The sequence below is a fragment of the Amphiura filiformis genome, chromosome 4 (genome assembly GCF_039555335.1).
Source record: "Amphiura filiformis chromosome 4, Afil_fr2py, whole genome shotgun sequence".
In the NCBI taxonomy this organism is placed as follows: domain Eukaryota; kingdom Metazoa; phylum Echinodermata; class Ophiuroidea; order Amphilepidida; family Amphiuridae; genus Amphiura; species Amphiura filiformis.
In genome coordinates this window covers 20,824,176-20,881,512 of record NC_092631.1, presented here as the reverse complement: position 1 = coordinate 20,881,512, position 57,337 = coordinate 20,824,176, and the positions used below count along the sequence as shown (strand labels likewise).

General features: G+C 36.8%; 2 protein-coding genes across 2 annotated transcripts; one reads left to right on the top strand and one right to left on the bottom strand.

Moving 5' to 3' along the window:
* Positions 1-2,881: 2,881 nt before the first annotated feature.
* LOC140150673 (ras-related protein Rab-18-like) lies at positions 2,882-24,590 on the bottom strand. The gene is made up of 7 exons (XM_072172747.1): positions 24,410-24,590; positions 17,854-17,909; positions 16,634-16,695; positions 14,307-14,379; positions 11,601-11,719; positions 10,467-10,592; positions 2,882-9,152 (listed from the first exon to the last, which is right to left on the bottom strand). The coding sequence occupies exons 1-7, from the start codon at positions 24,478-24,480 to the stop codon at positions 9,036-9,038; spliced, it is 624 nt and encodes a 207-aa protein (XP_072028848.1). The 5' UTR covers positions 24,481-24,590; the 3' UTR covers positions 2,882-9,035.
* A 201-nt stretch (positions 24,591-24,791) lies between these two features.
* On the top strand, positions 24,792-45,234 carry LOC140150672 (kinetochore protein Spc25-like). Its single transcript, XM_072172746.1, has 7 exons — positions 24,792-24,872; positions 35,574-35,741; positions 36,527-36,592; positions 37,411-37,557; positions 40,421-40,525; positions 42,026-42,121; positions 43,046-45,234. Exons 2-7 carry the CDS (start codon positions 35,579-35,581, stop codon positions 43,162-43,164), a joined length of 696 nt encoding a protein of 231 aa, XP_072028847.1. The 5' UTR covers positions 24,792-24,872; positions 35,574-35,578; the 3' UTR covers positions 43,165-45,234.
* Positions 45,235-57,337: the final 12,103 nt, after the last annotated feature.

Genomic DNA, 57,337 nt, shown 5'->3' with positions numbered 1-57,337 from the left:
TGGACACCTGTCTTTTTCTTTTCTTCTTTAAGGGTGAGCCCCCCCACACACACACACACACCCACCCAATGTTCCTCCCCAAGCCTTGAAATAAGCAGGCACTGGGAGCAAATTTACACTCAGTAAAGCCACCAATTCACATGAACCAGGAGCAATGTTTTGAAATAAATTGCTCTGTGGTTCCAGTTTTGCACTTGATGCAGTAGTGTTGGTAGGCTGTATTTTAGTGCAGAAAAGGATTTACTATTATTTTGAAAATTGCTCCTGTTTCTTCAGAAATTGCTCCTGGTTCTTGTATAATCCCAGTGAACCAGGAGCCATGTTCAAAAACAAATTGCTCCATGCGGGTTCCAGTACACTTATTTCAAGGCTTGATCCTCCCCTGAATGGTGCATCAACATTAAGGAGGAAATGTCGGATTATTTCATAAAACATGAACTCAAACAAATAACAAAATAAATAAAGATGGACACATTCTTCTCTTTTATATCTTGACTTCTTTGTTGGCATGCAAATTAAAAATAACCCCTCAATTAAAAAAAAAGAAGATGAAACTGATATTCACATAATGTACACAAAATAACATCAATTAATAAGTAATAAATAAATCTATAATGATAAACAAAACAAACCAAACAGAGTATAATAATATTAGTATTTTACAAAATACATTCTTTATCATGCCTATATTCTAGCAATCTTTCATTATAAATACAATGGAAATTGCATTTGATTACTCGTTATAACTCCGGATCAAATTAGTAATTAATTCCAACTCCTATTTCCCAAAGTACATACAATTCTGGAGAAGTACTAACATATAGTCCTACTCAAAGGGCCTTTTGAACATGGCAATCCCTAAAGTCCGATGTATACTCCACTTCGCTGAAATTTTACGACTTCTGGGAGCAGGTTTCTTCGCTAAGAGTTGGATTCGGTTCAACTTTAGGGGGTAGGCCAGCGAAGTTTCTATAAGAAAGCACAAGGCAGGTAACAATTCTTCGCGATACCCGGCGATATTTTGACGAAGTATACATGAATGCCTTTGCGCAAAGCTGCAAATTAATTATTTCATCACAGCTTCTCACGAAGTGGAGTATACATCGAACTTTGTGAACCCAGTGACAACTGCTAAACCCAGTGACCATTCGTTTTTTTCTCGGGTGGAGCAGTCACTGGGTTGGGCAGTTCTTGGAGCATTGCATGGTTGAAAAGGCCCTAAGGTGTAGGGCTATTCATACACAACTTTGAAAGATACACATACATAGTATCTATATACTGCTGGTGTTCTTCTTTCCTAATGGGCTGACATTAATCAGGATCAAATTCTTTATGACTGTGGGGGAACAAACCATTTTGGAATGTTTATGTTTTGGAATATTAAAGGAACCATCTGGGATTTACACACCTTTGTGGAAGATTATGGTCATGTCTTACATAAGAGGCAGGTATTTACAATGGAATAGCCCAATATTTTTTCCTGCCTGATCCACCTGATGCATAGACATGTCCACATGATCATTAAAGCTAAATGCTTATTTCAAACCCAGAAAACCATTGTAAGTAACAGTATTGACTGGTCATATTCATTTACAGCCCTGATTTTACCAATTCAACAGCTTCATTTGCATAAAAGTAAAATTACATATAAATACCTTCATTTGGGCTATTCAAGTTGAAATCCATACACTCCCTATGGCAGACATTACCTTGATCTCCCAGAACAGGGGATGTAGATTTCAAATGGCGTCATCTATTCAGGTAACCCCATTTGAAATTGACATTCCCTGTGTGTAAATTATGTCTTCCATAGGGGGTGTATGGTGTTACTATCAGGTAAAATTAGACATTGAGATCAGGCCCGTGCACGCAGGATTTCATTGGGGGGTGCTGATTTTGAAAAAGTGGACCTTTTTTCCATGTCAAGGGGGGCAATTTTGTGAAAAGTGGACTTTCTTTCCAAAATTTGAAACTTTTTTGTCCAAAAAAGCATAAAAATCTGATTTTGAGATTTTGGGACTTTTGTATACTTTTCCAAATTTGGGGGGGTGCATCGATTGAGATACTCAGGGAAGAATTCAGTTCTCTTTTTTCAAATTTAAGTATACCCCATACTTTTAGTTTACCTTTGGCTCAAGTTACACTGCTAGCTATAAAATGTTTTTTTCTGGGAATGAAATAATGTGTCTTGATTTGAGTATGTACATTATACATCCTGAAAGTAAATGAAAAGTTTCAGTTCTGTGAACTAAAACAAAACAGGCAACCCCTCACCCCAACAACAATGGGAACTTTTGATTGACAATTACCTATCATTTCCATGATAACATTTTTACACTTTGCTCACCTTGACAAGTGCAAGCTGGGATTAAATGACGGAAGTGGGTGGAGCTAGCACAAGACACCAGTTTGTGTACACTTATAACCATGACAACATCTTGTAATACTACCTGCCAATCATCATGACTAACATAACCTGACATTTTAAAAACAGGAACATGCAGGATTGTAAGGCGACTCATTTTTGTGGGAATTTAAATTTGTGCCAAATATGCTAACAGGTGTTCTTTTATTGGCAAAACAATTAAACTTTTTTTCCTCTTCAGTTTTACAGAGGGTGACATATTCTTACAAGATGAGCCAAACATTTGGCAATTCCATTTAAAATCCACATTCCCCCTGCGGAAGATTTTACACATATTCATAGATATTTAACATTTGAACTAGGCCAATGTTAATACATTAAATTCATGTTTATAATATTATCCACATATTATTTTCCCTCTGCTACAAAATTTGCTACAGAAAAAAATAAATTTGCGAAAAATATATAAAAAGCTTACAGAAAATGATGAAACCTTTGAGTCAACTAAATCATTGATTAAATTAAACTTAACTTATAAATTTTATAGAAACCATGAGAGACTTTGCTAACATCTCTACACAAACTATATAAAATCAAAATAGCATACTTCAATATTTAAAGTAATTACATTTGAATATTTTATGTATAAACAAAATAAACACACTTGTCTCTAAACAACCAATCACACAATACTCTCATGAAGTCCTATATCGAATTTTAAGAAAGTGCAAAGAAAGTCTAGAAATGTTTCCTAAAAGTTTCAATTTTGTATGCATTTTCAGCTTATCCCTTAATTTGCTTGCTTTTTTTAGTTCTGAAAGTGCATATTGGACCTCAGGAATAAATTCTTGGAGACCACACTATATTGCCCTTGGAATCCAATCATTAAGACCTCCATTTTCCCCAAATTAGTTCTTCAAGACATCCATTTCGCTCTCAATCACTTCCTTAAACCCTACTTTTGCAAATGGTGCTGCACACCCCACAAGTGCTTTGATACTTATGTACATATATCAACTAAAAAATGGGGATTTCAGGAAGCATCTTCGTGTGATATTTTGGCATTTGAAATAATTTGGTTCCTATAAGCTGTCATTAAAAATAAGAGATGCATAGGAAATTGATGGAAATTAAGTTTAAATTGTAAGGCACACAATACGTCTAAATGACATGCAGTAACTAGCAACATAGAAAAACAGAAATATAATATTCATGCACTTTAATATAACACCATCCTTCAGAATTCTTTAACCAGCATTTGGAATTACAATTTTCCAAATATCACCAAAAGATGGTTCCTTCAGGATAAGGCTACTGACATTCGATCTTGAGTTGCCCGTCCCATAATTTCTGAAAACAAATTTGTGACTTCCGTTATAATGACCAAATGTGAGAGTAAAACGTGTTATTTACCGCTCACTCACTCAAAGACGTTTAGCCCAAGTGAGATTTAAAAGTATACTATAAAGAGGCTGCAAGATCAGTAGCAAAATGGATGTTTTGATTTGAATTTTCCACTAAAAATGCACTGATATTTATTGTTTTTTTGCAAATCTAACCAGTTTTTGTTATTTTTTGAAAACCACAATAATGAATTCAAGTGAGGGTCAGAAAATGAAGTGAGGGCGGGTGATGGGAAACTCAAATCGACTTTCATCAGCCTAATAATAATTCCAGAACATAGTTTGCCAACAACTACGCCAAGTGCACAGCATCGAGAATTGACACTTGGCCCGATATGAAAAATATTATTCATATCCAGTAACTGGTTATGTAATCAACTGACAATAGTTTCCTGTACATGTGTTACCTTGGGGCAGATCTGAACAACAATATTAGACATGTTCACATTTTGAGTTACACCAGGCGTAAACTGACGCTAACATTGATAAAAATTCCACAAATATTTTCCCTACTCCTACCGCATGTCCACACCTAGCCTACTCCTAGCACTACGCCGACCAGTTCCACCAAGCATTCACTTCTGCTGGTCCGTGTGAACATCTGCTACCACTTCTGGTGTTTCTGTGACCCTTTTCAACCACGCAATATGTAATTTCTTAGCTCTGACCGACAAAAGTTCAAACTTGCACCTGGTGCCAGGAGTAGCAGCGTTCACATTGCAACTTACGCCTGACGAGGTTACACCCAGCTCGCTACTCCTGACTTTGTCAGGAGTAAATCGTTGGATGTACGCCTGGCGGAACTTACGCTGACCATCATTCACACTGCTACTACTCCTGGCAGCGCCTACCGCTACTCCTAGCAACTTGCGCCAACCAAGTTCCGTCTGGTGTACGCCCGACAATGTGAACACAGCTATAATTGTATTAACTTGTTAGTAATGTTTCAGCACTAATCAGGTTTAATTAATACCTCACATAATATACAGTGTACAGAAGGCAGGACTAATTATCAAATTTACTGTCTATATTAAAGCCTACTTGACTAATTGAATCAACTAATTTATTTCAGTTTATGTTAATTATTTATAAATGTACAATGTACAAATCTAGTGACCCTAGTTAAAGCCCAGTGCATTTGGGGTTTACTCATAAAAATGCTTTTTGAAAGTAATATAGGGGGCACACGAAGAACCAACATTCATTACTGTATTATATTGTTATAATTTGGCAATCACCAAGCCATTAAATAAGCAGACTGGAACCAGGAGCAATATGTTTCTGAACATTGCTCCTGGTTCACTGGGATTTTACAAGAACCAGGAGCAATTTTTGAACAAACAAGAGCAATTTTCAAATAGTAAACCCTATTGTGCATATACAATACAGCATACCATTACCAGTACTACTGCATAAAGTGCAAAACTGGAACCAAGAGCAATTTGTTTTAGAAAATTGCTCCTGGTCCATGTGAATTTTACAAGAACCAGGAGCAATTGGTGGCTTTACGAGACCAAATTTGCTCCCAGTGCCCGCTTATTTCATGGCTTGGCAATCACCACTACCATTACTTTGGTTTTATGATATGTTACATGAAATTTATTTATTTAATTTATTTGAAAGTAAAACTCTTTATAAATATAACATAGTAATGTCTGGCTGGCTGTACATAGTTTCTATCAGCAGGGTAAAAGATTCCACCTGCAATGTTGAAATACTCTTATAGCTTTGCTACTAAAAGAGGTCTGGAGTTATGCACTACAACTACTTTTTCTGCATATTTTTATAAGTCCCTCGGATTTCTAGTTAATAATAGAGTTTCAGTCCTAATTTTTCTAATTGTCAAGGTGACTATATGTTGATATGGTTTCCCCATCCCCATAATAGACTAGCACAACATTTTGGCATTTCTCAATTTCTGTGCAAAATATACAAATTTAGAAATGGCAAAAAATATCATTCTCAACAAGAGCTATTCTCAACAGAGAATAGCTAATGTTTCTTAGTCAGCTGTAGAGGGCAGTATTTCTTCTTTACTGATGGTGTTGGGGAAAGTTGTTTTCCATAAACATGTACCTACATAATATGGTATATTGGAAAACTGTGTGGGGAACTTGGGTCTACATTGAATAGAACTTTCTGTGAAATCAGCATCTTTTATCCCAGAATCTGATACTAAATCTAGAAAACGGAAACAAATGCGGACAGCCACCCAGCAAACAAACAAAAATGTTTTACAGAAAACATTTAAATATCTAAATAACATTCAAAAAATATTTTTTGGAACCATGATGTAAAGCATCATGTTATTGAAGTGCTGACAAAATATTTTGCAAAAATGATTGCCCAAAAATATTTTACTATATAATGCTTTTTCGTAATAAAACATTTTTTTAAAAACGTTTTCATTACCTTTTTATTTATAACTTAATATTTAAATGTTATTTACACAGGGATGAAAACAATCACTGACATACATGTAATTTCCTGAAACTAACATTTCCTGAAAATGTGTATTTCTATACTTTGTACAGGGAAGATCTAAGCAAAATTTCATGAAGATTTACATCCCTGTTCAAACATTTTGAATACAACTAAAACAGGTTTATAATATTTTGAGAACGTTTTTGTGTTTGCTGAGTAAGCAAGCGAGAGCTGTGAACAACAACAAAAAAAAATACAAAAATTGTACTTCTGTACTTCACTTTTGTTCACATCTTTCACTTTAAACTGCCATTGTTCATCTTAGTATCTATAACAATGGTGTCAATTTCACAATGGGCTGTTCAAGTTGAAATCCCTACACCCCTGTGGAAGACATGATCTTAATTTCAGACACAGGGGGTGTAGATTGCAAATGGCATCACCCATTCAGGTAACCCCGTTTGAAATTCGCACTCCCGGTGTGGGAGATTAAGGTCATATCTTTCATAGAGGGTGGATGGATTTCAACTGGAATAGCCCAATTTCATTAACTGGCTTGTGATGGGTTATGTGCTTTGCCGTTGGGCAGGAAACCTTAGATGTGTCATTAGCCCCTGAACATGTTTAAAGCAAAACCTCATATGTAACCTATTGGCAGTTTTGTTTTAAACATGTTCAAGGGCCACAAGTACAAAGGAGGTTTTTCCTGCCCAACGACGTAATGCTGAGTAGTATGAGTACCAGTCTTTGTGAAATCAAACCACAGTGTTCTATTTATATATATATATATTACATATCTTATGTCAAATATTTGAAATTCCTTCCACATGTAGTGATCATGGAGCTTGTTTGCTACCCTCTACAAGTGGTGTATGCATTGCATTTATTCGGTAAAGTCTGAAGGAATCTCAATATTCCATCTGATGTCAATCAAATCTATTAACTGTAAAAACACAGTTTTATGATGATTTATAGCCTGGCTACAAAAATCTGAAAACCATTCTTCCGCCATGCAGTTCACGTGCAACCAATGTCATCTTCTACAGTACATGTTACATGTAAGCTTCTAATTCCAGATGTCCTTATAATGTACATATCCTTCTTAAAAGTGTGCAAAAAAGAATGCACACAAACCTCTATGTACAATTCTGGAATTTAAATTACTCCGCACCTGGTCCAACTTCAATGTGCATCACAGATAAGAATCTCGTCCCTCCTAATCCAACTACTTAAGGGGGTACTGCACCCCTGTGGTAAATTTGTGACTATTTTTGCATTTTTCTCAAAAACTAATACTACACTGGTAGCAAAAGTTATGTATATTATTGGGGCAAGGAATCCAATTACTACACTGAAATTTCAGTGAATCAAGACAAGCGGTTTAGTAAATATGATAGGAAATGAGGTACATCCTAGCGGTACCTCATTTTCTATCACAAGTGTCGAACCGCTTGTCTTGGGTCACTGAAATTCCAGTGTAGTAATCGGATTCCTTGCCCCTATAATATACATAACCTTTGTTACCAGGGTGTTATTAGTTTTTGAGAAAAATGCAAAAATAGTCACAAATTGAGGGGTGTAGTACCCCCTTAAAGAATAAGCATGACATACCAGTGCATGTTGTCTTCCATAGGGTAGCTGCAAATGTTCCCCTTTTTGCAAGTGTCATGTCATCTAAAGTGCTATGAACCCTCCTCTTACTTGGGCAACTTCAAAGTACAACAAGGTCTATTATAATTAACTAGTGGATTCTGTGCTTACACTCTCCGCCCATTCCAGCTTGTTTGAAGTAGACCATCAGTTTTTACTGTAAATTTTTAATACTTTTTTTAAACAAAAAATATAGTCTGCATTAAGAACAGAATGACATTGTTGATTTTTCAATAATGCTGCCGAGAAGTTTTATACAGTATCAAAAGAATTAGCACCCGTCTTTTGTTTTCATTCATACATAGATAATTAAAATCGGCCACATATGCACATATGCAATGATAGCTACATTTTAAATTACCAGAAATGAAAACTATTTACATCTTCAAACTTCTAAAAGCGATGGGTACCACTTATTTGGATACAGCTTGTATTGTACTTTATTTATGAAGCCTACCGTATAGGTGGTGCAAGCTTGCGAACTACTAGTTTTTCTATACTATTCTTAAAAGCTGGTGGTCTGATTGTAGCACATGGTGTTTTCTATCTTGTTCTCATTCAGACCTATCTCCCAAACATTGTTTTAATTAAATTGCTCCAGTGGTATGGATTCAAGAAGCTTAAATTGACTGCTCATTGCCAGAAGTGGGTAAGTGCAATAGCTGCCCTGTGAACATTTCGCAATTTACACGCAGTATATTGTACTCATACACATTGCAGCTATTGCACTTGCCCAATTCTGTCACTGAGCAGTCAAAATGTGTATCACAGTGGCTCATAGCACAGTACTTGTACATCAATTCCAGGTTTTAGCCACCAAACAACCCTTGTTTTTGTTCATACTGCCTATAAACAAAACATCTTTCAGGATCAAACTTTCACTGGAGTTTTGAGAAAAATACCACACTTTAATGTGGTAAAGTGGGTAGATGAGGTTGGCAATTGAGCCAAACACCTTTAGAGGATTGTTTTAACCATTCCAATTACGATTGACAACAGTATCAATTCAAATGCATGATAAACCATCATGACACATGATTTATGTAGAATTTTTTAAATTTTTTAACAGAAACCAAAGTAGAGTGCGCAAACATTGAGTGTGCACTATGTCGCACTTTGAAGCAACCCCAAGCAAGATGAGCATAGCAATATAAAATAAGAGTTTCCTACTATAAAGTCAATTGGTTCCGAGTTCATATTAGACTGCAGTATCCGCCACAGCCTCCGATGGCTGCTCCGGCTTGGTCTGATAGCGTAACACCACCCCTTTGTTGTGAGTCACTCTCCCATAGACCTGGGGTTTGGATTATCTGAAAAGACAAAGAGAAGATAAGTCAATGTCTACTTTTATGTTTAAAAAAACTAAAATACACATCTAGAAAGTATTGTCACACTTAACCATGTGTGGGACCAGGGGGTGGTTGTGGGGAGCTCAAGGCTCAATCGCCACCCTGAGTTTATTCCAAAAGCACCAAATATGAAAAAGTAAACCATGGAATGGATTCAGTTGTACAAATAGCATGAATCGATCCCTCCCTCAATCATGTCTCCAGGTTGATATATTCAACTGATATATTTTTGGTTTTGCCGTTTCCTGAAGATAGCCCACACTTTTGGGAGGTACATACCGAATTTTGTCAAATAGTCGCCCCCAATAAAAGCCCCCACCACTTTTTTCAACCAAGATGTTTCAAAAATGCTGATATTTCCATGCTATCTTGTGTAGTAAGCTTTCCAAGTTGCCTACATGGTCGATAATAGCGTCAATAATTGGCGAAAATCTGGATTGGAAACCCGGAAGTGAACCAGAAGTCAGTGTTTCTAGTTCATAGTTCGTCATTTTAGCTTGAGTTTTAAGTTTACCTAATGATTTTAACGGAATTATCGTTCTAAAATTGACCTTGAATAAACGCCCCCCCCCTTGGGAAAATGTAACCGGGGGCATTTATTTGACGCAATGCGGTACATAGGTAGCTCAATTTTTCCTAAATACCCTTAAGCACCTGAATCCACCTTCAACCCCCCGAGTAGACAATTTTGCAAAAATTGATCAAAATGTCCTAAAATATGTTCAAGGCTCCCAGGCACCACCCCTGACAGTGATGTGATTAGTCTGTTCTTTTACACGGTAGCGCAGCAAGTGTACCTACAAACAGCTGTTGTTTACATCTGTATAAACTCTACAAGCAATGTCTTAGCTAGGATTTGACAAGTGCCTATCATTTTCACTATAAACTGCCTGTCCAAAATTTGATCCAAAACACAAACCCGACCCGTACACCTTTTTTTGCAGTTCAGTTCAAATAGCTATTGCTATAGCCTTGATTTACTAGTATTAGTCTTGTTTTGCGTTCACAAAACTTTAGCATACATGTCACAGAAATTAAGCTTGCCTGTCCCAGGGGCAAACTGCCTGTCCAAAATGACAGGTGAATGGGTGGCAAGCTAACACCCTGTCTACAAGATTAGGTTAGCCCGGGGTGATCTGATACTGCAACAAGTGAATTATTATTCACCTACTGCACTACCAAACTCGATACAAAAGAAATATAGTCGGTCGCATATTCCCACCAAAACTAAATCCAGACCCCCTACACAAAAATATAACATTTTCTTGCACCTACCTTTTCAACTAATTCTTCAAATGCACATTGTACGCCATCTTTTGTTTTTGCACTACATTCAATAAATAACATGGAGTGTTTCCTAGCAAAGCGAAGACCTTGTTCTCTTGTCACTTCTCTTTTATCCTGCAATGATGAGAAAGATGAAATTCAATAAGGTATAAAGGTGGTTGTATTTGATTTTAATTTGATCAGGTTTGACAACCCTATAGATATATCGTCGGGTGTATTACATAGTGACGGATCTGCACTTTACGGTAAAATCCATAGTGATGGATGTTGAGCTCTCAAAATAATTGCGTAAGACATAGTGACGGATAATTTTGGCAATCTGTTAAATATGTGAGATGTACGATATTACTACATTTTAACGTTTTGAAATTATCTTTCAAGGGTCTACTTTTAATAGACACATGAATTGCTTAACATTAATGGCAAGTTTATAATCTAAGCCCAATATAATTTACCTAGACTCAACGTTTTCCTGATGCCCATTTTTTGATCAATTTGCGATCAACATCCGTCACTATGTAATATACCCTGGGTTTGACATCCGTCACTATGTAATGCTACCGACGATATGGATAAACCCAACAAACCCTCTTGTGAAGCTTAATTTGTTGGGGTTCATTAGAACACCCTACACAGACTGAGAGTGTGTAACACACTAAAGCAGACACACTTCACTATAGGGGTGTGCGTGTGTGTTTGCCGGCAAACGAGGACACACACAAGATTTTTCACTCTAAACTGCGGACTTACTTCCAGCCGAGGACAGTTCGCAATCTCAAACTGCTGCAAAAGACCTCAAATGCATGCTAAATGCATTATAGCGTTATTTGCCTTAAACCGAGGACCACACATGTAAAAACTACAGTCAGCACTCAGCAGTTGATGGATAAAATTCTGTTTCGTATTATACACACAAAAAATCCGCCATTTTAGTCCACGGTTAGGCGATGAAAACATCATACACACGTCCTCGGTTAGATAGCAAAACACAATGTCCACGTTTGGAAGCAAACACAGACAGGGGGTGTGTGTGTGTGTCTGGTGGCATTGCCTGTACATGTATATTACGTGTTGCCATGTTTAAATGCATTAGATGTAGAGAATATTACAGAGTTGGCCTACCTTGTCTATTTTATTTGCTACCAGCATCTTTACAACTTCACTTTTAGTTGAATATGTATCTAGTTCATTTAGCCATTGGTCTAATTTTTGGAAGGTTGATTGGTTGCTAACATCATAAACTGTAAGACAATCAAACAAAATAACGACAATAAGTTCATCATCCAAGGTGCGGAAACTCTCAAAATCCTGTATGGTGTACAAAATGTGAAACAAAGCAAATTTAATGCCTGTGCATTATCAGCTGTTTTGAGGGTATTGTGAACAAGCAAACCAGAATTTTAGAATGTTCACAATAACCTGAACTGATGCAATACATTCATAACACTATTAACAGATATTTTTCAATTAGTCTATTATACAATTTAGGCCTACATCTAATATGTGGGGGAAATCTTTTAGATTGGGTTTTCCTTGTAAATATATTGAATTGGTGTAAGGCAGTGGCATACCAACCAGTGGGGGAGAGGGAGGGGGGAGGGAGGTAAAAATTGCCCCCTCTAGCTCAAAATAGGACAAAAGTGGCCAAAATGGGCAATTTGCATCTTCCTTTGAAAATATTGGATCCAAAACATAATAATGATAAAATTGGATGCTTCACGCCCAATATTTATTGGTCTCCCTATGAGTTTTAAACATTGGACTCGACTACGTCTCATCCAATATTTCAAAAATATTTCATAGCTCGACCAAAAAACATGGGCTCAATCGATCCAATTTTATATCAGAATAGGTCGCAAATTATTGACCAGCGCACTTTAACATGGGATGTTCTACACCTCCGATTTTCTATGGCTCACTAAGCATACACATGCTTATTACCATGTACACTTTGCAAAGGTCTCCTGACGTTGTTAGAAAAGCTTGCACGCCAAAAAAATGAAAAAGCACTTTTTGCGTATATGCATGTGTAGGAGAACCTTGGTTTTGGTAGCAACTTAGCAAGATGGCGGATCTGTGCAGATGGTCAATTGGTCATTTCATTAAGGGGGCACTACACCCCTGGCAAATTTTGTGCCTATTTTTGCATTTTCCTAAAAAATTATAACACATTAGTGACAAGTTAGATATGTGTATTATAGGGGCAAGGACTACAACTACTGTACTGAAAATTCAGCAACCAACTCAAAGCAAGTAGTTATTGATTTATTGATCAAATATTGGGTTTCCCTCATTTTTGACTGTAACTTCACAACTGTTGTCTGTGCTGAAACAAAATATCCAGTGCAATAGTTGTAGTCCTTGCCCCTATAATATACATATCTTACTTGTCCCCATTGCGCTATAATTTTGGAAAAATAGGCTCAAAATTGGATAGGGGTGTAGTACCCCCTTAAGAGCTCTTGATTTTCTATGTTTACCTGCAGTGTTCAATATTTACTTTGAAATATTTAGGTGATGTTCTTATACATGTTCACATTGCTATACAGGCTGAAATTTGTGTAGCAGGTTGTCTGGACTTGTCCAAAAATGGGAAGCATTTTGCTCTGTTACACAGGTTAAATCGACAGGGGTAGAAATAAGGGACCATTTCCTGATAGCCATCTGGGCTATCTAGCCATTTTTTCTGATAGCCCTGAAGGAAATTCAATAGCCCTGAAAAAAGACATTGTTTTCGCACAATTCAAACCAATCGTTTGTTCAAATATTCAGTTATTTTGAGTAACCCTTACCCCCATGCATAATAAGTGGTAGCACTAGGTTTTAAAACCAGGGGTTCTCAGAACCCCTGAATCCCATGAAAGTGTTAAAATATGCGCTCAAATCCTAAAATGAGGGGTTCTCTAATCTGTCAAGTATTGAATGTACCATTTTAATTAATATATTAGTATCAGATTTTGTGATTTTGGTTACAATGATGTGTTACCGGTATCATTGTATAAATAGTTAAAGCCCGGCAAAAAAAGTGATCTCGCTTTTCACGCCACGATTCTCGCCTGTAACCAACTATCTCGCTTTTTAAGAAAGTTCCCAAGCAGTTTACTAACTATAAAAGTGTTGCTTTATGCCATAAAAGTTCACCGAATTCCACAAAATGCAGCAACTTCGGCAAAGTGCAGAATTCAACACCATTGGCACCACGATGGAACCCATGCTTTACTCAATAAAAAATGACATTTCATTGCAAATGAGTTCAAGTTTAGGCCAAATATTATGATATTTATTGAATTACTGGAGTATGATGACTATAAAACATAATTCAAGGGCAACTTTATGTCATTTTTTTCTTCTACGGCCGATCATTGTGTCGTATTTCACCGATGGCATATCTCTACACACCACCCACAAAGCATTTCTTTCCGATCCTTAGAATTAGAAATTACCAACTCATGTACGTGTCACCATTCAGTACGGCAATTAACTTATCAGCAGTGGTTCTAGACAATATCGCAATCTGTGTAATTATGCCAGCGGTGTGTATTTTATTTCTATTTTTAAATTATGTTACAATGCTACTGTGACTTCACTTCAACATTTATGTTACATTGCATTTTATGTTACATAATTTCTGAACAGGCCGTAAATATTGGAGATCGAAGCTTTTATTTTTCTTTCACATGTTTTCATTTTTCTGCGCGCATACGACAGCGAGTGTCAATAGCCCGACGGGCTACGATGGAGATAAAACCCAATAGCCCGACAGAAAACCTAATAGCCATGGTTATCGGGCTATCGCTTATTTCGACCCCTGAATCGAATGTTGCTTACCTAATATAACCCCTTGTGCTCCTCTGTAATAACTAGGTGTGAGTGTCCTGAATCTCTCCTGTCCTGCTGTGTCCTGTAATTTAACAAATAAAACAAACCAAATATAATTACAACAAAAGAGCTACTGTAAAGGGCATTTTTTGGTCTCTGGGAATTTCAAGCTGGATCACTTCTACTGTCCTACATATGAATTGTATGGTGCACCGAAATCTCCCAACAGACTTGCTTCATGCTGTTACACTGGCCTAATCAAGCTATAAGAGTGCCCAATCTCTGATGATGATTTAATTAAATCTATCTCTGAGGGAAGCGCGACGGTTGGGGCCCCCTAAAACCGGTTTAACCCACCAGAGTCTGGTCCTAAGTCCAGAGACCTCAGAGAATTGATTGATGCCTACCCAAGACAAGGAGATATGCAGTTCAAGACATACTTCCCAAGACACCTTCAAAGAGGCATTATAATGGAGTGCTCATCTGTATAAGGGTGAAATAAGGCTCCGAAGGTGACTGCGCTGGTGCTCTACCAATGAATTACTTCTCCAGAGAAGATCCATATCTTTTCTGATATGACACATTGGTCCTTTGCTCGGGCTACTGAGAGGACATTATAATTCAACAAATGATCCTCATCAACTTTCTAATGACACATAGTCCTCTTGCTCTATGAAAAAGGAATGTTTATCCAGAACCAATTACTAGTAATTACCCCCTTCCAGTTGGAGGGCCATTCAACTTTGACGCGCTATTATTAAACTGTACGCTATGAATGCGCACACAACGAAAATTCAAATTTGCTTGGTTTGGGTTGCAGTTTTAAAAGCTTCCAAAATTCTCTCTACAACTCCTAATAGCTATATATTTTATAAATAACTATAAGAAAGGCTTTCAACATTCCATATATGTTCACAAAAAAAAAATAGCTTTGCAAGGAATATGATATGGGCACATAAATACAAATTTTTGTCATGAATTGAGATAAAAGAGTAACAAAAACTACTATATTTTAAAACTGGTGTGAGTTCATAAATCAGGAATTTGCATATGATTAGAAACATGGCTTATTATCCTCATATTAAAAAATCAAGATTTTGGGTTGGTTAAGACAAAAACCTGCCGGGATGAAAAGGGTATTTTACAAGACGGAAAAATACCAGTATTCAGTAGGCCATGCGACAACAACATTGAGAAAGTTCATGCGAGCAGTGTTAAACTGCGCGCGCGTATTTCACTGAACGCAGATGAATCGCGCGATTGGGCGCAACAAAGTCGCTAGCGTGTACTCGTTCATGGTGTCAAGTCACGCGGTATTGTTATGAAGTTGTTTACTTAATTTTCCTGCATGGGCGAATCTGGGTAACCAATTTAAACCATTATAACAACTTAAATTTTTAAGTTCAATATTTGGGACAAAGACTAATCGATAGATAAAGGTTGAAATTACTTGTATGGCTAAAAATTAGAATGATTAAAGCGTTAAGACAGAAAATATCCGGGTTAGAAGTCCTTAGCAACGAAAATAAATTTGAAGGTAAAGCATACGTAAAAATCATGAATTTTAACTACAAGAGTAGACAAAATGGGAATCAAGCAGAGAATTGTAAAGATATTTTCAATCCAATAATATTTGTAAATTGCCCAAGATGATTGGATACACATAATACGATACATTTCAAATCGAAGTTTTCAGCGGGAAAGGTAAAAAGCATACCCAAGAGTGCGACGGTCATTTTTGCAAAGGTCGCGTACGTTAATAATTTGACCTTTAACGGATAACGCGCATGATGGCCCTCCGACTGCTTTAGCCAAATTCACTCCCAGCTGGATAAGCCCATCCCAATGATAAACCACAGTAGACAAGCCAAAAGATTGAAAATTGTTATGTAATGTATTATGGAATCTGTTGGCACACTTTTCACACCATGTTGGATAAGCCCATCCCAATGATAAACCACTGTAGCCAAAAGATAGAAAATTGTTATGCAATGTATTATGGAATCTGTTGGCACACTTTTCACACCATGTTGATAGCTACATAGTATAAATGGGGATAAATGGATAGATTAGTGGTTTTGATAGTACTGGTAATTCTGTTTTCGTAAAGCAACCAGTTGATACTTCCAGGTATCTTTGAAAAATGTTATGTTGCTATAAAACAAGACACTGTACATGTACACTTAATCCTGCACAGCATTGTTGGAAGCAATTAAGTATTTAATTCTGTGGTTTTTAAAGCAGAGCATGGCTCTCATGAAATTTGAATGTTCTACATAATACTAAATACCCAAATGCTCAAGAAACAAGGGGTTGAACACAAAACCAAGTCTTACCCAGATTGCCAATTTGGCTGTATTTCCATCTACTGATAAAGTTTTCACTTTGAAATCCACACCTGTATTAAAGATATAAAAACATATAAGTTTAAGATGATGAAAAAAAACCCATGGCAGTCCTACCAGGCCTCGAAATTCAAATTATAAGGCCAGTGAGCAAAGGCATGAAGACCACTATGTACTGAAGAATGCTTTGACTATCAAGGCCAAGTCTAAGGGCACAGGAGGCCATGGCCTTTGTGAATTTTGAAGCCTGAATTTACAGCTACACATTACTCTAGAAAAGTGAGTTTCAAAACCAAAAACTAAAAGTTAAAATTTTCGTAATTTTGAGTTGGGGGAACTGGGGACAAGAATTACGACTGGGTCAGGGGAGTTATTTAGAGGTTAATAACTGCGCATCGGTTATTTGGAGGGCATTGTGAAAAATCTAAACATTTTGCCTTTGGAACCGAGGAATATAGAACACACTAGGCACGTATCTTCACAGAAGGCTTGGCCCACTTTTTCCTTTTAGCAACACAGTTCTCAACTAAAAACATGGACATATCCCGGGATATATCAACCATGTGAACTGGACATTTTGAAAATTCTGACCCCAAAGTTTGTCCCCAAATAGATCACAAAGAAATTTAGGGAATTTTGCAATTCCTCAAGTGCTGCTCGTGTTTGAACTAGCCATCTTGCGCTCTTCAGTGCTGAGCTCCACCTTCAACCTTGGTTTAATTATATTTCATAAAATATTGTTTAATTCGCCATGCCACTATAGCCAAAATAACAAATTCTCGATCATGAGAGGATGTACCATCTGCGTCAGCGTATTTTTCATAGAATAACACGATCGCACAACCTGCATGACCGAACCTTGACCTTGCCTAGCAACGACCGTGTGATTGGTCAATTCTCAAAAGTTGTGTTTGCGCCGTAAGCGCCGGTCTTTGTGTAGTACGCTCGACGCAAATAACTGTGCGTACCAAAGTTGGCTTTCATGATCGAGAATTAAATATTTTGGCAATAGATGCCGCACCATATGTAGATAGGTCACAGTATGAGTATTTAAAGCCAACTTTGTAATTTCAAAGCTGACATGATCAGTAAGACATCACACAACTCCAGGAATCCAGTCTCTAATGGAGTTGTGTGGACACACAGTCAGAGATAGGCTTAAGAATCACAATCCTCAAGAATTCTACACAACACGCCTTGCAAAGACTCACCTATTGTTGCAGCCTGATCAGGGTCAAAGGTGTCATCAGTAAATCGTAGTAGCAAACTGCAAAAGAAAAAAATCACACATCAATTGGATTTACATGAACAGATAAAAATCCCTTTCCTAATGCACTTATTTAGGACATGAGACCAGTCAGACCACTATAACACTTTTAAGTTCAAAACATGACCTACACACAAAGTAGGGTAAATTGAGTTACCTCCGGTAGTCTCGTTTTGAATTATTAGCAAATTTCAGAATTTCTTTTCAAATTTGTAGATATCACATTCACATAGTACAGTAACTAATATTTGTACTGGTACCTTATTTACCGAAAGGATAGCTTCACATTCGAGGCTAGAGCCCATTGCTATCGAAATCTAGTAGAAATCTATAAAGCATAATACCGTGTAAAGAAATGGAAGTTCGGAAGTACATTGTAAACATGGCTGATAACAACGGGCGATTGCATCAAAAATGTTTAAGATAGCACTTCAACTTAATTTTAGAATGTTTAAATAGGCAGCCTTTGCTCTAATAAAATGGTAAAAAATGGTGACCTATTTTCCTTTAGACACGTCCCTCGCTATATCTAGGGACTAAATTATTACTTTTGCATATCAAGGTTCAACATGGCTAAAGCCTAAGTTGCCAAACACTTTGAACATCAAGGTTAAAACAACTTTTCGAAAACCTTGATGCAAAAGTTTAATTTGATAAATTCATAATTTTAACCTTTAATAGCTCGGGTGGTCTAAAAGAAAATATCGCCAAAAACAATCAACGCAGCGAGCAGCCATAATCAGTGTTCGATTTACCTGGATTACCATAGCAAAATGCTACTCACAATTTTGGAATTGCTACTCAAATCTGAAAATGAGTAACATTTTTGCTACACAAAAAATATACAAAAATCGATCACTGGCCACTGACCTGAACTGAAAATGGAACATTCAGGCCAAGTGTTTTTTAAATAGTTGGTATGGTTACAGTGTTTGATTTACCTGGATTAGCATTGCAAAATGCTACTCACAATTTCGGAATTGCTACTCAAATCTGAAAGTGAGTAGCATTTTTTGCTACACAAAAAAATATACTAAAATCGATCACTGGAAATAATCTTGGTCAAAAATCCAGTTACTCCCACACGCCACGGAATAAAAAAGCAATATTGCTGTCGGGATAACTGGATAGCTGTCCAAGATTCTTTCTGCACAATCAATATGCATTAACAAAATTAATTGTAAAAAATATGACAACGCTGACCCACAGCAGAAAAAGAATAGCTTTGGAAGTTCTCAACCTTGAATGTGTAAATTCAAAGCTTTACCTTCAGTTCAGACATGAGCTCATCCTATCTTAGTGCTTATTTCTAAAGATTAGTTGCTCATTCATGAGATGCTATTGCTAATTTCTATTTTGTTCATTTCTGTTGTGACGAACACGCATCTAGTCAATTCTCTCCCCTTTTAATGGACATTGGCAGGGCCGTTGGCGTTCCGACCATTAGGCCAGGTAAGGCAGTCACCTAGGGCAGCAAACGCAGAGGGGCTCAAAAAAGGGGGGGGGGGTGAAAAAAAGAAAAAACAGGAATGGAGAAAGAAAAGGGAAGAAAAAATGAGGGGGGAGAAAAGAAAAAAATGGGAGGAAATAAAAAAAGGGGGCAAAAAGAGAAACAGAAAACAGGGCGGAAAAGGAAAACCTGAGAAAAAGAAAAGAAATGGGGTATTTTTCTGACCCTTCCCGTATCTGTTGCCAGTGGTGAACTTGCTCGAGATGTCTAGCCAAGAATTTGCTCACCGATAGCTTCACATTCTAGGCTAGAGACCGTAGCATTCAAAATGTAGTCTGATTCGCTGAAGCATGACACCGTGTAAAACAATGAAAAAAACAGCATCAAAAATGTTGCTAAAATTGCACTTTCCCAGCAAAATTTTAGACTGCCCAAAATAGGCAAATCTTGCTCAAAAGATACAGTTGACTCAACTAAAAATTTTTATCAAAATTTCAACATTAATACTAAGAGAATAAACCTCAGGTGCAAAAATTTGCACCGACCAAAAAACCATAGCAAAGCACTCTAGCTTCGAATGCGTAACTATCGTGTGCAAATTCGAAGCTAGAGTTCTCGAGCAATGGTGAACATAGCTTTTCCAAGCTAAAGCTGCAAGACTTATTTGCGTTCAACGATGACCTAAGAAAGATTTTAAACCAATAATTCATACATTACCAGTTTAAAAAAAGTTGCTTCAATTGGCCTGTCAATTGGCACAACTTTATGTTTACATGTAAAGCAATGCCGGACACAATAAAGGTCAAAATTTGTCTATGAATGGCTTCATTTGGGCTGTCATTTCACAAATTTTCCTTTTTTTTTCAAACTAAAATTTGACACAATAATAGTGCAAAAATAATCCACCAAATAGCTTCAAAAATAGGTCTTCATTTTGCAAAAGTTTCTCACTTCTGAGGGCACATACAAAACTGCTCCATTGACACTGTACATAATTTCGATCGGCAGTCTGGGCATGCGCAGATAAATTTACATAGCTAATGAGCTTCGCCCACATGCACAATGGCGCACACCATACGTTTTACCATTAAATTATCGTCCACAACAACCATTTGATCCATGCATATCGATCGTGCTTAATCACTTCCTGGTAGTGCTTGTTGCTGAATTCGGCACCAAAAGTAAAATATGACTCTCAACTTTACGCTAAAAACATACCCGATTGCTGAAAAAACCTCCTTATGATTGGAAGCAATCAAATTTCGACAGTTTAATTTACTTAGATTTTGCAATCCCGAGTTCCGAGCTGCAAAACTGACTTGAAACAGCGATGAAAAAATTGCTGTAACTTGCAATGGGAAGTCAATGTTTGCCAATCAGGATATCGATTGATTCGCCCAGCGCTCAGATTTTCCCAATGACGCATGACGTCATAATGAGCGGCGCTGTTTATTACGACTTGCCTTATTTGGATAACGAGCTACCGTATTTGGATACGATAGATAATTTATGTCCGTTGAAATTCCCTCCACAGTTTTGTATGTGGAGGGGGGAACATCCCCCCGACGTCACGAAAGCGCGACGTGAAGGCCGCTTCGCAGCCATTTCTTACATTTGATTTTTTGGGGTATGTTTTGGTGGGGCGGCAGGGAGAGGCTTTGCCTAGGGCGGCAAAATCCCTAGGAACGGCCTTGGACATTGATGAATAGAAATAATGGCCATCGAGCATGTGAGGCGCGTCATATGTCACTGCATGACTGAAGTCATGAAAAGATTAGGTACAACCTACCGGTATTTTGTATTGTTCAACAGAAAAGCTGTGTTTTCTACCTATGGCGCTCTAGCTGAAATACAGCAAGCAAGATAAAGATAGTAAAATTGTACTTTAGCTAGAGTATCTTGAGCTATTTCAGTTTGACAGATTGAGATTCTTTCATCAAAAAAATCGGTGATCGATCGATTCATTATTTATGGTTGCGCTCCGGTTGAAAATGAAAGAAAATTTCATGTCAGTTTCTACCCTTTATTTTCAGGCTATTTATGACTGTGAATTTAGAACTTAAAGGGGCATTTTGTGATCCACAGCCTCATCCCCCACTTTTTTCAAAAAAGTTGAGATTTTTATACCACTGGAAACCTCTGGCTACATAATGTTTATGTACCAAAAATTTCTTGCAGATTATTTTGTTTAGCAAAAATATCGTCAAATTTGAATTTCGTTCTGGTGCACCAGAACGAAATTACACACAGTGGCCTATGGAGCAGTGTAATACACATAAGGCCCTTCGCACTTGATTATTAGTTTCCTGTTTACCGCCCGCGTCCAAAATTGAAAATCTCAAAATAATTAATTATTTTATATTTGGTCATGTGTCATATGGTGGGACCCCAAAATAGTGGGAGGCGTTACATTTTTCTCTCCTCTTTCAGATTTAACTTGTTGGTACAGAGCTATTCTTTGTCCAATTGCATATAGTTTGGGCTCATTATACAGCTTGATTATTCTACTTTTCAAATATGTTTCACAATTTGAAATTATCATTTGTTTAATTAGTGAAAAATATTAAAATGTTAACGAGGATAAACCTGGAGGATAAGCGGTGGAGGATAAGCGGTGGAGGAGTATGTGCAATCTCTATGAGAAATGTTGTGGAAACATGATATCTTTTTGAATTTTAAATTTTATCATTGCCAAATTCTGTGCTATACATGCAAATCGTATCTCAAATCAAAGCTTGTTTATTCATTATTCATATTCAACTATTAGTATACAAATATTGACTGCTATGAGGGCATGGTTAAATTATAGGCCCAAGGTGATCTCAAAACCATGACTATGCCCGAGGCGTAGCCGAGGGCATAGTCATGGTTTTGAGATCACCGCTGGGCCTATAATTTTAACCATGCCCCAATAAAAAGCAGTCAATATTTGTTTTATATCCAAATCTTAAGATTATTGTCATCTGTTTGGTTAAAAGCATCGATTTTGGGAAGAAAAATTAATAGTTTCAATGCGAATGGCACACAGATTACAATCTGCGCTTTCTGCGTAATTATAGCGCGTGAAAACATTAACGCGTGCGTAATATCATTTACGCGCAGTTTGATCGTGACGCACGTGACCGGTCCATAGTTCATTTCCATGGACCGGTCCATAGTTCATTTTGCGGGCATAGTTAATTCAATGACTGCACTTTCAACCAATCAGATGACAGGAATCTTTATATGAGGTATATAATTTGATCTATTTCATGTTTACAAGTATTCACTGAGAACCGCAAGTCACAATACCCACAATTTTTCCCTATTCACTACACACAAATGCCAAGATTTTCAGTCACAACATGCATTTTGGCTTTAAATTGTTGTATTTTGAGAATTATACACCCTAAGATAGGACAAGTATACATTTTTGGAAAGCATTTTACCTCAGGAATCCAAATATGCAGTTAAAATAAATGTAGGATACACTCTAAAGAAAATATTTTCAAAATGTAATCAACATTTGGTGCGTAAAAGTTACGTACATTTTTACACCCTGTATCACCACTTTGGTCAATCATAACATAGCAAAAGTATACATTTTATTAAAGCTCATAGTGTTGCCTGCCACAAAATTAGATTACATTAGAGATATTCCATATCAGTAGCAAATGCAATAAATTATCAATTTTCTAGTAAAATTAATTTTTTCATGATATCACCCTATATATTTTCTTACACACCCTGTATACCAACATCAATTTTGCATTGTTGGATTCCTTGGAACATAAGCTTTCCAAAAATGTATAGTTTTGTTGGTGTGAGATGTATAGTTTTAGACATGTATCAATTTAAGTGAAAATGAGGACAAATGATCAAAATCAGTGCTTGTAACGCAAATGTGCCCCACCATATGACACATGACCATTTATTTCTAATTTTCTCCTTTAAAATAACTTTCAACAACTTCTACTTGCCATTTTCTGACTTAACTAATATCAACAATAAGGCTAATGGAACTCGATTGTTAGTTTCCGATTGACCGCCCGCATCACCTTTTCAATTTGACCAAAACTTTCATTATTTTTTATAAAAAGTCAATTATCTGAAAATTTAAATGGAAATAACCAAAATTGAAACTCTCAAAATGTCTGACAACCCCTGCTGATCATAATCAGCAGTTTTTCTTAGTTGTAGGGGTAGAGGATGTGGTAAATAATGGAAATTTACGGATTACCTCATCATGTTTCTAGTGATTACAAAACTTGCACATTTCTTTTCATTTAAATAAAAACAAATTCAAATCTTTTCTCAATCTGTTGCAAAATGTCTGTAATGATGATCTAAGCATTAATACCTGTTTTGAAATGGTCTTACATCAACAATATATACATTGGTACTGGTGGGGTACCTACATTTGGTGAAAGCTGTTCGTAAAATCATTGATTTTGTTGACATAATGGATAATGAAAAGAGACCGAATAATGAATAATGAAATAGCGACCTCGTCCTTTTTTTCAAACATCCAATAGGAAACTAATAATCGAGTTCCATTGGCCTAATGATGAATGAACAAAGAGTACAACTCCACCTTCATTTATTTATAAAATCAAATATTGTTGTGAAATAATTAAATGCTCGCCCTAGTCAAAACGAGTCAATAGTTGCTTGTAACACTAATAGTTCAAACTAAATAAAGAAAATAAAAGATAATTAATAATTAATAATTAAAAGTCACCTCATCCCTTTTTCAAAATCTTTAACAGGAAACTAATAATTAAGTGCGAAGGGCCTAATCATGCATAACTCGCAAACGCAAAACCGGAATCAACTGAAATTTTGGGAATAAGGTTTTTCGTGAATATCTACTGAAAAATGTCATAAAAAGAGGATGCTAGGATCACGAAATCCTCCTTTGAGCTTTCAATTTTACTTTTCTTGTGACTAATTCATGAATTTATTTTAGTAAGCTTATCGTCAAACAAACGTAAACAAGCGCAAGCAAAATTATATCTGGCACGAAAATCGTCATCGTCATCCAGAATTTCACACAATCCTGTGAATTTACCTGGACTTTCCCACTCCACTTTCTCCAATTATTAGAATCTTTAGAGTAGTAAGAACATCGTCGTCGTCCATATTTGCAAGAAAATACGATAACAGAGACGAAAAATAACTATTTCACACACAATACGTGTCCGTTACAGCAATTTTTCTGAGATGAATTTCCCAACTTTGATATGACGTCATCACAAAAACATGACCTGACCCCATGGCTCAGTCACTAAAACTATTTAATTTGAAATTTATTGTATCAAAAATAATATGTGTACATCATAATTAGATACAAAAAAAAAATTGTGAGTAATTTATTTTTTATTGCTAAATATATTTCAATTTGAGCCTTTATATTTCTAATAATAATCTGATAACCTTTAAACTTGTTGAAGGTTGAAGTTGAACTTTGACATTATTTATAAATCGGCGGTGCTTCAAAACATTGGTGTTTGTGATTTAGGTAGCTGAAAAAGGTGCGTTTTCTGTGACTTTTAAAGGGAATTTTTTGATCATATTTGAATCGAAGACAGTTAAGAAATGTTTAAGTTATCCCGTAAGATTTACAATGTATTAAAATTAGAAATATGTAAGATACAGCTTGTCGAAAGTCCTGGACTGGATCGAGACATGACACTCATTCATCATTGACAGTCAGTGCCAGGCATGCAGCTCATGCATTGCATGCAGGTAGCTCGTACGTTCACGTAGCGTTTTCGTTGTCCCACTGGCCTACTACAACGTAGATTGCCTGGCGATCGGAGTGTTATCGTCAGAGCACCTCGGACTAGCATGCAGGCAGTGCATGACATGCGTTTTGAGTTGGGCCGGTAATGCGTTACATGTTTTCGCGAGATGAAAATTGCATGTCATGCATGTTTTTCGTTTAGATATGAATATCTTCATGATCTTTTAGTTTATACCCAACATATATAAAAGTATACATTTTCTGGCTGCAAATGAACCAAGGAATCCAAAAATGCACTTTAAAATGACATAGGGTGTAACACTAGTCTAAGCCTTAAGGAGTTATGAAACTGAAAATACCAAATATTTTAGGGAAAAAATGTAAATTTGACAAATTAAAAAAAAAAAGTTAGCTTCACCTAGACTCGCTGAGGCTCATGGACGCCGTTCCTATGTCCATCAACCTCGTATTTCCCATTTTGTGTGTAAATTTGATTTACACGCTATCCCTATGGAGATTTACGCTTTAGATTTTGCGCCGCTATTCCATTTTAACAAATTTCTTTGAAATTTGGAATATGCATATAAAACTGTACTCATAATGGGATCAACCCCAATTCGAGGATTCTTACCAACTTCTTAAAAGCATAATATCATTTCAATTTCGGCAAATAAAGATGATTTCTGACGCCGTCTCTCTCACCATGCCCCACAAAAATGATCACGAACTGAAATCAGTGAAATGTAGCTCGAGATACTCTAGCTAAAATACAGGTTTACATTTACTATCTTACATTATCTTGCTGTATTTCAGCTAGAGCTCCAAACGACAAGCTCCGGGTTTTTTTGGAGAACAATACTGGTACGTAAGATGAAGAAGAAACGCACCTCGGAGCCCGCCCTACTCATTATTTCATTGTACTTATTGCAATTTGCCTCTACACATTACGTAATCAACACAAAGCTTGTGTGAGGATTAGTGAGTGGATAAGAAATTGACAGTGGAGGATACGAAGGACACGCCGATTGTTAGTTGTCAATCATGAATTGCCACAACGTATTAATATTTTACTGCATGGCATTCCGCAAACACCAAGACAAATTATGCCGTATTTTTCCAAAGATCATCTCATATGAAAGCTTATGAAGTAAGCTGAATGCGATCTGTACTTTTGTAACATTCGGGGATGATTCCGATCGCTTTTGATCACCTATTATCGGCGAATTTGCTTGAAAACACGTGAGTTCATGTTGTGTAAACATAATTAGCATAGACACAAATGAAATTACGATGCAATACAATGCAATTTGAATGCGCAACAGATCTATAGAAATAACTTTGCCCGGTTTTATGCAGAATTAGACCCTGTCTGGTGAAATGTAATTTATGCTATTGCGCATGCGCAGCGCATGCGCAAACATAAAATTTAGGCTCATTTACCAGTCGCACTAATTGCTAAGCATTGAGGTCAGCGCCCAAAATGGTGAGATAAGGCCCCGAACAATCGATTTTGAGTTTCCCGTCACATAATTTTTGAAAACAAGTGAGGTAACTTTTTCATTATTCATTATTCATTATTTTCGTGACTTTCATTATATGACAAAATGCGAGTGTAAAACATTTTGTTAGCTGTTGTTATTTACCGCTCACTCACTCAAAGGATGTTTAACCAAAGATATAAACTTGCAAAGAGGCTCAATTAATTGCTCTCCTGGAATTGTTCAGGAGCGCAACTTTGAGCACTTAAAATTACACTCCGTGTAGAACCGAGGAGCTCAATTTGTGCTCCCAGTTGAACATGAAGGCAGATCGATCTGCGTCCATATCCCATGCATTTGTTGTATGTGGACGCAGACAAAACTTCGAAATTTAATCATTAGTTGAAGATGAAAATTAGAAATTTCCATTCTTAATTCTTATCAATATTTTTTTAATAATAAAAGCCCCAAAATTTTGACCAACCTGCTAAGAATTGAAGTAAATTCTGCAATATTTGTAAATACAACGTCAGGAAATCTTGCACTTTGTGTATGCTTTCCGTAACGATGGTTTGATGGGAAATCCCAGCCAGTCCCAGCCGGCGACCGGTTGATGAAATCACACTTTGTTTTGTGTATTACAGGCGTGGGCGTGGCGGCCTGACAACATGAGGTTAATGTTTATTTACTTATTTATCACAACCTGAAAATATCCAGTTTTTAATGTTTTAACTTTATTTCATCATAAATAATCCACATTTCCTTTATTAATATTATTATTACGTTGTGTAAAAGTAATTTTAAAGGCAGAATCGAAATGATAATTTTTTTTTGTATTATTGTGGCACCACGTGTTTTAGCGCGGACCCGGAAGTACAAAAATTTGCTAGAAATTGGCGAGTTTGCGCATGTTTTTGCACCTGTTTCTGACCATGTTTTGGACCAAAACTGACACAGAAATGAAACCATATATATCGTAGCGACTGGAGATGGAATATTAGGTCGAAAATGTACTTAATTTAATTGAACAATTGGCATTTGATGTGTTCGGTTCGCCAGAGCCGAGCAGCCATTCTTGAAAAAAATATTTTTGTTCGACCGCATATTTAGTGCAACAGTGTCACAATAGAGCAGAGTTGAAATATATAAATTTTGCCATTTTTGTACAATCAAATTAATGTAAAACGATACCAAGTACTATTTTAAAATATATGATTGATATTTATGAAAAGAAATCCAAAAATAACAGAATCAATATATTTTTTTTTAATTCGCACAAACATCACTATTCATTGTGCGATTTCGCGAACAGCACTGTAGAATCATTGATCTGCATGACAGCATTAAGGGGCGCAACACTAAATAAGCGTCCCATAGGATAACGTGTGATTTTGGCCTACTTCGAGCGCCATTCCTGGCGTCCCTGCAATACTTGGAAAAATAAATTTGGTATCAAATTAAAGCTCTGTTTCTGTAGATTCCAAAACATTTGTCGGCATATATCGATGACCGTTGACTTTTTTCGCTATTTAGCGGTGCAAAAAATATGGCCTAAAAATATACTAAATTCACCACTCACATTTCAAAATCGGAAGTTGTCTTCATCCGCCACAGAAAATCGCTTTTGAGATAAAATGTCCGGTTTTTTCTGCATGTTATCATTGAAGACACTTGTCGATTTCATATGAGCTGATATTGAGTGATTTAAAGTGAACATGTCGGTAGATATGGTCGCTACAATCTCATACTCACTATGGACTATATTAGCAATTTCGTTCTTACATAAAATGCGTAGTGATTTAGTGTTGCGCCCCTTATAAGGATTTAAAAGTTTTCAAAATCCACATTTGTCACTTATTAATTAAATTAGAGAAAAGTTGTAGCTCAACACCGAAAATTTCATGTCTCTGCGACATTTCGTTCAAGAGAAATGTTGTTTTAAAGATCAGTGCCGAAACGCGGAAAATCGCATATTTCGACTTTTCCTTCAATATGCGAGAGTTGCACAAAACTCACTAAACTAGTGACAGACACCAATTTAAGCACGTCTTTGAACCAAGTTTAATTTCTTTTATAGATTATCTGTCTTGCCAATTTGTTTTGGAAAGCACTTGTTAATGAGTGTGAAGTATAAACACCCCCCGTTTCGGCAGTAACAATTATGGTCTTTTTGCATAGGCCTACTGAATATGCAGCAAAACGGCTTCATGCAGATTAACAATGCCTATTAACTTTAAAACCCATTTTTGAGCCTTTTTTTTTTTTTTTGGATACAATTTCTAGACTTTGCAGGCGCCTGCTCGGCCAATAAAGCATTTTTTCCCAATAATAATTCATCAGGGTGACTTTTCGTAATCCTTGTTTATCATCATGATTGAAATAGAACACATTTCATGACGCGCATTTCTTATTTCTACGAAGAATGTAAAAGAACGCAGCGTTCATAAGCGACGGCCGTTACAAGGGGCGCAACACTAAATAAGCGTCCCATAGGATAACGTGTGATTTTGGCCTACTTGAGCGCCATTCCTGGCGTCCCTGCAATACTTGGAAAAATAAATTTGGTATCAAATTAAAGCTCTGTTTCTGTAGATTCCAAAACATTTGTCGGCATATATCGATGACCGTTGACTTTTTTCGCTATTTCATGGTGCAAAAATATGGCCTAAAAATATACTAAATTCACCACTCACATTTCAAAATCGGAAGTTGTCTTCATCCGCCACAGAGAATTGCTTTTGAGATAAAATGTCCGGTTTTTTATGCATGTTATCATTGAAGACACTTGTCGATTTCATATGAGCTGATATTGAGTGATTTAAAGTGAACATGTCGGTAGATATGGTCGCTACAATCTCATACTCACTATGGACTATATTAGCAATTTCGTTCTTACATAAAATGCGTAGTGATTTAGTGTTGCGCCCCTTATAAGGATTTAAAAGTTTTCAAAATCCACATTTGTCACTTATTAATTAAATTAGAGAAAAGTTGTAGCTCAACACGAAAATTTCATGTCTCTGCGACATTTCGTTCAAGAGAAATGTTGTTTTAAAGATCAGTGCCGAAACGCGGAAAATCGCATATTTCGACTTTTCCTTCAATATGCGAGAGTTTGCACAAAACTCACTAAACTAGTGACAGACACCAATTTAAGCACGTCTTTGAACCAAGTTTAATTTCTTTTATAGATTATCTGTCTTGCCATTTTGTTTTGGAAAGCACTTGTTAATGAGTGTGAAGTACAAACACCCCCCCCCCGTTTCGGCAGTAACAATTATGGTCTTTTTGCATAGGCCTACTGAATATGCAGCAAAACGGCTTCATGCAGATTAACAATGCCTATTAACTTTAAAACCCATTTTTGAGCCTTTTTGAAGATTTTTGGATACAATTTCTAGACTTTGCAGGCGCCTGCTCGGCCAATAAAGCATTTTTCCCAATAATAATTCATCAGGGTGACTTTTCGTAATCCTTGTTTATCATCATGATTGAAATAGAACACATTTCATGACGCGCATTTCTTATTTTACGCGAAGAATGTAAAAAGAACGCGTCCATAGCGACGGCCGTTACAAGGGGCCGACACTAAATAAGCGTCCCATTTTGGCCTACTTCGAGCGCCATTCCTGGCGTCCCTGCAATACTTGGAAAAATAAATTTGGTATCAAATTAAAGCTCTGTTTCTGTAGATTCCAAAACATTTGTCGGCATATATCGATGACCGTTGACTTTTTTCGCTATTTCGAGGTGCAAAAAATATGGCCTAAAATATACTAAATTCACCACTCACATTTCAAAATCGGAAGTTGTCTTCATCCGCCACAGAAAATCGCTTTTGAGATAAAATGTCCGGTTTTTTCTGCATGTTATCATTGAAGACACTTGTCGAATTCATATGAGCTGATATTGAGTGATTTAAAGTGAACATGTCGGTAGATATGGTGGCTACAATCTCATACTCACTATGGACTATATTAGCCGAATTTCGTTCTTACATAAAATGCGTAGTGATTTAGTGTTGCGCCCCTTATAAGGATTTAAAAGTTTTCAAAATCCACATTTGTCACTTATTAATTAAATTAGAGAAAAGTTGTAGCTCAACACGAAAATTTCATGTCTCTGCGACATTTCGTTCAAGAGAAATGTTGTTTTAAATATCAGTGCGAAACACGGAAAATCGCATATTTCGACTTTTCCTTCAATAAGCGAGAGTTTGCACAAAACTCACTAAACTAGTGACAGACACCAATTTAAGCACGTCTTTGAACCAAGTTTAATTTCTTTTATAGATTATCTGTCTTGCCATTTTGTTTTGGAAAGCACTTGTTAATGAGTGTGAAGTATAAGCGCCCCCCCCCCCCTTGTTTCAGCAGTAACAATTATGGTCTTTTTGCATAGGCCTACTGAATATGCAGCACAAAGGCTTCATGCAGATTAACAATGCCTATTAACTTTAAAACCCAATTTTGAGCCTTTTTGAAGATTTTTGGATACAATTTCTAGACTTTGCAGGCGCCTGCTCGCGCAATAAAGCATTTTTCCCAATAATAATTCATCAGGGTGACTTTTCGTAATCCTTGTTTATCATCATGATTGAAATAGAACACATTTCATGACGCGCATTTCTTATTTTACGCGAAGAATGTAAAAAGAACGCTGCGTTCATAAGCGACGGCCGTTACATAAGGGGCGCAACACTAAATAAGCGTCCCATAGGATAACGTGTGATTTTGGCCTACTTGAGCGCCATTCCTGGGCGTCCCTGCAATACTTGGAAAAATAAATTTGGTATCAAATTAAAGCTCTGTTTCTGTAGATTCCAAAACATTTGTCGGCATATATCGATGACCGTTGACTTTTTTTCGCTATTTATGCGGTGCAAAAATATGGCCTAAAAATATACTAAATTCACCACTCACATTTCAAAATCGGAAGTTGTCTTCATCCATACAGAAAATCGCTTTTGAGATAAAATGTCCGGTTTTTTCTGCATTTTATCATTGAAGACACTTGTCGATTTCATATGAGCTGATATTGAGTGATTTAAAGTGAACATGTCGGTAGATATGGTTCGTACAATCTCATACTCACTATGGACTATATTAGCGAATTTCGTTCTTACATAAAATGCGTAGTGATTTAGTGTTGCGCCCCTTAATCTGTCAGTCCAGTATATGATACATGCGTGGAAAAGGACAGCGGCGTCAACATATTTACAAAGCGTTGCGAACCGGGCCTACAGGATCTAGGCTATCACTATCAGATGGCAATCAACGGCCGCAATGAGTTTACTGCCGTAGCGAAATCGATGTTTTGAATTTGATTTTCCACTAAAATGCACGGATTTCATCGGTTTTTTGCAAAAATGATAAGATTTTATTTTTATTTTTGAAAATCGCAATAATGAATTCAAGTGCGGGCCCAAAAATGAAGTGCGGGCGGGCGACGGGAAACTCAAAATCGACTTTGCCAGGCCTAAACTAGGAACACTTCATAATTCAGTGGGTGACATACGTGATGCGGGAAGATCACACGTACAGTGCGTTAACGGCATAGGGAGTGAGACGACAACAAGGAATATCCAGGGTTGCCAATGCAACAATAAATAAGCCCAAAATGCCAGCAATAAATGAAGAGCTGAGTTGCAAAAGGGCTTACATCCACTTTTTGACATTTTGAGAAAAACAGCTTTTTTTAATTGTGCAATTATTACTTGTTCGATTTGGTTCATTTTGGTTTTTGGATAAAGTGTTGATGGATAGAAACTAAAAGAATAGGTTTGGTACAATTTTCAAGCCTTTCTATTTATTTTATTATTTCTTTTATATTTCGACTTTTGTGGATGTAAGCCCTTTTGCAGCACAATTAATTTAGCTGTTTTCTAGAAACCACCTTTGTAATCACATTTGAGCCCATTTTGTTGCACTATGTTATGTAACTTGACTAATGCTTTCAAAATCAAAAAGAAAAATTGAAATACCTCATTTACTTTTTTTTTTTTTTTTTTTGAAGTATTTGTTCTATATTTCCTTTTTTTTCTTTTTTTTGAGTATTTCGAAGAAACACATTTTGTTAATTAAAATTAATTTTTCAAACATAGTGACCCGAAAACAGTTCATTTTGGTTTTTGAAGTTAAATAACATTCAAGGCTACTATAAAACATCAAAAAATTAAAATTAAACTATTTTCCTCAAATGTTATATTCATTTTAAGTTCATATTTCGGAAATTCGAAGATTTCCCGAAGGAAAATATACCATATCTCCGGAAGGGACGATGGTACGAAGGTCAAACAACCACCAAAATGTGTATTTTTATCCACACTATTACGTTATACCAATAACTCAATTTCGGCCAGGGGTGGACGTAAGCCCTTTTGCATCTGAGCTCTTCAAATACGGATTTGAACGACTGGTAATTAGATTAACAACAAGGTCACGCGTGAAAATATAAAGGCTAAAATTGATGGCCACCTAATTTTCACATATCGAAAACACACCAATATCATTATTAATCAGTGTACCACCCAAAATATCAATAATATTATTATAATTAAATAAAATCTTTTATCATTGCTATTTCTATATCTACTAAATTGCAAGTCACTTGGCTAATTCATGTAATTGTAACGTGTGATTTTGGCCTACTTCGAGCGCCATTCCTGGCGTCCCTGCAATACTTGGAAAAATAAATTTGGTATCAAATTAAAGCTCTGTTTCTGTAGATTCCAAAACATTTGTCGGCATATATCGATGACCGTTGACTTTTTCGCTATTTCAGCGGTGCAAAAAATATGGCCTAAAAATATACTAAATTCACCACTCACATTTCAAAATCGGAAGTTGTCTTCATCATACAGAAAATCGCTTTTGAGATAAAATGTCCGGTTTTTCTGCATGTTATCATTGAAGACACTTGTCGATTTCATATGAGCTGATATTGAGTGATTTAAAGTGAACATGTCGGTAGATATGGTTCGTACAATCTCATACTCACTATGGACTATATTAGCCGAATTTCGTTCTTACATAAAATGCGTAGTGATTTAGTGTTGCGCCCCCTTAATCTGTCAGTCCAGTATATGATACTTGCGTGGAAAAGGACAGCGGACGTCAACATATTTACAAAGCGTTGCGAACCGGGCCTACAGGATCTAGGCTATCACTATCAGATGCCAATCAACCGGCCGCAATGAGTTTACTGCCGGTAGCGAAATTGATGTTTTGAATTTGATTTTTCCACTAAAAATGCACGGATTTCATCGGTTTTTTTTGCAAAAATGATAAGATTTTATTTTTATTTTTCGAAAATCGCAATAATGAATTCAAGTGCGGGCCCAAAAATGAAGTGCGGGCGGGCGACGGGAAACTCAAAATCGACTTTGCCAGGCCTAAACTAGGAACACTTCATAATTCAGTGGGTGACATACGTGATGCGGGAAGATCACACGTACAGTGCGTTAACGGCATAGGGGTGAGGCGACAACAAGGAATATCCAGGGTTGCCAATGCAACAATAAATAAGCCCAAAATGCCAGCAATAAATACGGATTTGAGCGACTGGTAATTAGATTAACAACAAGGTCCGCAGCGTGAAAATATAAAGGCTAAAATTGATGGCCACCTAATTTTCACATATCGAAAACACACCAATATCATTATTAATCAGTGTACCACCCAAAATATCAATAATATTATTATAATTAAATAAAATCTTTTATCATTGCTATTTCTATATCTACTAAATTGCAAGTCACTTGGCTAATTCATGTAATTGTTGACATACTTTAGTTGTGTCACGAAAATAGCATATGCCAGCATCAACGATATCGTAACCATAGGGAAAAAATACAAAACAGATTTACACATTTCAGAGATATAAAGTGTTGTCAGCTTCCTTCAGGAATAATTTATACAGTTCTGTATTTCTTTATATATACATATGCACATAGCACATTAAAAAATAAGCCATCTTTGCGAAACACAACAATATAAATCTGTCTCCCCTACGCATAATAGAACATTCCCATAAATTAAGTACACCGTAAGCTCCTCCCATCTTACCGACGACTAAACAAATGCGACCGAGAACGGCACGAGGGATTTTGTCCTGAAAATTGTTTCATCGTGACGATCAGAAGCGCCAAAAATTGATTTTTTACTACGCTGCATATTCTACTGGAATCAAAGTACATGTAGGGATCACATTTGAAGGTAAATAGGCCAAATATTGCAAGAAAAGCTACTCACTAGGACTTTAGGGAGTCCGCTCGGAGTACACGGCTATAGGGAAAACCAATAACAGTGACTAGCTTCACCCTACATATTTAAAAGTTCCATATTTGAATTCCTCTCAGTTCAGAGCTTTAAATTCATATATAACATCATAGGGTTCAATAAAATTAAAATGATTTTGCGCCAGCCTCTTTCAAGGCATATTTTTCCATTGACTTCAATGTGTAACCCGAACGGAAAATAAAATATGCAAAATTGCTTCTCAAAGCAAATTAATTTACCTGGAATATGATTGTATGGTGTTATAGTATGCAGTTTAAAGTGAATTGTAAAAATGTGAAAAAAGAAATGGACCTCTTGCATCATATGACCCCTGGGGGTCACTTTTATTAAATTTGCTCCTCCTGATCCTCCTCCACCCCGAACATTATGCTAATGCAAATTATTCAACTGTTAATAACTTCTTACAACTTTTTTAAGGTTTACTGTATTGGTCACTGAAATTCCCGTGTAGTAATTGGATTCCTTGCCCCTATAATATACATAACTTTTGTTACCAGTGTGTTATTAGTTTTTGAGAAAAATGCAAAAATAATCACAAATTTATTGATGGGTGTAGTACCCCCTTAATTTTATAACCCTTGTTAGCCTGATCGATGAAAGCACTCTGAATTTAATCAGCCACTTGAAACCGCTAATACTGTATAAATCTTAATCTCCTGACAAGCTTTATTATATTTCAACATAAATTTGATGTTGCTTCATTGTTTACAGCAATCATGCCTGGTCTAACAGCAGAAGCTGAAGCAGAGTTAGCTCAACTTTCCCAGAATCTACATCAAGTACAAGATAAATTCCTTCAACAGTGGACTGGGGAATCACTACAGAGGTTCCTGAAAGACAACCAGCATAGACAAGTGGTGGAAATCAAGAAGACAAAAGGTATAACAATGTATATATCCTCTCCCCTCTTTTGTACCTATTTTGACATTTTCCTAATAAATCAGATATTCCTGATATTGTGGTATAAGGTTATTCTGTTTGGAATCCATACACCCTCTATGGAAGACATGACCTTAATCTCCCACTCGGGGAGTGTGAATTTCAAATGGAGTCACCCATTCGGGCAAACCTATTTGAAATTCATATTCCCTGTGCAGGTGATCATGTCTTCTATAGGGGTGTATAGATTGAAATGGAAGAGCCCACATAAGCTGAATAAGCCCGTTCGCAATTCCAGATCATGGTGGATTATGGGTAATATTTGCCGAATAAATTGAAGAAAACACGATGAGGTGAAAGACATTTTCAATGAGGTGTACTTTGATGTTTGCATAAAAACGTTTTGCACTGCCGTTGCGCTGACAGTTTGGTCTTCATTCCTTCACAATTGTATTTCACAGGAAATATTAACATATGAATAAAAAATGTTTTACAAAAATGTGTTTTTGAAGGAAGTGCAAAGTTCGCCGCCATTGCAAACGCACTGCAGCCTCCTCGTGTTTATCTCCAACAAAAAAAAATCGGCAAATAATACCCATAATGCACCATGATTCTGGAATTGCGAAAGGGCTTACATTGTATTGTTGTTTTTCCACACAGTAACAAATTTGAAAGAACAAAGAATTTTGTAAGATACATATGCTCACAATAAAATTTTGCCGCATGCACATGTACACTTTTTGTAATGTATAATTTCTCAACATTGAAATCTTTCTATACTACAGATGGAATAGAAGAAATCAAACAAGAAATTGAAAGTCTGAAGCGAAAAGCAGAAAATGATGAGTTGGGTAAGAATTGCATTTTGTAAATAAAAACAACAAATATGTATGTCATTATTTCTGGAAGTTTGCAAAGAAAAAATGGTGTTTTATGTTGAAACAAGTTCAGAATGTAGGAAGAAAATTAGGCATGGGAATGTTAAGCGAATGTACCGTTAAGCGCATGCATGATCCGTTAAGCGTTTAGCAATTGCAGTAAGCGTGTAACACGCAAGTCATTTTCAACCTTCAATTTTCCATTTTTCAATGCTAATCAACAGTTGAAAGTAACAAAATCTGAAGACAACCTTTAATAATAATTTACATGAAACTTGCTCAAAACATTCATTATTTGACACTAATACGTCGAAATATTGCATAGTTTCTGACATGTTTGGGCTGTTGACTTCGCGAATTTTACCTTATGTACGGCGCCATTGGTACTAGCATATTCTGTTAGAAATTCTGGTTTTGTGAGGTGCACTGCACCTATCGTATATTCATGAAATCTTGCCGCCAGACGGGGCTGGATCAATGCGTGTTAATACGTTAAACGCACGCATCACTGATGCGTTAAATGTGTAGGAAAATAAACGGAATAACTCATCCCTAAAAAAAATGAAATGTGTTTTGATTGACTTGCATCCATTTTCAAATCTTTCAGGGAATTGAGCTATTACAAATGGGAGTTACCTGAATGTGTGGCTCCATTTGAAATCTATGTGTACACTCTGTATGGAAGATTTAGATGATGTACATCTCTCAAAATAGAGTATGGATTTCAACTGGAATCCCATTGCATGGATACCCATGTCAAGCTTGTTGTATGTATTTTTTTCTCCCCTCAGCTGTTGGTGAACAAAGGCAGAAATTCCAGAGATTAAAGCAGACCATCGAAAATACAGACAAAGAGGTGGAACAGTTACTCTTCCAGAAAGAAGAACAGGTCAAGACTCTGGAAAAAGGAGCCACAGATTTACAAGAACAGAAAGAATGTAAGTGGCAACATGGGGTTGCAGTAAGCATCCGTTTAATACACGAATGGCCACTCCACAGCCTTCCTTGCCCATCAATTACGACCACTTTTTATGTAGGTGCCCTCAGTTTAAGGCTTATTGATTTTACGCAAACATGAGCTACCAGCAGGGTCTTAGCTAGCCACCGTCTGGCCGTCATTTTAGACGGGGAGTTTGCTCCTGGGACGGGGGAAAATTAATGCCTTTGACAGATGTTATATTATAAATTTTATGTTTTGAGAAGCTAATTGACCTTTTTAGTAGACCCAATTTGTAGATAAGCACATTATTTGAACTCTAACCTCCAATGGGCTATATACGTCTGGTAAATGTTTTAAAGGTCAAATTAGGACAGGCAATTTTATTCAAATGATGGGCAACCCTCAATTTCTAGCTAAGACCCTGGCTACCAGTGTGTATTTTGTGGCTTACTCACTGGCAGCAATTGATCAACAGAAGAGAGTTTCTGCTTACTATGTTCACTACTTAACTTTGTAATACATGTACCTTAGCTTACATAAAATCAACATTGCTGTGAATTGAGAGTGCCCTAGATAAAAGTGATCGTCACACATGGGCGGTAAACAGCCATGCTTCCAATGCTCTGGCAAAACCCGAAATCCTTCCTAGAGGTTATCTGTGTTCTATAAGCTGCATATCCTATCAGCGACTGCTATACCTTGTTTAGGATTTTCAAAAGAAGTACCTGCATGTGCAACTATGACTGTTTCAAAATAGCCCGCCAAAGTCATGCAAGTAACTCCTAGGTCATGCATTGAATTCGTTTAAATGAGGAATACTATGGGAACCAGCGCCTTTTGTTAGAAGTCATACATGAGTAACGTGGATAACGTCTATGAAATTCTAAATGAGCACTATATATAGGGATAACCATCAAAATTTCATGTTGACCCTATTGCTACAAAAGATTGTTTTCTGAGTAGAACTAATCAACAGAAGTATTTTGGTGGTTAAATGGTCAAAATCGGTCAAAAACTTTTGAATTATGAATTATCAAAGTTTCCCATTCTGACCGGTCATTGGAGCGAAATAAAATGACAAGGTCCAAAAATAGCAGTTGGGAGCAAAATTGGCATAAGCATATATTTACCTTTATATATTTCTTTATTTTAACATATTTGCAAACATGAAACAAGCATATTGTGAAAGTATCAAAGGGTTTCTTATGAAATGGCACTTAACTAGTCACTGGCATAACTTATTTTTTCAAACCAAGGCATTGAAATCATGCATTTAGAGGACATTTGCCAAAAATCATCCAAGATAGCCGATATGGCACAAAATCAAAATTGCACTAAGTAGGTGAACTTTTTTTCACAACCAAGAATTTCAATGTTATTGGGTTTAATATGACCAATTAGTAGGTGTATGTAAACAAAATCTTAAGTTTTGAAGGTCATTGACTCATTCACAACAATAGAGATTATCCTCATCATGCTCATGTGTATTCCTGTAGTATTCCTCATTCAAACCAAAGTAGCACTCAATACATTATGAGTATACATCTTTGTTCAAACCAATTCAATGCTTGACCTCGGAGTTACCTGCATGACTATCGCGGGCTATTTTGAAACAGTTATGGTTGCACATTCAGGTACTTCTTTTGAAAGTCCTAAACAAGGTATAGCCAGCAGCATGTTGTAGATATTATAGGCCTAAATATAAGAAAACGTTTAGGGTTAAGATCAGGTGAACAATACATCGAATGAGCACGAAACTTCACATTTATGTTCAGAAAGGTGTCTTCTTAACATGATTTGAAAGGAATATAAAAATTCCAAAGGGAAGCTGGTGATTTAATTTGTAACTCGAGATCTACTTGTTCAATTTTTTAACCTTTTTACAGAGGGTATGATAGAGGTATTACTGGCAACTCTGCCAAATTACAGCTCAGTAGGCCACGTTTTTCACCTGATCTTACTGATTTGAATATTTTGTGCCATTCTTGAGCAGTGCTAAACTCAGCCACTGGCAATTAAGCGCACTGTGGCGATGGACCAATTTTGACTCGCACTTATAGAAAAACAAAATAAGTTATGTTGCTGTAATTTGCAAGATAGTTACAAAATATAATTGGCAGTAACTTCCCCAAATTTTACAGAAAAATATTGAAAAATAAAAGAATGAGATCAATTTAGAAATGTATGTGCAAGCAGTGCACAGTTGAGCTCCCTGCATGTCTATGGGAGTGTTCTAATCAAGTTGATGGTTCATTGGTCATCCCTACTATATATTTATTGTTAAATAGAACCAATATATGTAAATCCCAAATGGCCAGTAGACCTACAGAAATTGCTTTAAAAATAATTATGTGCTTTTTTACTCTTTCTCAAATGGTACTAGAAGCCTTGTTGGTGTGTTTAATACTTGGGCTGGCTTTTATGCATTTTCAATATTTTTCAAAATTTTTTTTCCATTGTAATGGCGAACAAAAGATCGGCTCGCAACCGATGGCTGTTTTTGCTTTAAAATGCCCTCTCAAATCAGTATTATTGTACAAATTATTAATGATTCAAGTAAATTATACCATAATTCGCCATTTTGGGGGTTCAGTTACTTAAAAAATGAAGTATAAATAATCAAACCGGGAGTCAAACTTGGTACATATTTTTGTCGTCTGTAAACTGCCAATGCACTACGCGAATCCATATGGATTCGCCCGGTTGATGTTTTACAAGAATCTTTGCGCGAATCGACTCACAGATTCGCATCGGATTTCTGAGCCCGATAAGAAAGTCTTCATTTTCTGTCATTCATGAGGCACTTGACCATCAAAGTTAACAATTTACTTAAGTGCTATTTTTGCTTGTTTTGCAATCAGTACTTGAAGCCCAAGACAGAGCTACAAAACGAATATTACAAGAATTAAACAAGGCAGAAGGACTCTACAAAGACTGGCTGGGCCTGAAATTCAAGAACATAGGCGGTAAGTTTGGGCTAAACCAGTTATAGAAGGGAAGCCTTATTGAAAGAGAAACTATTTCAAGTGTTCCATGCAACATTTTTGGACAAAGCTTCTAATAAAGCCAAGGCTTGCCGAGGGCATGATGATGGTTTTTTTTGGGGGTACACCTTTTTGCAATGTAAAATTGGCATTGCTTGATTGCAGTTGTATGATGTTTATCAGTTTGATGCATTCTTGGACAAAAATGAGGTACATGTACTTCTTATCTGTTTATCTGAAGGTTCTTAGGGGTAAAATACATAGCTATACATTATGCTAAAATGATTAGTATTGTTAAAAACTTTTTATCATCATACGGAATTGCTGGAGCTTTAAAATCAAATAGTTGTAAATTAAAGAATTAAAATCATATGGACCAACTCCAGAAACTATGCGAGTTGGGATGAGAACCCAAACAAAATTGTGTACGGCCTCAAGTTAATCTACGCACTCTTTTCATTTCACCTGGCTGTCAATTCTAAAAAGTTAAGATATTTGGTTGTTTTTTTATGATTAATTTTTCACAAATTTTAAATCAAAAATGAGCTATTCTAGTTGAAATCCATATAATACACCCTATAGAAGTCATGACCTTAATCTTCCACACAGGAAGTGTGAATTTTGAATGGGTTGCCTAAATGGCTGACTCCATTTAAAAGATGAAGATAATGTCTTCCATAAGGCCAAAAAAAAAGTTGTTTGTTTGTCCTCCACCGCCCGCTCCGACCGCCTGACCAATATTTTTTTTTTTATTATAAAAATAAGTAAAATTCAATTTTTTTTTTTTTCAGATTTGGAGTATCTCTGGACCTAGCTAGAGCTAAATACTAAGATCTTTCATGGTTGAAAATAAAAAAAGCCCCCCAAAAACATTTGGTGTCTTCAATATGCAAAGTTATAACTTGTGTTCATGTCATAGTCTATTATTTTTAGTGACTTCAAAATACATTGGATTTGAAATCATTAAAAGACTAGGACATGAATACAAATTATAACTTTAACTGCATATTAAGAAACAAAATGTTGTTTTCTTTAAGTCACCATGAATGATTGTAGCATTCAGCTCTAGCTAGGTCCAGGAATACGCCAAATCCGAAAGAAAATTTTTTTTTTTTTAAAACAAACAAAATCCGCCCGCCCGCATGTCCTCTTTTAAAGCTAGGGAGGACAAACAAACAATTTTTTTTGGCCTAAGGGATGTATGGATTTCAACTGGAATAGTCCAAAGTGAGTACTAAAGTTGATTAACTTGAGTTCATATATCGTATTTGCAATGGAGAATAATATTCAATGTCTGTGAACAAAAATAATTTATCGTGATGACATATTTTTATAGATTCAATTATTCTTTTGATAATTTTGTCCAATTTTGGGAAACTGTTATTTTTATGAGTCAATCATGACAACTTTCAGATACCAATGATTTCGAACTTTATTTCATATTATTATATCTTCTATTTTCTTGATGCTGTTTCCATGTAGGTGGTAGATTACAGTTTGCATTCAGCCGTATTGATCCAAATGACCACGATAGAGTGTTTTTCTTCACCCTGAAAATAGATGACAACAAATACCAAGGTATGTAGTCTGGCTGGGCTATATAATAGCTAAACAAACATCAAGTTTTGCCTTATTATCAGAGGTGAGGATCATATATTGCCCAACTTCAAATCCCCATGCCAAGAAGCACCTAGGAGGCACCATCGTCATCCTAAACGCTTTTTGTAATTTGACACAACGCTATCAACAATATTTCTTTATGCTTCAAAATGAACCTTACCCCCCCCACCCCACCCCCTTTTACATGCAGGGGCAGTCCCAGGAATTTTTTGGACAAGGTAACACACAGACAGGGGCTTTTACATAATGGGTTTCAAAATCAACAACTTTTGGTCAAAATTGCTGCAAAAAGTGGACATTTTTGTAATTTAGGGTTTTTACTGGGGGAAACAGGGGGAGGGGATGGGCAAGAATTCTGACTGAGAGGAAATTCCCAACATGGTGCTGCCACTGTTTGCATGCAAAACAATTATATAAAGAAAATATTGCTTGCTTCAAAATGTCTTAAGGTGAGGTGGATTGCAGGAACCATATTTTTCCAGTTATAGCCATTCAACTAAAATTTCAGTAATATTAATACCTAGATCTTATTGGAAATGAGTCGAGGAAACTAATAATCACATTTTTATTTCCATCAGTCATGTGGATCTTGAGTTCAGGCTAATAATATAACAGAAGAAAAGTTGGGGGCATTTTCCAAGAAAAATCATGCACATGGGGCAGAAAATGACACCCTTATATCAAGTCTCCATTATAGAACCCATATACTGACAGTTCCTCTTGTGTGTCAGCTTTATCTGTCTCAATATTTGAGTGCAAACACTGCTACATCATGCTCCCCACCCCATCCACCTTAACCACTACAATTTGATAAAGCCTAATATTATTGATGTATCCAGTCTTATGTTAACGAATTATGCTTTTTGTCTGTTCTGTTTTCAGTGACAGAGCATCATCCAACAATAGAAGGGCTGGAAGAGATGGCTGAGAAGTTGAATGCTAGCAATAACCTCATGGAGTTTGTTGTAGGAATTAGGAGAAAGTTTAAACAACTTGTTTAAAAGAGTTATATAGGGTGTATAAAAAGCTATGTTTTTAATGTCTGGCACGAACATGTAAGATATTTTTACTTTATATTGACTGCTCAGTGCCATGAGTCGCTAAGTGCAATAGCTGCCATGTGTAGATGGGTACAATGCACTGTGTGTAAATTGCCAAATGTTCACAGGGCAGCTATTGCACTTACCACTTCTGACACTGAGCAGTCGATATTTTAGTTTTTTTAACTTCTCCACTAGGATCATATTTTGAATTCCTTTCAATAGTTTGACTTAGTCAACAATTGGGCTGTTGCAGTTGAAATCCACGCACCCTGTATGGAAGACATGACCTTAATCTCCCACACAGGGAGTGTGAATTAAATGGGATTACCTGAATCGTTACCTCCATTTGAAATCTACACCCTCTGTGTGGGACATTAAGGTCATGTCTTCCATAGGGGGTGTATGGATATCAAATGTAATAGACCATTGCAATCACATCTTGTTTCCAAAGGGTTTAATGGGCTATTCCATTTGAAATCTACACATATATAACCTATGGAAGACATGGCCTTATCACACAGGGAGTTTGAATTCCAAATGAGGGTACCTGAATGGGTGACTCCCACAGACGAGAGAGAAACAGACCGCGTGCAATCAGTCAAAGTCTCAGCATCACCCGATAATGAGGGTCGATTGTTCCATGAAATGCGACAAGCGAGACTGCTACGCAATTACCGCATATTTTCATGTTTTCGCATAATCGCGAAAGCATGCAACGCTCTATCGCGTATACGCGAAAGCATGCAGCGCTTGCATGATTGTTAGACACAGCACGATCAAACAATCGGCCCTCATGAATATGCGAGAACTCACATCATACATTACACTGGGACTTTGACTGGTTGTACGCGGTCTATTTCTCTCTTATCTGTGGTGACTCCATTTGAAGTCTACACCCTCTGTGTGGGATATTAAGGTCATGTCTTCCAATGGGGGTGTATGAATTTCAAATAGAATGGCCCATAGGCCAATATGTTGTGAAAGCTAAACCATGTGACTGAGAATTATGTAATATTAATGCAATTGCCTTTCCATTCTGTGCTGACTAATGATTAGTATATATGGTAACCATATCTTCCTCCTAACTGTTGCCACTGCCAGAAGCTGCTGCTAGAAAGTACCAAAACGATCCTTAGGGTCTTGGTAAGAGTTGGCCTACATCTTTTTACCAGGTATAATGACCCAGGCCAAAAATGCAGGGCTTCAAGCAGCCATATATTTCCTATATCTCTTAACTCTTCCTATATATTTTCCTATTGACGAATCCAATTTCACACATTCCTACACCTCAATGGCAGCCATAGCTGGGTCCCCCTTAGGTCTTTTCCACCTAAAATGTGAAATGATATGGCCTTGGCGTGGATATTAAACTGCATTCCATCATCCGTGTTACACGTAGACAAAATAATAATGGAAGTTTACAACACAATACAATTCAGCGTCGATATTTAAGCGGATTTAATCCACCCAATTGGGCAGTAACAACACCTGTTTTGTGCAGACGGGACACAGTAATGGCCTACTGAATTCTGACCATCACTTGGCTCGTTGGATTCGTCTATATTGTTACAAGATGTCCTATAATTCCTTCCAAATTTGGGGTACAACCATGTTTTTTCCACTTGCGCTAGTGAATTTTATGTAAAGTTGAAGATTTCCATCTGCTTCTTGCACAGTTGTCCCAACTTTTTATATTGGTCAGTGGGTAGATTATATCTGGCATCTGATTTTTTGCCCAGCATATTATTTATAGACACGGGAGTCCAAAAAGAGTGCACACATCATGCAAAAAGTATCTTGTGGGCTTTGCTCCTTAACAATAGTTACTGGTTTACTGGTGCGGTGATGGTAATTGTTACAATTGACCTTTTTGGTAAATCCGATCATTCCATGCATAACTTAGACCCCAGATGTCGTCGTTTGACTTGCAATGTGCAGGAGCGATGTTCGCTAAATATGTGCGCATCTGTGTGACGTCAAAAGATGACATCTTGGGTCTAACCGCAAGGAATTATGGGATTTACCGAATAGGTCAATTGTTAAAAAAATTTTCTTTTGGCCTGGTTGGATCAGATTGTCACAATGGGATATTCCAGTTGAAGTCCATACACCCTTTATGGAAGACCTTGACCTTGACCTTCCACACAGGGAGTGTGTATTTCATATGGGGTACCTGAATTTGCTGTTGAGGTGACGTAATAATCGGATTAACTAGCATAGCAATAGGTTAAAACAATTTTTTAATATATCACGTTGCACAAGTACATTCACACGGTACCTCTGCATTGAACCATAGATGTCAAAGAGCGGGGATAAAGACCTGGATTGTAATTCTATAGAATATTCAGATCATGCTGATCACTTGCACCTGTAGTATTAGTATCTTTAAAAAGAGTGGTATTGTATTCAATCTATGATTTCGGACATACACAGGTGATGAGAGCAACCTGCTTGTAGTGCAACGTGATATATTCAAAAATTGAACCAATTGCTATGGTAGTTAATCCGATTATTACATCACTTCGACAGCAAATGGGTGACTCCATTTGAAATCTACAGTGTAGATCTAGGGGGTGTGTAGATTTCAACTGGAAAATCATTATGTACTTGAATGTCTTAGGGTAACAACTTGGAGCAACTTTATAAATATTTTTAGAATATTGTATAATATTAAAATTGTAAATTAGCAGTCGCTACGCCCAACCCTAAAGCATAGGCTCCAAAACTAGGTTTAGTGAGGGCTCAGCCACCCCCAATAACATGTGTGCAGGGCTCAAATACCCTTCTGTCATCCCCAATAATTCCTGGTGAAGTAAAAAAAAACTGATCGGGTACCAAAAAAGTTGCCTTTTTTACTTATTTTTGCTGAATTTTCTGACTCAGCTGCAGGGAGGAACCATCTGGGCTTCCCCAGAACAGTTCATCAATTTGGTTTTGTCAGTCCCTATATTGAAAACCTTTCGGAGCCACTGTAAAATTTTGTATAAATTGTAAATATATTTTTTAATATACAACTTGTATTATTAAGATTATTAGTAATAAATCATTGAAATATAATGGAAAACAGGACACATGTCTCATTCATTTCAATGCTATTCCTTTAGGCTGCGATCACATAGAAGTATACAGTTTTCGCTATTCGCTATATAAAATATGCTCATTCGATCAGGCTGAGTTCACATAGGAGTATACTATGTGAACTCAGCCTGATCGAATGAGCGTATTTCGTATAGCAAATACCGTATACTTTTTATGTGATCGCAGCCTTAGTCCAATTATACCAATTCAATTGCTGGAGGCCCGTGTCATGTCAGTAAGGAAAAATATTTTTTATCTTTTTTACAAATTTGACTTTTTTTTTAAATATATTTATTTTTGATCACTAGTATTGTGATTTGTAATTTTTTTGGCGAAGTTTAAGGGCTTGTATAGCAACGTTTTATGTATTTTTTTGTGGGATATTTTAAGAGCACATCGAAACACCAAAATGGCATTTTGAATACAAGGAATGTCCTGATAATAATATATTAATTTTTTGAAATTTGCCATTTTATACAAATTTTATGGCAAAGTATTAAAAAGTTTATATTTTTTGACATTTAATCTTATGGTATGTATATGTAGCTGGGAAAAAAAGCCGTCCATCATTTGAAAACTTTGACCTTTCGTACCTCGTATTGAAGATACAATTTTTTTCCCAAAACCACTTAAAAATTTTAAGTCTTTGGGAAAAAAAATTTAGAATCTTCAATACCAAATGTCAAAAATTTAATTTTTGCTGTAGTTTTGTGGCAATTTTTGACACTACCAATACACAAATCTACAGTAGATTTACGCATTACACTACTTCAATATACAAATCGATGTAAACAATGCACTACTTCATCAATACACAGATCAACAGTAGATGTAAGCAATGCACTACTTCATCAATACACAAATCTCCCGGGACAAATCTACAGTAGATAAGCAATGCACTACTTCATCAATACACAGATCTACAGTAGATGTAAGCAGTGCACTACTTCATCAATACACATATCTACAGTAGATGTAAGCAGTGCACTACTTCATCAATACACATATCTACAGTAGATGTAAGCAATGCACTACTTCATCAATACACAGATCTACAGTAGATGTAAGCAATGAACTACTTCATCAATACACAAATCTACAGTAGATGTAAGCAATGCACTACTTCATCAATACACAGATCTACAGTAGATGTAAGCAATGCACTACTTCATCAATACACAAATCTACAGTAGATGTAAGCAATGCACTACTTCATCAATACACAGATCTACAGTAGATGTAAGCAATGCACTACTTCATCAATACACAGATCTACAGTAGATGTAAGCAATGCACTACTTCATCAATACACATATCTACAGTAGATGCACTACTTCATCAATACACAAATCTACAGTAGATGTAAGCAATGCACTACTTCATCAATACACAAATCTACAGTAGATGTAAGCAATGCACTACTTCATCAATACACAGATCTACAGTTGATGTAAGCAATACACTACTTCATCAATACACAGATCTACAGTAGATGTAAGCAATGCACTACTTCATCAATACACAGATCTACAGTAGATGTAAGCAATGCACTACTTCATCAATACACAGATCTACAGTAGATGTAAGCAGTGCACTACTTCATCAATACACAGATCTACAATAGATGTAAGCAATACACTACTTCATCAATACACAGATCTACAATAGATGTAAGCAATGCACTACTTCATCAATACACAGATCTACAATAGATGTAAGCAATGCACTACTTCATCAATACACAGATCTACAATAGATGTAAGCAATGCACTACTTCATCAATACACAGATCTACAGTAGATGTAAGCAATGCACTACTTCATCAATACACAGATCTACAGTAGATGTAAGCAATGCACTACTTCATCAATACACAGATCTACAGTAGATGTAAGCAGTGTACTACTTCATCAATACACAAATCTACAGTAGATGTAAGCAATGCACTACTTCATCAATACACAAATCTACAGATGTAAGCAATGCACTACTTCATCAATACACAAATCTACAGTAGAAGGAAGCAATGCACTTTATCAATACACAAGTCTACAGTAGATGTAAGCAATGCGCTTCATCAGTACACAGATCTACAGTAGATGTAAGCAATAAACTACGTCAATAAACAGATCTACAGTAGATGTAAGCAACACAGATCTACAGTAGATGTACGCAATACACTTCATCAATACACAAATCTACAGTAGATGTAAGCAATGCATTACTTCATCAATACACAGATCTACAGTAGATGTAAGCAATGCACTTCTTCATCAATACACAGATCTACAGTAGATGTAAGCAATGCACTATGTCAATACACAAATCTACAGTAGATAAAAGCAGTACACTACATCAATATACAAATCTACAGTAGGTTTTAAAAATATTTTGGCAAAACTGAACGGAAATATAGACCTAATATTATTTTAGAATGTTTAATGCAGCAACTTTTTAAAAAATGGCGACTACTCTGAGACGACGCGACACTATTATGCAGTTCTGACATTTTAAATCTTGCTCATCTTGACATGAATACAGCAAACACAAATAGTTTTGGTTCTTTAACTCTGTCGGGTTATATAAAGGTCAGGAAAAAGTTTGATACGAAAAACAAAATTTTCAAACTGTTTTGCAAATGTTTTATATAAACGTTTAAAAAATAGTTTGTTAACACTTAATAACAACTTCCTGGAAGTTTTTAAAACATTCTTTAAAACCTTTTGTACCATTTTAATATAACCCGACATTTAACATGTTAACATTTTCTGGCAAAATTGTTTTGGTTTTCCAAGGCGCAGGAACCAGCGTAATTCGCGCAAAATAATGGTAGCGCGCAAATAAGCTCAAATAATGGTAGTGCGCAAATAACGGTAGAGAGCAAATAATGGTTAAATTACATGTATTTGGTAAAGTAGACTTTTATATGATGTAACATTTTTATATTGATGCTGCATTTGTGATTTTTCTTGTGTGATTTTTATTGATTCTTGTGATTTTGAAAATATATAATGAAAATAAAAGCACAGGGCACTTTGTGTCTTGTGGGAAAGATAAAAAAATAAAATAAAAAATATAAAAAAATAATGGTAGTGCGCAAATAACGGTAGCCCGCAAATAATGGTAGCGCGCAGCGCTTGTGACCAGAGCAACGATATAGATACGCGCGAATTGTCAAGTCAACAAATTTGACAAAAAACATCATTTGCTGAGAGAGAGCAGAGACACGAAAATATTTTCGTCTCAGGCTGAGCGAGAGTGTGTGAAAATTGTGTAGTAAAAATCTAAAATTATGGCAAAGCGTCGAGTTTTGGGCAAAATCGTTCTTCCGTTCACTGTAAGTATAAAAATACTAGATTTCGCGGTTCTCGGGTCGGGCGGTTCTCGTGATAGGCCTATTTCTAATTACCCAACACCCGTTACCCATATACCTGCCTTGACCTTTTAAACTACTATGAAATGCGTCTCTCAATGATCAAGACCTAACTTGACACAACTTAATCAACTCTGTTTGTTTTGTAGCTGTGATGCTTAATACTTCGGTACTTCGGTAGGCCTACCCATAATCTGAAACCCATCATTGCCTCTTCCAAGCCCTGTCCTGCTACCACATTAAATTAAGATAGGGCCTAAACCCTCTGGTGGATCATCTGGTTCGTGAAAAAATGGTGGTGAATGAGTTCTCAGAACAAGGTCACGGAGGGTCGGGGCGATCCCGTGGTCACGAGGTCACGGGGGTTCGGGACAATCCCGTGACTGTAGACCACCCGAGATAAAATAATAGGCCTATAAAGACTAAATTGCTAATTTATCAAATTATACTTTTGAAACAAGGACAATAAAACATGTTTTCAGCTGTAGAAATTGATACCTCTTATTCCGGTGAATAAGCTTTACTTTGTTGATTCATTTTTCGAGAAAAAAACTCAATTGAAAAGTAGCCGACTTTTCAAAAAGTTGCTGTGACCTTGTTTTTTTACCCCGAGTTTCCTCATTTATCGAAACCCTGTCCTCTTTCCAATACCTTGAGTCTAAAGTGTTTCGCACTAAAGAACCTCATGACCCTGATGCAAAACTGATGCAAAGGTCCTATTTTAACAGCGAGGGTGCACTTTAGATCTGGAGTCAAAGTTAATTGGAAGAACGGCAGGGCTCGAATATAATGGGATAAGAAAGGGTTAACACAAGTTTTTGGTAAAGAGTATAAAAGGCGCTGGCTACTTCTTCAGCCAAAGAGTTATAACAGACTGGAATAGACTACCCAATTATACAGTGTTAGCTCCAACCATCAACAACTTCAAAACCAAACTCCAAACCTGTTTGGGTCACTAAGGGCGAAAAGTCCACTCATCCAAGCCACATTATGACTCTCTCCTCCTCCTCTAAAAAGGATATTGCAACCAAGTGAGAAGAGGGAGGAATGGCGTGGCACTTCATATAAGTCCATGTATATTTATTCATTTTTCATTTCATTTCATTTCATTCGGCTCCGAAGCAGGCGACTACACATTTTCTCCATGTACTACGATCTGAAGCCAAAGTGGCAATGGCATCTGGCAGTAGAAAGTTGTCGAAATCCCCCAGCAGTTTTTGCACATAAGACAAGTAGGATGTTCTTTGCCTCGGTCTTCTTTTACCATGTGATGGGGTGTAGAGAGCATTACTTCTGCATGGTTCATCTTCCTGCACTATGTCCCAGGAATCGTAATTGTCGTGATCTGACAGAGTTGATAAGATAGAGGCACAGTGTTGGTGATGATATCTAGACCCTTTCATTACTAACATGGTCGGTGCGCTTGATGTTCAGCATTATCCTGTAACATGATGTACCAAAAGCGCAGTAGATATCACCCAGGACTCACAGCCATAGAACATTATACTGTAACACAAGTGGTGTTAAACAGCTTGACTTTTGTTGCAACAGTGATTGTTGGACTTCTCCACAGATGCTCCAGTTTCCAAAATGCATACCAAGCAAGCGCCTTCCGTCGGGAGAGGTCACTGGTGCTAGAGCCCATCATGGAACCAAGATATTTAAAATCAGTGACATACTTGATGGGTTCTCCGTATACTTGGAGTGGTGGCTGAGGATTGCAGTTGATGGTCATGTACTCAGTTTTGGGAACACTGATGATGAGACCCAGGCTTTCTGCTACAGCCGCTGTTCTGGTCAGCTGTGCCTGTGCCCGCGGGATGGAAGATTCAAGCAAGGCAATATCATCAGCGAAATCCAAGTCGTTCAAAACCTTGGCAGGATAACGCCTGGAGCGATGCGGGTGTGTTTCAACACCGCTGTTATTCCCCTCGGTAGCCATCGTCATCAAATAGTCAATGAGAACAATGAATAGGAATGGGGCTAGAACATCCCCCTGCAATACTCCAGTAGTCACTAGGAAGGGATCCGAGATGTTGCCATCTACCAATACGGCACTTTGCGAATTAGTATACAGTACACGTATTGCCTTTACGATGCTCTCAGGGATACCATAGTGCCGCAAAACAGAAAACATCATCAAGTTCCTGTTGATTGAATCAAAGGCTTTCTTGAAGTCAATGAATGTTATAGTTAGTGGAAGTTGGTAACTATGGAAAGCCTCCATGATTCTACGGAGGATATGCGTTTGCTGTGCACAGCTTCTGCCTGGTCTAAATCCGGCCTGGTTACTTCTTATTACAGGATCAACATGGTCCCTAATTCTATTCAGTAGGATCCTATTGTACACCTTAGCTGCAACTGACATCAGTGTGATTCCTCTATAGTTGTTCATGAGGCTGAGGTCTCCTTTCGTGGGAAGGGGAACAATAACATTGGTAATCCACTGTTCTGGTGGCGTAAGCTTTGTAAAAACTTCTACACAGAATTTATGGATGATGTCTACCATAGCTTCACCACCACCCTGGAGTGCCTCAGTGGTAATCGCACAGTCCAGTCCAGCAGCTTTGTTTGTTTTCATTGCTTGAATGGCGTTTCTTGTCTCTTCCAGGGTAGGGGGATCAGCACAAATAGGCAAGTCCTGGTCGGCGGGTGGTGGGAGATCAGATGTTGGTCGTCCATTGTCATTGTTCAGCAAGGCACAGAAGTAGTCCTTCCACTCAGCAAGTAGTTCTTTGTCGCTTGAGGGGATTGTCCCATCTCTCTTCTTCACTTTGGGATTTGATCCCTTCTTCTTCCCCGAGATATCATGGATTATTTTCCATGTGGTGTTGTAATTGCCATTTTCATTTGCTACTTGCAGGTCTTCCATCTGCCTGTGTATAGAGGCAAGTTCATCAGCCCTATATGACTCGTTGAGCTGGGTGTTGAGCTTTCTCCACACTTCTCTGGCATGGTGAGTTCTAACAAGTAGATATGTCTTCTTGGCTGCATCTCTTTCTGATCTTAACTTGAGGGTCTTGTCTGTCACCCAGCTTGGCATTCCACAAGGGCTACATTTTCCAACAACCTCTTCCGCGACTTCTTCGACTACTTTCTCGAACATTTCATACCTCTCAGAAATTGGTGACTGGTCGTTGTCGTCACACTGGAGGACCTGGAATCTGTTTGAAAGTTCAATCTGGAAACGGTTCTTAGTAGGAACATGAAGCAGCTTCTTCCAGTTGTACTTATAGGCATCTTACAAGGTTTACCTTTGGTGGTTCGGAGGCTGGTGTGCAGTCGTATGCTGAGTATTCGATGGTCTGAATCCAGCTCTACAAGCTCTGCAATTGCGCAGGGAATTAACCCACTTGCTGTTGACAAGGATGTGGTCCAGTTGGTGATGTATAAGACACTATCATCTCAGACATCTGTAGTGTAGATATCACTAAGATTCATTTCTATCTTCTGTATCGTGAGATAGCACTAAAAGACCGATATCTATCTTCTGTAGATACCCAGCAAACACAAAACGTTTTCGACATCATTCGCAAAAGGTTATCAGAAAACGTTTAAATGTCGGGTTATATAAAGGGTATATTAAGAGTATAAAACGTTTTCATAACCTTAAAAAACATTTTTTGATAATCTACTGCTCAGCAAACAAAAATGTTTTACAGAAAATGTTTAAATGTCGGGGTATATAAAGGGTATAAAAACGTTTTAATAACATTCCAAAAACATTCTTGAACACTTGATACAAAACATTCTAAACAGAATGTTATTTTGGGGTTGAAAAAATATTTTGCGAACAATGTTTGCCCAAAATATTTGCAATAACGTTTTAAAAACGTTTTCATGACCTTTATATAACCCGACATTTAAATGTTATAAAAGGTTTTGAAAAAAACATTTTAAGAACATTTCTGTGTTTGCTGGGTTCAAATATTTTAACGTAATGTTATTTAAGTATTGACAAAATATTTTGCAAAAATGTTTGCAAAAATAGTTTAAAATAACATTTTTTTTTAATTTTTTAAAAAATATTGTTGTAGTGTGTTTTCATACAAAACGTTTTAAAACGTTATCCTGACCTTTATATAACCCGACATTTTAATGTTATTAAAACGTTTTTACCTAAACCAAAAGCCAAATATAACTTATTTAAAACGTTTTAAAAACGTTTTTGTGTTTGCTGGGTAGCACTTAAACCCATGATGTACGATCTTACGAGTATAATATGAAATTGGTTAATTTCTTTTCAAACCTGATTTTTTTGGCATATTTGTAATGCTTACACATGTACCAACTTGCCACCTAAATGGAATCAGCCAAATATGTTGAATTTGTAGGTCAACAGGCAAAGTTTGACATAAAGTCATAATTCATGAAATTATGACTTTATCCTCCTATTAGAACTGCATGTTAAACGGCCAAAATAACCAGTAGTGTTTCTTTCACTTTACCATGTTTACCTTGTTATATTTCAGCTCAAAATGGACAGAAACCCTTCCCGACAATACCAGTATTATTTCAGCATTTTGAGTACAGAATAATAAATTTAAAATTTGAAGGAAATATATTGCTTTTATGGCTACCTTTTTCCGTACCTATACCGATAATCAGCTTTTTAATAAAAATGTTTTTACTCAGCGCAATAATAATGCATTTTAATAATAGGCCTACCCCATATTCTCATCTGCAGTCTATAGAACTTCTGAAGCATCTGAAGCAAGCAATGAAGGCGTTAGATTCGGTTATAATTCCGACCCCTTACAGTCTGGAAGACTTCGCTCGTTTATTAGGTGAGTATAATACATACATTGCAAATGCCTCGAGATCCTAAAAGGAGAGGTGCGCTTTTTCGACAATTGAAAAAATCATGGAAGCAAAAACTTTCATAGGAATGATGATCGTCTCCCCAACCTCGAGTCTTGAGGTCATGTGTATTATGACCCGTAGGTCTTTGTCCATTTGACAAATGGCCGGGCATGATGAGGGACTGAGTTTTACTGCCACGTCAAGAAACAGACCCGTCGATAAGGGGGAGCAGTAAGGGGTGCGTTACCCCGTCCCGGAACAAAAACGATTGCAAAAAAAAAACAAAAACAAAACAAAACAAAAAACAAAACGGGGAAAACCCAGAAAATAGGTCCCTGAAAATACAAAGAAAACTGCGGCTTGAAATGTTGGAGGACAGTCGGTCTAAATTGTCAAAAAGTGGCTGAAATGAACATGAACAAAACAATTGGTCAATTTGCCGAAAGGTGGGGAGGGGACACGTCCCCCTGCCCCCCCCCCCCCGATTGACACCCATGTTCATAATAAATTGGTGGAGTATGGGACATGCGATACAACACGTTGGACGGGGTTCAAACCATAACCTTATGCTCTTGAGCCTTTAACGCTCTAGCCGTTAGACCACCTTGCTCCCGCGGATCCCGTTAATAATGTCAAAGCTTCTCAACATGATGAAATACCATTAGAGTGTAGGCCCTATTTCTATTATAACTAAACATTGTAAAGGCCTAACCTGACGTACAAGAAATTACCAAAACGAGTGTTCCTTTTCGTTTTTACAGAAAAATTTCCACTGCTTGCGAGTCCATTATCTGCGCTACGTCCGGCGGATTGTCGGTTCTTCTGGGACACCTTTGGTGTATGGCTACTAGAAAAAGGATTCGAACAGGAGCCCAAAGTATTTAGTACTTCCCCGTCCATTGGACGTCATGCACATCATACGGATATTGAGGTGCTAGCCTTTGCCTCACGTAAGTAAAGCGTCGTTAAGGGGGTACTACACCCCTCGATAAATTTGTGTCTATTTTTGCATTTTTCTCAAAAACTAATAACACTGTGGTAACAAAAGTTATGTATATTATAGGGGTAATACTACACTGGAATTTCAGTGACCCAAGACAAGCGGTTTGTTATTTATGGTAAGAAATAAGGTACCGCTAGGATGTACCTCGTTTCCTATCATATATACTGAACCGCTTGTCTTGAGTCACTGAAATTTCAGTGTAGTAATTGGATTCTTTGCCCCATAACTTTCGTTATCAGTGTGTTATCATTTTTTGAGAAAAATGCAAAAATAGTCACAAATTTACCACAGGGGTGTAGTACCCCTTAACTTGTTTGAATACACACCGAAGGTATATGAATTAACACTGAAAGACCAATTGCTATCTAAGTAGATATCGCTGAAAGACCAATGGCTAGTGTGATATCTACTGTAGATTCCGTGTTACAAATTGGACGATTCCGTGATTTTCCGTTTTACATTTAAAGCACTGAAAAGTGCATACATTCCCATACAAGCATGTTTGTAAAAGTGTAATTTGTCTTATATATGTACCTTTTTAATGTAGTCTCCCCTCAACATCCCCATTAAAATTAAGCATCGTCAATTGTCTTGTGTGTATACTTCCGATAGCTATATATCGGACAGAATCTTGCATCGTGGGCCTAGAATAAATGCTAGAATGGATTGATTACTGCTAAATTATCACTTTTCTTTGTTGATTTTTGCAAATCAACACAAAAGTTAGACATTTTACACAGATTTTCACTACTTTGTGGCATTTTCAGATTTCCGTGAGCAAACCCCGAATTCCGTGAATTTGTCCGTTTTTCCGTATCACGGAGAAATCATGGCTTTACTTTAAGACCATTTGCTATCTACTGTAGATGCCACTGGCATACCGATTGCTATTTATAGACCTACTATAAATAAATAAATCTAAAATACCAATACTGTTGATAAAACCAACAGACCATGACTGCTATCATGCTTTCTACTAGCAATGAAATACCATTTTCTATCTACTGTAGATGCCACTGACATATAGGCCTACCGATTGCTATCTACTATATAGACAATACTAAAATACCGGAAAGACGTTATTGCTATCTACTGTTAGATAATAGGCCTATAACCAATGCTATTTACTTAAAAGACTGATTGCTATAATGCAGATAGCTCTGAAAGGCTGTTTGCTATCTACTGTAGATAACACTAAAAGACTTTAAATTGCTATCGACTGTACTGTACATTTGCTATCTACTGGATAGCGCTGAAAGACCGATGATTGCTCTCTATTATAGATAACACTAAAAGACTAATCCTGTAGATAGCTAGCTCAGAAAGACTAATTGCCATCTACTGTAGATAGCACTGAAAACCAAATATTGCTATCTACTATAGAAAGCACTGAGAGTTTGATTGTTATCTATTGTAGATAACACGGAAAGACTGATTGCCATCTACTGTAGATAGCACTGAAATACCAATTGTTGCCATCTACTGAAGAAAGCACTGAGTGTTTGATTGTTATCTATTGTAGATAACACTGAAAGACTGATTGCTACCTACTGTAGATAGCACTTGTACTGATTGCTACCTACCTGCACAGATAATGTACTTTAGATCGATCGCTATAAAGACCATGGTTGCTGGCATAATGTTATTGTTGCTATAGAATTAAAAAAAAAACACCTGTTGTTATCTACTTTAATTTGATAACATTTGAGGATTCTTTGCTGTCGACAGTACAAGTACAGTACTTTGTAGCCAATGGCTATTCTAGTTGAAATCCATACACCCCATTATAAGACATGACCTTATAATCTCCCACACAGGGTGTGTATAATAATTTCAAATGGAGTTACCCATGCAAGGCATTCAGATAGCACCAT

Coding starts and splice junctions, on each gene's coding strand:
- LOC140150673 (XM_072172747.1), bottom strand. CDS start 24,480: ATGGACGACGACGATGTTCTTACTACTCTAAAGATTCTAATAATTGGA. Junction 17,910..24,409: donor AGTGGAGTGGGAAAGTCCAG/GTAAATTCACAG, acceptor TTTCTTTTGCAG/TTTGCTACTACGATTTACTG. Junction 11,720..14,306: donor AGCACAAGGGGTTATATTAG/GTAAGCAACATT, acceptor ATTGTCTTACAG/TTTATGATGTTAGCAACCAA.
- LOC140150672 (XM_072172746.1), top strand. CDS start 35,579: ATGCCTGGTCTAACAGCAGAAGCTGAAGCAGAGTTAGCTCAACTTTCC. Junction 35,742..36,526: donor GGAAATCAAGAAGACAAAAG/GTATAACAATGT, acceptor TCTATACTACAG/ATGGAATAGAAGAAATCAAA. Junction 37,558..40,420: donor TTTACAAGAACAGAAAGAAT/GTAAGTGGCAAC, acceptor TTTTGCAATCAG/TACTTGAAGCCCAAGACAGA.